At 33.9% G+C, this 72089-nt stretch overlaps 1 protein-coding gene across 1 annotated transcript; it reads right to left on the bottom strand.

The window, feature by feature from the left end:
- Positions 1-660: 660 nt before the first annotated feature.
- RunxA (Runt related A) lies at positions 661-35085 on the bottom strand. The gene is made up of 5 exons (XM_068761822.1): positions 34668-35085; positions 17224-17337; positions 6223-6339; positions 2821-3006; positions 661-1325 (listed from the first exon to the last, which is right to left on the bottom strand). Exons 1-5 carry the CDS (start codon positions 35083-35085, stop codon positions 703-705), a joined length of 1458 nt encoding a protein of 485 aa, XP_068617923.1. The 3' UTR covers positions 661-702.
- Between the last annotated feature and the right edge of the window lie 37004 nt (positions 35086-72089).

Consider the following 72089-nt stretch of genomic DNA (forward strand, 5'->3'; position numbering starts at 1 on the left):
AACTATTCAAGGCATAAATTATTAAAAAATTTTAATTAATTACTAAATATTTTAATATTTTTCCTTCTCGACCCGGTTCTGTGAAATATATTTATTTTTTAATTAAACATAGAACTTACCTGACATTGTAATAAAAAGTTTTTATAAAGATATATTGACAGTTTTTTTTTTATTTCAAACGAACATTTTTGATCACTAAAATACTGGCAAGGTGTTAGTAATGACACTAAATTAAAAGAAATATTTTGTCAATAATCTTGGTTAATGTACTTTACTTAAAAAAATACACAAATACACACAGAGTATAATAAAATTTCTCCACAAATGAAACCCCATGGTCTGTTTATCCAGTTCATTACAGTATAACGTCCTTATTAAGCCAAATCGTATCATTACAGGACGGGAACATATTCTCATAAAAAAATTTGACAAATTTTAAGTTTTCCTTAAATTTATCTTATAATTTACTCATATAATTAAAATATCTATTTCGTTGCACTAAATCTAATATAAAAAAAAATCAAAACACTTTTTTTTAACTAAATCTTTGATAATAAATTTTCATCATATTTTTTTCAACAAAAATGTAACTTAACCCGCGTATTTTCCTAAGATCTAGACTAACTAGGGACATGAGGTATCAACATGATGTCTACAAATTGTGCCGGCGATGAATTAACATTTTAATTTGACATTATAACTTCAATACGGTCTCCATACTGTATTACTATCTGGTTGTGGGTTGCCACGTTGTCCAAGACTGTTGACTCTCCCATCTTCTCCCCTCGACGCTGCCGCAGCGCAGGAGTTTCCACCGCCTAACAACAGATCACCTTGTCCATGGTTACCGTGTTGTCTGTGATTATTAGTCGTCGATGAAATTTGATCCATCATCGTTTGTAGTTCGTTGTGATGATTTTGTGTTGAATGAATGGAATTCGAATGTAACGAATGAAAATTGTGCGTTTGATTCGCCGCCGTATACAACTGACTGTAGAGCAAGCTCGCTGGAAGTACGGGATATAATGAATTATTACAGTTACCTCCACCGTAAGAGGAGTTCTGTGAACCCATCAATGAGGGGAAGTTGGAACTGTTTGTGTGATTATGCCCGATGTTTGTTGACGTGTTGGAAGTGAGTAAATCGTCTTGCACGGGTGATTCGGGCTGCGAGCTATTATCGCTGAGTGAACGCGGGCCCGTCGACAATCCGTAGTCAGCATTATTGTTGTATCGGGGTAAGAGGCTACCGTGATGTGATGGTGAAGAGCCCACGAGGCCGGATAATTGCTGATCCAAGTCCACGCCGGTTGTATCCGGGAGTACTGCGCAAAAAATACAAGTCATTAGACAAAGACCTAAAGTGTTTAACTACTGAAATAAGGCATAGATAATAAATATTAACTTTAACGTAAATTGATCTTGATGCAGTGTAAATTTTTAAATTATATAATTTAATAATAAAATATACTCCTCCATCATAAATTTCAAAAAGGCCGGTTTGGATCCGCCAGCATTCAGGGACTTCGTCGTCTCTCGTTGAGCAATGTCTATTACTGCTTTTAGTAAATATTTAAAAACTTGGGAATAGGCTTCATTTAAGTGCAAGGCGGTTTTGAATTAGAATAAGATCTACGCTATTAGTGTGACCTTAAAACGCTCTAACGTCTGGGACAGCGAGTTAATATTTCGTTTTGACACAGTGTAAGTATATTTTTATAGAGCGTTATATTTTTCGTCGCTGGGCACGCATCGGCAGTAAATTCATCGGCCGGATCGGGCGCGTCCGAGCCATACTAAATTATAATGAGAGGCGGTTTAATGTCCGCTAGCCCAACGTTGGCCATATGATTTTAAGGAGGATGCCGCTCGTAAACAATGTTGGCGCATTTAATTTCACCATTCTGGTGTGGTGAGTTATAGTCTCCGGGCTGAATTAAATTTTATATGCAATAAAATGAAAAAATAAAAAACAATGGCGTATTTTTTATAAGTTAGCTACTGGTCTTTTACGAGAACGCAGATAATATAAATATAAATTATTTATTCCATTATATAAATTTATAACTTAATTTATAGGTAGATATGTGTACGGAATTCACTTCTATTTAAATTAAATCTTTGAATTATTTTGTGATAAATCTAACATAATATGTTTATTAAACAAAAACTGTAACAAAAACCGCACATACCGTCTCATACATTACTATTAACTCTACATTGTAACTACTGCATGGACTAACCAGGCTATGTATGTATAGTATATGTATAAAGAGTACTTAAGTAAAAGTATTCACAGTATTATTCAAATAGGTTCATTTACAATGACCACTTGTGTACCTCATGTGACGAATGCCAGAAGAGAGCATTCTGGTTGAAACTAGAATCATAGCATAGCCATTGGGATATTAAGCGCACTCTGATCTGAGCCCATAACAAATGCGTACTGTTTTTTTGACGAGTACCCTGTTGTACTATTCGAGTGAAATTATAGTATGCAGTGGGAGAGCCGGGGCTTTCCAGGGAATCTTTGAGCTTCGCTACCTTAAAAGAGGTTTTAGGCAAAGCGCCTTCAGCGCTCTGACCCCCTTACAACTACGGAATTCGTAAATGCTAAAACAGCTGTATATTTCAGGTCGAAAAAATCTCAGCTGTAGAATAGTGGTAATATCTACTATGTTAAAAGTTACAAATTTTAGGGTTGGAAAACCATGTATTAATTGATTATTCATTTCTTAAGATCGCGACCTTGTCCAAACTCCCCGTACAGATTAGGACATTAAAAGATACCGTCGTTTAAAACTAATTTTATTTTGTTACCTGTGTTATTCGTCCCAAAATCTTGCGTAGGCGTTTGATCCGGTACAGTGCCTGCAAAGCCAAGGGCAGGCGGATTGAACTGCGTAGCGCTGGGCGCGGCACAGGAAGGCAGGTATGCCGGGTATGCGCTCGCGCCGCCGTAGCCCCAGTGCGAGTTACTCGAGCTCAACCCGAATTGGCTCATATCTGTATCAAAAAATATATTTTCATTTATTTATTTTAAATATAATATAATATAATATAATATAGTATAATATAATATAATATAATATAATATAATATAATATAATATAATATAATATAATATAATATAATATAATATAATATAATATAATATAATATAATATAATATAATATAATATAATATAATATAATATAATATAATATAATATAATATAATATAATATAATATAATATAATATAATACAGGGGCCTATGATATATATCACTATAAGCAACAACATATTAAATGAAATAGTTCCTATCACCTCGCTTTTGAATTGCTTAACGTCACAAATGTGCTTACAAGGTTGAAGAGAAACCTCGTGCGGTGACTAGACATTAATTAGTGTGGCATTGGTTTCCTACTGTAATAAAACTCAAGTCCACATAGCCCGTCTGATTATAGTTTTGCGACTAATTGCAGATGATATCAATATCAAAAAAATTATGAACGGAAACATAACACATAACGGTATAACGATATACAAGAACACATAAATACAGCGACGAATAACAAGATGTTTTAAGGCGATCACTCTTCTGACAGCAGTAGCTGAATTATACACATCGGAGAACATGGTTAAGTTTATATATGTAATAAGAACCACAATAGTGATTAAAATTAAATATTAAAAGTTAAACTGATATGGGCTATAAAGTTGTATTAAGTTATAATTGTTCTTCACCAGTTAACTCACTCTTTCTTTGTGCTCGTCGGGAGGGCAAAAAAACTGAAGATCGTAAATTTCACAAAGCCTATAAATATATAGTCAAGGTCGCGGGAAGTCGCTGGAGGCGGACGTGTAAGACCAATCATCGTGGTTATCACTTGGGGAGACCTGTATTTTGCAATGAGCCTGTATCAGATTACATGACGGTGATGTTGACGATTTTATAAACAGACAAACTCAACATTTGCGAGAAAACCTTTACTTTCAGAAGTTTCCTACAGTAACAGATAAATAACACATACCTTTATTTGCAAAAAAAAATTGCGAATTAAGTCCTAGCGTAGCTGTCTGCATAAATTAAAAAATAGGCGAGAGGCACCAACGAGAAAAAATAAAGAAAATAATTAAATTGATATCAAAAACGTGCTCGGTATTAAATTAATGCAGCGATGAGTAGTTACTTTATATAAAAATAATACTAAAGTAATTATAATAATAAATGGAAGAATTTTTGAAGTAAACGGAAACCGTACAATTATTTTTTTTACCAATTATGTGTACCACAATAGTTTTGGAACCCTTGAAAACGAAACCTTACTGAGATATCCAGACTGTCCCTAGTAAAATAGTAATTAAGTTTTAACTATCTTATTCAGTTTGGTTTGAAGTGTACTCTTTAGAACTGTTACAACCCTACAGAAGTATGGTGCTTTGCTAACTCAACTATCAGTCGAATACGCATTATAATATGTAAATTTAATTACTATTTTTAAAAACAATATTATTTTCTAAACCTTTATGCTCCGTTAGAATCTTGAGGTAAAATTACTCATAATTTTTGTAATCGAAGATTGTACATGTTATATACAATCTTCTAGTACAAGATGTTCCTAACTATTAAAACGTCACTCATATTGGTAACGATTCACAAATTATAACAGCCTATTTTAAAGAAGTTATACCGTAAATGGCAATGATGTAGTCGTAATATTAAACAGATCATTAAGTCTGCTATTACTAAATGTTTTTTTTTTGTAATGAAAACTGTACTAGCATAAAGGCTTTTAAGTTTAAAATTATTTACTAAAATATCATAGAAAGTTAGTAAAAAATTGCATTTTAGTCTGTAATAAGACAGACTGCAATCAACTATTTTATCAATAAAAGACAGGTGAATATTTAATTATGTGGCAATCGAATTTATAAATGTCATTAATTAATAAATCCAATAATCACAAATAGTTTTCCAGGTGTAGAACGCGTCCAATCAATCACGGACATCGGTAGGCGGCGCTGCAAACGGCGCTATAAAGATATCGGGCCGGTGGGCTCGTTGCCGGACCCGCACGTTTCGTCCACTTTATTTTTTCCAGGAGTATTACGGGCTTTTATTTTTCGGTATCACGGTTCCGTTTTTGGCCGGCGATCGGTGGAGTCGGTTTTTATACGATATGCGCGCGGCGCGTCGATTTGTGAATGTTTTTTTCACGTTCCGAGTTGTTTTGGCGCGTCGTGGATTTCACCGGGCCGGGCATTCGGCCTTTTTGTCGGAGCGATTCAATCCGCGCTTTAGTGAGCGTAGTTTAGCGTATCGCAGTTTGGTGACTCATTCACTTTCGAACGATCACCGGCATTTATAAGGTTTGCGCGGCGAATACCAATTCGATTTCGTTTGTTATGGACTGCGGCTTAACTGTTTTGGTTATGATACTTTGATTAGTTGAACTGGATTCAAACTACATAGGCATTGATTGCGCCATTTTAGTGTTTGAAATTTTAAATGTATAATTAAGGAATTTTAACACGAACGATTTTAATATTTGGTTACGCTGACATTTTTACAACGAAACTACTAGTCATATGACCACCGCTATGAATATTAATTGCATATATATTTAAAGAAGCTCTTTTAAAAGCTTTAAAAATCTTTAGAGCATGGTAAGTAATACTACCCGCTCAGAACAGTGCGGTGCTCGCGTATTTTTAATAGAAAGATTTGTAGAACGCCATGTCTGGGCTCATCACTTTGAGATTTTTGTTTAGAGACGGAAAATCACCAATTTCCTTAGTGGCCCTCGGAGTCATTTAAGGACGTTTGTTTAAAAATACAAAACTCACAGTAAGTATTGTATTCTCCTACACATGTATATTCATCTATTTATAATATCGATCCTGTTTGATATAAATGTGCTTTGTCTAGAATAAAGATTTCGCTACACAGAATTTTAAGAGTATAATTTTCGTTGTAATGAATATAAAAATTTAATAATAAGTATTTATTTTTATATGCACATAGCATTAAATCGATATTCCCGCGTCCCATCCTTGACTGTAATTAATAACATAGTTTCTTATTGCACCGGCACTAAAACAAATTAGGTCCCTGCGGCAGATAATTTTCATTAAAATGAACGCAGAATGTCTTATTATTTGTATGACGAACAATTTAATGAATCAGGAGATCAAGTCATCTTTATTTCTTTAAATAAATAAGCGTATAGATACTTACTTTGGCAGGAGGTGATGGGCGGCATACGGAAGCCGCCGAGTGGGTCCGGCGGGAACGGGAACGGCCGCTGTCCGAACGCGAAGTGGAACTGTTGCTGCTGCCCTAGGAGAGACAACACTACATCAGTACGATACAAGCTGCCCTCGTCCGCTAACACAGTTTTTAACATTGACATATATTTATTTATCAGGTCACAGACGTAACTCTCAGTGTTCCGGATCATCGTGTTGTATGGAGAGGATACAGATTAAGGAGTCCTCTCCCCTACCTAATCAAATGTTCGAGTCGCACCAGTTCTGCTTTGGTAGCCCGTTCCAGAAATGAGCTGATGTTCTCTTTTGACGGGCTTAAATCTTTTATCAGATTATAGATAGATATATACCTCTCATTTTGAATTTATTAATACTTGTTACGTTGACTGTTTTAGCACTAACAAATTATTAACTTAATAAACTAAGGTAAACAAAGAAAAGGCGGCCTTATTGCTCCAGGCGATCTCTGCCAGACAACCTTTGGGTGGAAATGAGAGACTTGAAGAAGAGGGCAGTTAGTTATGTGGGCTTTAGGTATATTCGTTTCCGTGGAAAAAGATAGTTCTATTATTACTATACATTCCAATGTTCATAAAAAGAACGCATCGGAATTATATTGCAGTCCGGTCTAGCAGAAGTCATACTCAGAAATTCTACATATGTTCGTATCATGATGTATTAAATTAACGACATAAATAAGGCGTGTTTCCTCATTTTGAGATATTAAATCTTGAGAAATATCGCTAGCCTTGCTTTATAATAAGGTAAGGACTTTTTTTAGGTCGCTTATTACATCTAATACGGAGCTTTTTTATTTAGACCCAAGAGATACTTCTGTTGATACTATCAGCAAAGATTTACAACATCGGTTATTGAAAAATTCGTGAGTTGTGTGAGTGTATTTTGTGTATGGGAAAGTGAGTTATCAATTATTTTGTGCTTTTGTAATTTAAATACACATGTATATAATTAGTGAAAGTATAAATATTGCTTATACTGATTATTTGTTACACATGTTGATTATTTATAATGCCATGAGTGTAAAAGCTTTAAAGGGGTGAATGTATAGCTCATTTGCTGGTAATTAATGTTTGATACACCCTATACAAAAACCAATGGTTACAGAAATAACAAATAGCTTTATGGTTATTTAATAATAAAAGCTGTTTTATAAATTCAGAGTACTACATATTAATTAAATATGTCCACCATTTATGTGAATTGTAATGTTGAGTTATTTGCTTGTTGTATTCCAAATGTAAAGTAAATAAATGTAAAATATTTCATAGAAATCACTTTATACAACCCGATAGAAAGAAGTCGTAAAATTATCAAAGTTTTATGTGACCAATTAGCGATACCCCTGTAAAGCCACATCTATAACGAATCAATTTGTAAAAATAAGTATCGATAATGCGGATGTTTTGTCGGGTGGTGGTTCTATGTGTAGCTAAAATGGCGTTAATCTTAGAGGAATTGAGTAATTACGCTTTTGGAAATAAATATACAATGACAAGATATTGGAATTGCGTACAAATTCTCTTCTTGGTTGCAGTTTAAGGGAAAATCGTTTGTCAAATCTCGGTGTACACTACGCCAGAGCTCTCTACTCCACGCCCTGCGTACATTCGCGAGCACTCGATAATTCATTGACACTCGTGACACCGCTCCCCTAAATTCTAGCACATGTAGGAATTAGTATCGCAGGCCGCGTATGACGCCGAGCCCTTCAGATGCGTCGAATTATTGATGAAGGTCTGTCGTTGCTATTGACTATTTGCTAACATTTTAATTAACCTCCCATCGCACTTCCTCCTTCGATCGTAACAAACTGGTATTTAATAGAATTAGAAACGATAGGAATGTCCTTAGTTTGCGAAATAATCCAGTATGTTCTATTTTTGAAAAATTTAGAGAAAAATCACTCCGTTATTCGCCTACTATTATCATCATTGTTTTATACAAAATATTTCTTTAAAACATAGATGAAATTTGTTTTGTTGATTTATGTTCTCAACTCTGTACAATTTTAGAGAATATATTAATGGAATATTCAATTTCATGCTTGATATTTATCTCATTTCAATCCAGAAAAACAGTGTCTTCTCTGTGAAACCTATGAACCTATGAAATGGCGATTGCTCGAAAAATAATCCGTCGTCAAAAATATATTTTTAGTTGAAAGGTGTAATAAATGAAGTCCTTTTTGTTAAAAAATGTGGCATTACCTGATAAAGAAGTCACCACAAGAAATAGTAGTAATCGGAAGTAGAGAAGTAGAGAACGGAAACAACAATATGACATTTGGTTTTCTTGAAGCTCGTCGGCAACATCACGCATACTCAAACCTCGCCCGATTGCGGACGTTGTCGCCGCACATTCTTCTCTATATTTTCATATCAGCTACTTAGATGAAAATCCCATGTTTTCTTGTTTCCTACCTTTCGTTCAATATATACGATTACGTATCTACATAAATAGTACGTATTCCATTTAAAATTTTGAGGTTATCGCAGTTCATATTATCTCTATATTTAATAACATGTTTGTATTTTCACGTATTAAGACCGAACTGTAAAGCTTCGAACGTTTTAATCTAAGCAATCGCAGACATTACATTCTTCCGAACTCCGCGGCTTTTGAATAACAAGTGTTTCGTCAATTACATTTTACGAAGCTTTCAAGCTCGGACAACGCAGACACTGGCCGTGCCGTCCCCGTGATAGTCGCTCTGCGATCGCAAAATTATTCATGCTACACGCCTGCACGCGGTGTTGCCTCTCCCGCAATACTCTTCACGCGTGTGTAGGGAGACCATCTAAAATTTTGGAAATATCGGATATTATTTTGCCAATAATACAAGTAATTACCTCTTATTTAAGAAATTAGGCATGAGTAATAGTGAATTTTACATTTACATTACAGTGATATTACCAATAAGTAAGAACACGTTATTTAATATATTATTATATCAGCAAAAGTTTAGGTCTATAACTATTCAAAGAAAATTTTTTTAAATTGTTTAATCTAAAACACTACCTGCTACTTACATATTCTTTAAGTAAAAACTTTCACGAACTTACTAATATTCTATGGACAAATTAAGTTTAAAATATAATTTATTTTACAATATTTATTACTCCGTGGTTTAACATCCGGTGAAGGTACTAATCTTGGTGCCTCGTAAATAATATCCTGTTGCTCGTAAATAATACACATATGGTGATGGAATATACCTAGTTAAGTCTGAAAGTAAGGAGCATAATCGGAATAAAATAATTTTATTGTTTAAAAAAAAAATTAAAACTTGACAAGTTTAAGTGTTTGTCATTTGGATACGATATATTAGCACATATATTAATATTATATATATACCTTGCGATTTATTTGTCGTTCACTTTCCATCTTAAACAGTATTATCAAAAATCTAATAATTTTGAATTAACTCTATTTAAATAATTTTTAACTAAATTTAAGAAATTGAAAATAATAAAATTTATTAATACAAATATTTATCATAATTGAAGCCAGACTTATCCCAAAAAAAAAATTAAGATGGTGACCGTAATCGGAATATAATTCAATCTTGTCGCAACTTCCGTGGCATTGGAACGTCAGTAATGAAGTTTTCAATTGACACTCTCAGCTTTGCATTATTGATTCCAAAAAAGTACACGCTATTTCCTCCTTGGTGCTTCAATTACGCATTTTATTGCTACAATTTTTATTAATTTTATCATAACCACAAATACGCGATGCTACTTAATATAAAAAAGTTAATGTGCTACTATTGATTAAGTTCATATTAAATACATATGCTTGTATCGCAACTTCTGTGATACAGGCTTTATACAATGATATAAAGTAATAAATTTAATGCATCGAGAAAAACTTGTTACCCGACAAACAAATTATGATTATGTACATAGATATAATGACATTCTGATATACCTAATGATACTAAATAAATAAATAATAAAACATTACCAGTAACTGAGTCTTGATTCTATCTGTTCTGACTGTCCTACATTTATCTTTTAGGCAACTACTTTTAGTGAAAACCGCTGACCAATCAAACCGACGATTATTTTGTGATTGTGATTTTTAATTAACATAACATCATCAGCCGCAAGACGTCCACGGCTGGAGATAAATCTCCCACACAGATTTCCAATAAAACCCGAAAGAAGCGGCTTGTATCAATATATAAGGCACCAACCTTCCGATGATCTTTATAAGATAACAAAACTATTAGTATAACAAAAAACGTTAAAATTGAAGAAAGTATCTATTTAGAAAAAAAATAACGAATTTCAGAATTATTTTCCTTAAGAATCTAAGCAAACATAAAAGGCATTCAGAAATTATGGACTGTTTAACATCGACGAGTTTAAATCGAGCGGTGTCACTTTGTGAAAGTAGCAGATCAGTATATTTGCGCCACCGACATAAGCTCTTCGATATTCGAAATTTCAAATTGACAAATGCAGATGCATCCGACTGAAAACAATTGAAAATGCCACTCACACATGTACACTCGCTCACACGCGGGCGTGTTACAAAAGGCTGCGAGTGTATAAATCAACGGCGCAACAATTACACACTTTCATGGCAAGTCGGAATTAGAAACTGTCATTTGCACCGTTCGAGGGGCTTCGAGTGGGAGGAGGGAGTATGTTACAGATGGGAGGGAAAAATGGGGTGGAAAAAGGCTACAGTGGACCTGATTAAAGGATTACACTGAGGGTGGCGTCCGGTGTAGTTAGATTTATTATGCCAAGTATTTCAACTAGTTAGCCTTTACTATTTTGTTTTGAACGGACCTGCTGCAGCAGACAGGCTGATTAAATTTAACTTAAATTAGACATTTGCTTTGTTTGAGTAGAATCATTAATCAATTATTCTTCTTTTTTATTATACTTTTGTCTGTCCGGTTTAAGGAGGCGTAGTGTCGTGGTGTCTAAACTTCTTTACAATATTTATTATATAAGGTTCCTCAGGAACTTCGACACGGGTCGTTACATTATTTATTACAATGAATTGACTTAATTAATCTTCGTTTAAATTGAAATTTTTAGGGCTACATTCGAATGTTGATGCGCGCTATTAGCCGTTTTGGCTTTTACAGCTTCATCGGACTCAAGGCTCGCGGATCCGAAATCCGTGAGCTAATAAACTAAAAACTCGTTTTATGCTTAGCGTAATGTTTGTATCGTATGATGTTTGATCCGTTGGGGTCATTAAAAATTGCATTGTAAACACGATAAGACAATGTAATTACGTTGTTTATGAACGGATAGTGTTAAGCAAACAAGCGATCCCGTTGCAGCGGCTCGCGGGTGGTCCGAGCCCGTGCACTGGCGTTACCGAAATAGCTAGACACCGCTGCCTTAAGAAAAACATCGTTAACAATCCGCCCGATTATTAAATTGTAGGCGGCTACTGTATGGCGGCTGAGAACCGAACCACCCACCCACCCGACCGGGTAAAAATAGTCAACGCATTGGAGCCGGCTATGGAATCTTTGTAACACCGCTTCATTGTTTATTTTACATTCAAACTCACGAAGTGCAAAGTTGAATGACTACAATCATTTGTTTTAATTAAGCTGCCTACAAAATTATGTATCAGATTCGTTGTCAGTATTTTGATGTCAGAATTTTTTTAAAGTAACATACAGCAAAAACACAATTAAAATTATTTGAATGTTTTTTTTGTAATTCATTTATTGCAGTACTGGCTGTTCCGAAAGACTTCGTACGTGGTCAAGAACTTTTACCTTTTCTGCAGTTGAAAAGAAAAAAAAAACGTGAAACGGCATTTTATAAATTGCCAGTTTATTTTTAATATCTTAATAATAAACAAGGATTATATAAAAGGTTTCTATCTTCTTATACTGCTAGACTTTTCCAATAATGTGATTATATTTTCATTGTAATGCTTGTAATAATACACTGTGATTTTTGGTCGAGCAAATTCTACTAATCCTACGTTTTATATTAAAAAAGTGTTGTCAATTTTCTATACTTTTCTCATCACAAGAATCTTTTTCATTTTTAAACAAAAATTTAATTATTATTTTTATATACTTTCAAACTAAATAAATTGTAATATCTAATAGCTAGCTTTATCTGAATTATGTTATTCATTTTTGGCATTTTTTTAAACAATAAGAAATTAGTTGACAAAATGCTTATTGCACGTACGTCTTTAAAATTTAAATTCATAGTTGCAATTTTAAATCGGAAATACGCGATCCATTAGATAGATTCCATCCGCGAACTAAACGCCGACACAAAGGACGTCCAATGAACATTGTAATGAACAACGCACCGCATTAACAGTTCCCGAACTAAGTCATTAACGCCCGTATATCGATGCTCCGGTACGTATATCGTGTAAACAGTCGTCGGAACTTACTAGAATTAAATAATTTATCGCCTCCGTATAGAGGCTGGCGGCATAATAAATCAATATGCAGGGCATGCATGCGAGGAGGGCGGCGTCCCACCCCGCGACCCCCGGGCCCTTTCTTGACTAATTAATTAAACAACCGATTCATTACAGCATCCTCCTTTGTACCCTCACATTCGTCTACAGAGCTATCGACCTATCGGTAGCGACAGCACACTTCAACTTCCATATTTAAATTATATATTGTACAAACTCACACGTATTTTTTTTAAACAGTATCTATTAAGTGCAGAAAAAGAACTTGTAATAACTTAAAAAATTGCTATAAAATAGATGTGTACGTATTAAAACAAAAGTCCAGAAGATATATAAAACTTATAGTATCAGACTGTATAAAAAGTAGAAACAATTGTAAAATTATCAGCAGTAGAATTGTCAAACAATTACAGTAGCTCCAAAAACGCGTTTTTGTTTCATGGATTCGATGATGTTTTAAAAGTGTCTTTAAAAAGTACAGTAAATACTAACAACATAGTGTTAATCATATTTTACAACTTATGTACTGAAGGGGCATTGCAGATTCTTTACATTTAATTAAAGCTTATTATATTTACTTCTATCTACTTATTATTCTTATCTTTCTTGTTTCCTATCAATTGTTATCAAAAATAAAGCCATGTGTAATATGTAAAATATTTTTTGCAGTTATGAATATCATCTTTTATTATAATCATTGTTTCATTTGTAGGACGTACGCTGTTGACTTGACACAGGCCTTGTCATAGATTTCCAATAAGATCGGCTGGAAGCGCCTGGCATCAAACGTATTTCAACGACCTTGTTGTTTGTTCATCCTGTAAGTGGACATCCAACTCTACACTTGGAGATCTGTGGTTTCTCGTGGTTAGTCCAGAACCTCAAGGCTTAAGCGGCCATCAGTTGTGGCCTTCTATATGACCTGTTTCGTGTGGATTACTTTGGTTCGACTACGGATCTTCTCATTTCTGATCTAATCTCTTAGAAAACCCCGAGTTAAACACTGTCCGTGGCACGATGAGTGACTGTGATCGTGCCAATGACGCGCGACTTAATGTACTTATTTAAGTAATATATATATATGAAATGGAAAAATACTTATCTTTTGTATTCTAAACATAAATATCTCTTATAAACAATTTGTTCTTTTTGAATGTGTAGAATTATGGAAAGTCTTTTGATAATAAATTTTAAATCAGAAATACTTTTTAACGCTGACGGTACTCAACCCTTTGGCTCTCGGGTTGTAAGGGCCGACACTATCCCGCGCTCGCAATTATTTTAATTTCTTCCACGTGAAGAGGATTGATCGTGCATTAGGTGTGATTTGGAGTAGCGAGCCGGGAGAGAACCGTCATTTGTTGCCGTCACACGGACCTTCCCTAGCGGAGTAACATTTTCAATTTGTATAACTTTCCATTTGTTTCATGTTTCATATCGGTTATCTGTGATTAAATGATGTTTTAAATAGTTTACATTTCCTTGAACCCGTATTTATCTTTAACAATACAAACCCGTTCTTTTATTCCATTACTTACTCTAAATTACGTTAAGATCTAATGTTTTTAGAGAAATATAATAATCACAGGTTTTCGGTCCGCTTATGAATTAGTTAGGTTTTATAAAGAATACAAGTTCAATACGTACATTATATTTTTCCCCTATAAAACGTGTTTTTACAATCAAGAAACAAAAAGGCCTTTATGGAGTATCATTTCAAATGTGCATAACTTTTCATTTATTTGTTTTTTTTTGTGATTAAATGGTGTTTGTAATGGTTTAAGTATTTTTAATTTGCTCAAAATAATATTAAATTATTAGAATTCTAATGATTTAAGTTTAGTATGCATCTTTATTATTAGCATAAAGCTTATGCTTTCTGAACACTAGTGGTGGCTTTTGTAAGGATAAAGTTTAAAAAACGTTACATTTCGCTACCAATGAAAATGACGTTCTAGTATAAAATGTAATTTTTTATTTAGACTTTTAATTTGTTAGTTTCGTGATGTTTCTGAAATTATGATTATTTATGATTAAACGATGTTTCAGGTTTCCCATTAACTCTTGTATTTTATAATAAAAAATATTTCTTTTCATAGAATTTTTTACCCTATCATTAATATATTATGTTTGTATAAAAAAACAAAGTTTCTTTGCAATAATGTTTCCTCAAACTTCAGTGATAAACCGCGTGCATTGGTAATATTTTTGATATTATTTTAATAAACATAGTTTGGTATTTATTCACATATATGTAAACGTTCGTCTTTTATTGATGAATATCAGTGAAGATGTTCATGAAGGGTGCAAGTTCAAAACACATTTTGGCACTATCAACGAAAGGAGTGAATTATATCGAAAATGATACGTATTGAAATACAATGAACGGATAATCCGTGGTTATATCCTGTATCCTGTATAGCACATTTGCGCTGCTTGCTTAAAAATATAAGACAATTTAATCTTGTCTTAGTAACACCATTGATTAACAAATTTTGTAGCAAAATAATTATTAGTTTTGAAGATGATTCAGTAGTAAATAGAAAATCTGTCGCGGTAGAGACAACGAACATAGTTAATTATCAGATAATCAAGTAGCACAGGATGAGAAGCAGTGGTAGCCCAGTGGTAGAAGACTGAGATGTGCAATCGTATGTCGTGGGTTTGATTCTTGGGATACAAATCTTATTTAATTCACACTTTATACTTTGTTTATGTAGGACTCCCACTGCTCACGAATAAGTTTATATAAGTTGGGCAGCAGTGCGTACCATATAATACCACATTGCGATCGCCAATCCCCCTGCTAAGTGTAGCGATTGTGCTATATCTCCCGGCAGATAACTTTGACAGAAGCCTATGCCCTAACAGCTTTGTAGGTAGTAGGCGTCTATAGGCTGGAACGATGTTAGGATGATTTATAAACATTAATAGTGTTTGAAACTAGATTTACGTATGCGGAGGAGTTTGTTTGTGTTATTTTCCATTACTTGCTAGAGATGTTTAATTGATGTAAGTAATGCGATATTTAGTTTTTAAACCTAAAAAATGTAATACATGCCGTCCTACGTAATGACGGTATAAGCAAGTGTATAACTAAACAACACGTACGGAACAGCATTCATGTATCGTTGATTCTCTAAACATCGGAAGAAATTAGCTTAATTTAACTGAGCTTTAGATATGGTTTGGTCATATTGTGTCCATCTAAACATATGAGTTTTGAGGTATTCTCTATTGATGGTCCGAAAAAAAAATATTAGCTGCAAAGTTTTTAATCGTAGGACGTCCAGTATAGGTTGTATCAAAAACAAAACATTTCGCGAAAACTTTGCCATAACGGGAGACGATGACTGATAAAAAATGAAGGTACATTTGGCCTAAAGCTTCATAACTTCGTCTATGAAAATAGTTAATTAGAAAATATTAATAAGTTTATACAGTTCTCTTTCACTTAAATTATGCATCAACCAGTATGTTAGTTGCATTTAGAGTGAATGGTAATTGTTATAGTGAGAATTTTATGAAAATATTTTTATTTATGGCAGTATAGTTCGATTATAAGTGTTTCCAAAGCTCTGAAACTCATATTTTTTCTGTTATAACACGAATTACTTATTCCCTTTTTAAATAACGAGCTAAATTGCGTCTAATTTTACGCTACGAATAGGTAAAACGGAATATCTCGTAGCCAACATCCATTTTGAGAAATTATTAATAAATTACCTTCATTATGAAGCTTGTTTTCGAATGTTTTGCGGTTATTGCTGTTTGTTTTGGATCGTTTCCGACGTTTGTATTCTCGTTTGCTGTTTTAGTTTTAATATTAACCGCAATATATTACATCGCGATTTATTAAAATGCTTCTAAAATTACCGTAAATTAGAAAGCTTTTTGGTTTTAATTAATCATAATTCATCAATTCATACAATTGTAATTTAATAAACACACATTAATAATTATAACTAAAATTAATATAATAACTTGTTTTAAAAGGTTATATCTTAGTTTACTAATTATATTATTTCCAATTATATTATTTCATGACTGGTCTAATTACTCAGGATAATAGGCTATAGGTAAAACTTTCACTCCAAAAAGCTTCAAAGCTTTTACAGTAATTCTGCATCAAACTATATAGAGTCACAGTGAAATATGTTACATCTTCTTGCTATTATAATGCCAATAACTTCTGGGATACAAAATCTGCAAGGGCAGATAGTAAATAATGATTAATTTAAATATATAATAATTCGAATTTTGTAAACGCTTATTGCGGTATTTATTATTTTTGCACCCATTGATTTTCGGATAGAACACATCCTATCATAATTGACAGCAAACGAGCTTTATATTTATATATATATATACACACAAATATATATATAGTTGCATATATTATGTGTGCTTAAATGTTTGTATATGAATATTTAAGTTAATAAGTGTTATTGCATATTTATGTTTAATACAATGACAGTCAAAGTAGATCACACTGAATTTAGTTCATGTAAATACTAACTGGTCTTCGAGCGCGGCTCCCTTGGCCCGTCCACCGTCACCTTGATGGCTTTGTTGTAAGTGGTCACCTGCGGCGGCGTCGTCGATATCGTTATCGTAAGCGTAAAAGATTTACCTGCAACAATGGAAACGTTTATTCGTTACTTATACTACGATTATTATATGTAAGCTTCATATTGCCAACAGACTTCACGTGATGAATTATTGGCCTGTCGCAATCCAATAACAAAAATAATAGTGCGTATTTCAGAGTGATCACTTTATTGACTTAAAGTGTTATTATTAAATAAATATTACTTACAGTGCGAACTATGAGTTGAATGTCCGAGGAGCCCAATTTAATAGAAAATAGAATCAATTTGAGTTCCTCTATAATGCCATCATCCAACTTAAAGCTACGAGATCGCTTAATGCGCCGCGATCCAAAAAATTAAAAAAAAAAAACTGAGAAGTCTAACTAAAATGACAGAAATTTATTCTCAAACTTTATCCTTTTAACTCTACTGCTTGTTGGTCAGAAACTCCGTCGGCTCTTCCGAGAATGGCCATCCCTACCATTGCCGGTTTGTACCGTGTCGCGAGTGCTCAGGGTTGGAGCCCTGAACACGAGATCCACCGACTTTAAAACTGAGGTTGAATTTACTGGGCCTCGAATCATCGTGAAAGTTCAACGTGGGTGATGAGGATGGCTTGGAGAACGATTACCTCGAGAAGGTTTATCTTTTCTAATAGCGCTAGAGGAACTGTCGCTGGGTCAAATGTAGCTTCCTCAGATTTTCTTCTCTAGCGTAAATAATGGTCAAAGTTAGGAATTTCGTGGGTAGTAACCCCAGTCCCACCAACTAACCCCAGTCCAGTTGTGACTTTTTCAGGAAAGATTATCTGATGGTAGTGTAGATGAAGCTTTCCTGCTCGTAATCAAAAGTAAAAGCGGCCGGTACGTTAATAACACAAAATCGCTGATAGAAGACAATGATAATGAAGAGTCGTTTCCGTCTAAAACACCTTCATTGATCTACCATCTCCAACCGTTGCCTCATGAGCTTACCATTATACCTGGGCATGTTTCTTAGGTCTAATCATTTTCAACGTATTTGGCGTAACATAGCAATGCAATACCACTTCGTGTTACCATTCTTTACAGATTCGCTTTAGTGTACAATAAAGGTTTCATCAAAACCCGTGAACCATAAACTTCATTTAATCGCGTCCAGATTTTAAGAAAATAAATCAAAGGCTAGGCATTGGTTTCTACTTAGGACAATGCTCTTAAAAGAGCTCCTTCTCACCAAACAAATGTTAATATAATCGCGTGTTTTGTTGATGTTTAAAAACTTTTTAATACGAAAGAAACATGGAATATTTTTATCGAACCCTTCAATATTTCTTGTAACTAAACGTAAAAACATCCAATATATTCATATTACAAAAGTGAAAAATTGTCAGTAAAAATTTTCGTTTGTATTGACAAGCTATAAATTTCATCTGCGGTCGGTGCTCTTCGTCGAGCGCCCACTTTTTGTAGTTCGATTTGATCACTTGTTCGGAAAGTTAAAAATTTATTGCCAGTTTGTTTTCAATTTCGCGTCCGATGAAATTTTCAGGTTTCAGTTTAGGTCACCGGCGCTACCGATAAAAGTAATTGACTCTCAGTGCTAATAGATTTTTAACGTAATGTACGAACGAATTTCTTTTATCCAATTAAAGAACATTAACATGAATGTTTACAAAGAGATGGGTGGAACAATAAATGAGTATCATGTACGTATCAAACCAAATAAACACTCGAAATGAAACAATCTCGTTCAGAAGTGGGGAGTATAAAAGAGCAGCTCATCCGCAACACGTCAGAGCGCGTCACGGGCAGCGAGGCCACTTCATCACGGCATAACGCCGGCAATAAAAAAAACATTTCCATCTGCGGAAAAACCGCAGTTAATATTAAATGACCGTCCGTCAAAGCTGTATTGTAGAGCGCTTTACTCGCTGCGGGATGCAGCCAATACCGATTTTGTGATTTTTCCATTTCCCCCTTCCCCGGCCGGGCGGTAGGGAGAGTGACATGTAAGCTTTAATGGGGCCCGAAGCGGGACGCCGCTAGCTACACGCGAAAAAAAACCGGGAAAAAAAAGCCTCATTCATACGTGATTTCATGTGTAGGCTACTTTCTGTGGGCTCGGCGTGTGGCTCGTTAAAAATGGACGGCGGACACGAGACCGGGTTGTTGCGGCCTTGCTGAGTTTATTAACGGCCAGAGGCACACGCACCCTCCGGCGCGAGACACATCCGTGCCGGCAACAGTCTCTCTATTAATATCTTTTGTAGTAAGTTATTTGCCTAGATATGCAATTGCACTTATGAAGCTAACTTATGATGTTGTCTGTTAACAATATACGCGGTGATTGGTTATTCATTTCATTATTCACATAGGATCACTAAATGACTACTTGTGTAAGTTATGAGAAGAATGCAAGTCGAACCTAACTAGATAGAAACTAGAATCAGGTTGAACTGCCTTACATGGCATCTTTCAAATTAAAGCAAAGAGAGATTAAAACGTACTCTGATCTGAGAAGAGCTCACAACAAACTTCTCTTTTGTGGTCACTTTTACATTATTCTTGATACGGTAATTAGAGCAATTGATTTCCGAACACCATAATAGGATTTTGTACGAGTTATTATTTTATGAATTTCTTATATTTATTTCAAGATAATTAAAAGACGTGGGCGTGTACTGTAATATCGTACACAGTTGCCTATAAAAGACTTACTAATTTTACGAAGTCTAGAGAAAGATGAAAGAAGGTCTGCTGTCACATATCAATAGGAAAAATAAAACCAATGTAATTCATTTCGAAGTGATCACTTTGGACAAAGTGACTGTAATAAGGTATAAATTTTTGCTGACTAATGAGCTATACAGTCACCCCTTCAAAACTTTATCCTGTATTTACTTCATATTCATTAGTTTATTTATTAACTAAAGAACTTATCATGTCAATTTAAAACAAGATCCTTGTAATGCGGTTCACGAAATATTTATCAGTCACGTGTGAATGTTGTTCACGCTCGTTCGGCAGCAAAAATGTAAGTGAATCGAAAAAAAATAGTAGTGGCAGCCTGAAGACACGGCCGTGAGTGATGTACGGGCGGCAGCTCTGCTCGTACCAGTCGCGGGCAGCCACCGCCCGGCGTGCCGCGCCTAAATAAATAACCCCTACTTAATGCCCTCAGCACACGATACAATCGCGCCGTTTTTACGACCCGACAATATCCGCACTCGCTCGCCTCAAACGATTCCAAGTGCCCGGGATCCGTTCGGACTATCCACTCGCACACACGTACTTTCCAAAACATGAAGTTTCTTCTTTATTTAGGTTTTTCATTTCTATTTGCATGGAGACTCCTTTGATTTCTTTTATATCTTAGTTATCAATTTTGTTTTTCTCTTTCGTTTTATTAACAATGTCTTGCTTAATTTTATTTATAAGTATATTCCTAACTTTGATTATATTTATTTCTCTATAATACCCTAATATATCCGTAAATATAATCAAACACGAAGCTCAGAATAATAACTACGTAAATCATTATAAATTTGTCTATTTTCTTTGAGAAATTCAATTTGTGACAAATATTTACTCGTGAAGCACACGTAGAATGTTGAAATAAAATTGTAAATATCAGCAACGCAGACTAAATAAAATGTTTTATATATTTGTATATATTTTATTCATTCCAGATAATTACCATTTATGTAATCCATATTTATGTATCTATAATATATACATTTTGATTTGTTTTTGGCGTAAAAGCTTTAAAGGGGTGACTGTATAATTTGTATGTATATATGTACATGTAATGTATACATACAAATTATATGTAAGCAATATGTCTGTCAATTACTGTATGGTACAGTATTCAATAACGTATGTAAGAATAATCGTTTATAAATTTAGATTACTGTATATAAAATTTAATTATTGTGTACTATCTGTTCCTGTAGACTTTGTACTGACATTAGTTATTGGTTTGTCACATTTCAATAAGGGAAAATATATTATAATTACATAACACCGAGTGATCACTTTACACAGGTTGATTTGAAATACGTGTCAAAGTTTTTTTCTGACAAATGTGTGAATGGAGAATTCGATCCTTTGAAGCATTTTCACCTAAAACCAACCATCCTCTTTACATAATTTTTTTAAAATTAAATATCGTAACATTACGGTAATACGCTTCAATTATCTATAAGTTTCATGCCAAAAACATATAAATAAACATTCATTTTGCTTTACGTATGCTAATAAATCAAAATCTTGTTTGTCTAAATCTACTTTCGAAAAGTTCTAAATTTACTTTTCACATTTTCATAAAATGGTTTTAATATAATATATTACCGAGGAAGAAATGTTTGAATTAAAAATGGCTCCGTGATTTCGATCGAAGGAATTTGATGAACTAACCTTTTACCGCAAGCGTGATGTAATATTGTTAGGTTGAGTAATTAAATAGTTTCAATTCGATTATTCGCGTTCACTTTTAATTATTGTAGAAATTATTTAGTTTTTAGATTAGCTACATCTAAATTTGCCTCTAATTTCGTAATTTACGTTTATATTCTTAGCATATTTAAATTGTTTACTTTTCGTTAAGTATCGTCAGTAAAGAATCTACGGATTAAAGATGATTAAAAAAAATGATTAACAAAAACGATCATGTAAAACATTCATTAAAATTTTCAATTTAATTATTTTGTCTATGAAGACACTCTATTTATATAGTAATTTTATCGCCATGATTATTTCAGGCACCAAACAATTCTGTGGAAATTTATTATTTCTTAAACTTATTACTCGAATTTGTTTTATTATTGGCCAGATGTAACACATCAGGAATCAAGCCATGATGTATTCTCAATCATATGTACTCAAAATATATACATATCAAGTAGTTACAAACGTACAAAAGTTGAAATAGTAATTTGCAATGTGCGTGTCTTTTATATTATTTAAAATTACTTTTGTATCATATAACCTGGTCAAAGAATAAGACTAACCGTAATTTCACAAAACTTTAGTTAAACTAAAATTTTACAATGCTACCGAAACCACTGTACCGCGTGCTAAGAAGTCACTGTCAGGTGGGGGCAGAGGAGATAAGAGCATGACCGCAGTCACCACGTGCTCGTGCAAACGAACAGCCGATATTTCCCCCCGTCTCGCCGCACTCATACCTAAGGCGCAGTATAGCGGTTTCGGTAGCGTTATGGTAAAACAGACTAGTAGTAAGTGAATATTTATTCTTTCAATATGGTTACACTGCTTAGAATTTACCAAATATAAGTTAAATGTATTACACTTAGTCTCACTAAGCTTCTTTGTCGAAATTAAATTTTAAATACAGTTTTGTAGCAATTAGACATTGCAGTGAACCGGTGGTTAGGGAAGGAACGTTTCAAAGTCGCACTTCTCGACAATAGTGTCCCAGCTACAGCGGTACAGTACACGCTAGAAAAGACAGCATAGGATGGATAAGATCGGTGTAACATTTTATTACGATATAACTGTGATGTAAAGATATAAACTTAATGGTTACAAAGTTATTATTGAAAGTGGACGAATATAAGCAAATGGCTCGTTGATGGGTCTAAAAAAAAGAGTTGTCTTATTAATGTCTAAAGACGTTGTAAGTACAATATTAGAAAATTCTACAAAACTGTGTCGTAATGGAAGAGTGTTGCTATCACTAAAATTATGTTAGCGAAGTCGTCATAGTAGACGTAGTACAGTTTCTAAAAACACTACTGAGACTATATCTCCGTAATATACGTATTTAAAGTATTTATAAATACTTTACATAACGTTTGATATTATTATAAGCTGTATCATAAATCATATAGACCAGAAAAAACATTTTCCCTAATAAAGTATTACTTTTTAGTTACAAGGAAGATAGTGTTCACTGTTTTTCAATTGTTTATTTTCTAGTGTTTTCACATTTTGTTGGTCTTTTATCTTCGTTGCTGAAGGTCGCATCCTTCCTGGAAAGCCTTGGCCGAAGAATTGTCGAATTGCCTTTACAGGTCTCTATCGCCTGCTTTTTTGCGTGCTTTCATTATTGTGAGGCACATCACCGCCCGCTCATGGGGCTGGTTTTTATCCTCTTGATCTTTCCCTCTACTTTTCCTATGACAACCAGTCCATCGAGAATCTCTGGTTGCTCTCTGTCTTACGAGCTATGGCCGGATTAGTCCAGAATCCGCTTGTTGATGGTGGAGCTTGGTTTTAATAAGAAATTGATAGAAAACAGATCTGTTGTTTCTTCTTGACACGGTGTCCACGGTATCCGTAGCTTCCTTCGCAGGCTCCATATTTCAAAAAACTATTACTTAATTTCAAGAGATTGCAATAATAGTAAGCGGGTTACCTAAAGGATTGTAATTTATGTTTAGTCTACAGTCCACGTCCATGTCTATTCTAACCACAAACCAAAATTTAAAAAAAATTATGTTTTCTCACTAGCAATAACTTTCAAAGTGTATTTAAATGACTATTTTTGCGGAGCGATGAAGAATAAATGTCATATATAAAGCCTCGTTGATAAATTATTTATAAAATAAGATTTTCAAAATAATATACACATCCGTACAGGGATACTTTAACATTGCACAACTACAACTAAGGTATGTTCCTTAATGCCTTTTTCAAATTAGTGTGTATATTTATTACTTGTGTACTCTTTTGTAATTATAGTTATAATGTGCTCTATAAATATATTATTATCATTACATAAATATTTCAAAAAAGTGAAAAAGTTTATTAAGAAAATTGTTTCGGCTAACAGAAGTAATAATTGTTTAAATGAAACACTGTTAATGTTGATAAAGGAAGTTTTTTGATGTTTTTAATGTGAAAAGATAGGCTTAACTCGATCCTTGAAAAACGTATTGATTCCTTTAGTCAATATCAATTACACTAAAATAAGAAAAAATAGTGTTCTATTTTCAAATTCCTCAGTTTTATTTTTCACACCCTGTCCATGTTATTCGGTTGCGAGTCGGCGTCGTACACGAAGTTCCCTAATAGCTGGATGCAATCCAATTTGACAGCTGTCAAATACACTCCTTGCCTTGTCAGTCGCGGCGATTAGAGCGCTGTGTCGCCCGGTAACGATGTGCTAATGCCCTATGCGCGCTAATTGACTGAATTAATATGCTGATGTAAGCGGAGGTGTTGCCAGTTTGTCGACAACGTAGGCCTCCTCACACATACTACGGAGGCAAAGAGAATATATTTCATCGATATCGCATTTATGTAAACGAGTTTAACATACTTCTTTATTCAAATTTTGGTAAAGTTTGCTATTGTACTTTTGTTTTTAACAGGCGATAAAATGTTTCTACTATACTGTCTAATTTCTGTACCATTTATCTATGATACTCAAAAAATAATGAGTAACTAGCTATATACATACGAATCTGACCGTTTCCTGTCATATATTATGGATGCGTTTCAATTTAAAAAGACAAAAGATTTTATGCATGTATATGTTTTTTAATAATATGTATTTATATTGGTAATATATAATAAAAATGATAGGCAATCGTAAAATCTCTTGATAGAGAGACGATTCAGTTAATCCTTTTTCTTTTTTTCTCTCTCTCTCTTTTTAACTGCACTCCCAATGCAAGACATTAGCCTCTCCTAAAGATATGTATGAGGGATATACCATAATCGCCACGCTGAGCGACAAGATGACGATCGCATGGTAGTATGGTACGCAGAGAATGCTACCGCCCATAGACTAGAAACTTGTTTGTGAGTAGTGGCAATCCTATATGCACAAAGTGTAAATTACATCCGGGGAATCGAATCCGCAACCTACGATTGCAAGTCTCAGTCCTCTACCGCAGGGCACTACTCCAAACAATCCACTGCTAACCTTCTTCATTAAATAATAAATGTTAAAACGTATCCAGATTCAGTATTAAATCCGCCTATAACCTGATAAAGCAGGGGTGAACAACCTTTTTAATCAACGGGCCATTTTAAATTTAATATTTTTTTGGCTTGTCGCACATATATGTATGTAACACTCATAATTTACAAAATTTTATTTTTAATAAACTTTAGAATAGGAAGATACACAAATTTTAATGTTAAATAAAAATAAACAAGATAAGAACTGAAAAAAATAAAATATTTAAATATTACTGACAAATTTGACACCTTTTTTGAAACAAGCGTATATATAATACGTAAGCAGGTTTCTAATCGCGCATCACTCAGTTTTGATCAGTGGTTATTATTAATTAAATGTGTCGGTTTAGCATGTACCACTATTTTATATAATTAAATTTATGACAATATATTCATGAATATGAGTCGATAAAATAAATTCAATTTTAGAAATGCTCGGCGGGCCGCGTGTTGCTCTTCCCTGTATTAAATGACTTAAGCCAAGAGCGACGATCCGCTCATTTTTAGAATAAGTTTTCAAAATAGCATTATTAGGTAATTGAAAATTGGACAGTTAGCGAAGTCTGGTCGGTGACAGTGATCGCTAGTACATTGCAAGGAGGCATCCATAAACCTGCTACGTGGGTAGTCAGCCCCAAGCAACGTACCCGGTCTGTCTCCCTGCGAATCGATGAACCCGGCAACCGAAATGTGAATACATGAAATGCTAAGAAGTTATGTCTATTGAAGTTTATTTCATGTAACAATAAATTCTATTTTTAAAGTAATATTTGTAGAAAGTAATTCTTTACCGTCTATTAATATATGCCTATTTAAGACGTATGTGAATAGAACCCCGGAAAGTTTATGAAAAATGAATATATTATTAGCTACAGCTCTATTGCACCAGTGGAGAGTTTAGAATAAATTGGTTGTACTCAAAATTTTCCAAATTACGACAGGAATTATAGATTTAATGATAGGGGCTGACTTCAAAACATTTTCAATAGTTGTATTTTATTGATAGTTTTAAATCTTCAAATACATATTATTAGAAATTAATAGAGTTATAATAATTAAGCAAGTCTAAAAAAGTGTAGACACAATCGTAGTGAGAACTGTCTGTCGGCGTATCAATCATTAGAACTGGCAGCGGCAATGTAAGATTTAGATGATTGCGTGTTCGTATCGAAGTTCCAACAGGCGTCGATTGGCTAATAGAGCGTGTGGGCGCGTGTGGGCGCTCGTCGCCACAAAGCATAGTTACGCAACTTGCGGCCTCGGCTTAGTTAGCACAACTACCCCGAAACCATAAATGAAATGGTAGTTTTCCATCGCGGCTAACCGGGTAACCCGGCGTCTGGTTAACCGGGCGGGTCGGCGGCCGGGGCTGCCGGTTAACCGGGCGCCATCGGTCGCTGCGGCCGCGTTATGGTTGACAAGGGCCGGTTATGGCGGTTGCGTGAGTGCGGCGGCTGTCTACACGATGTTTGCGTGTCGCCCGACAAACCCGACCAACTTTTAACGTCTTTTCGTACTTTACTTCGAATGAACGGTATATTTGCTCGTTTACAATTGTAGTTTCCTTGATGCGATATAAAATTAAAAATATCGTTAATTTTAAACACGAATACACTTAAAACAAGGAGCAATCGATTCGAGAACATTCGAGAATTCAGAAACATTATTGAGATCAAAAAGGCGAGTGGGAGCGGGCTGCAATAGCAATTAAGGCTTCCTTACGACCGTTCCGCGCAGACCGCGATATATATTCGCAAAAGAACTCTTCAAAGGAAAAATTTTATTCAAATGGCTATGCGACCGCAGGCGGCGGAGCCCCGCCTCCGGGGAAGACGTTGCTTTTCCGCCATTTTCCATTGGTTAGCGAGCGAGAAGGCGGGCCGCTTCTTCAAGTCTTACCCGAGACTAACTTTTCATTTGCACAGCTCTGAAATATTGCTTTAGATTAAAACACTACGGAACTTCGAGTTGTGGTTACGCCCGAGACGGTTTTTTGTTAGCGCAGCAGCTTACTTTACGCGATATCCATTCGATATTCTCGCCTCTCCTAATATATTTAGACATTTTAAGAGCAAAATATTAGCTTATGAGAAACTCTGAGGAGAAATTATTATAAAAGCTTAAACTTCGTGAAAAATTGTAATATTAGCATAATGATTACGTAACCTATCTTACAATACTTTACTTATTAAAATATATCCTTTTATACATATTTACACGTGTCAAGGTAAAAAAGACTTAAAAAAGATCATTATTTTACATCAGAGAGAAATCGGAGTGTGTGATGTAGAATTGATTGCAATATACTTGCAGGATACTTATATAACCCAATCTGGGGACACAGCATTTTTGATTTCAAAATCCTACCTATAGTAAACTGTTTTCTCTCAAGTGAAATCCTCTAATACATTTCGATATTTACTAGTATAAAAAAAACATATTTAAAACATTTCACAAAAATACTGAATTCAACGTTAATTTTACTTTACTATGAAGACAAAGGTGTATATGTGTATAATGTACGTCAATGCGTTATAAATTTCGTATAATATTTGTGCTTCGTAAATCATTCTAGGGTGTATAATCTAGGGTCTCAGTGTACGAAAAACAGGATCGAATATATACTGGGCAAAATGTATAAGCCATTTTCCACAGACTTCTATTCGATGTACGTAAAGAAAACTTAGTACAAGATTTACAAACGAACAGACCTTATGGTCTGTTGCCAGTAGCGCGTAAGAATTAATTCTAATTTGAAAAACGAAAATGACTAAAAAAATAGATATTACGTGATATCTTTAAGTGATTTTATAACAAATTTTTTGTAGAAGAGCTGCTCTATCTATCTATTAACGTCCTTTGCTGGACATTAGCGTGCTCATAGATTTTCAATAAGATCAATTAAAAGTAGCCCGCGTCCATCGTTTTCGAAAATGTATGCACTTTATCTAAATAAATATTACAAACTTAGAAACCTACCAGAGGCGTCAATTTAATTTATGCTCATTTGTTACCATTCTTATATTAAAATGTAAAAGTACCGCAAAATCTAGGTGAATTATGATCAACGTTTATCGCTCTAATCCGGAATTAATTTCGACCTTCGCTCATCAGGATTAGAATATAATTGTTCGATATATAAATGTAAATAATATGTTACGATATGCTGACATTGTAATTCGTTATTAAAGAGTTAATTGGCTTATTAAACCATAGTTAGTGAGTAGAATTCATTTTGGAGTCAAGCACCATATTTTAATACTTCATCGCATACATTCATTTATATTTATATTAACCGGCAACTTGTTTTCACTTGTTCTTATTTTACGTTTTTAATTTTGATCTATTAACACTAATCCCTATTTCTCTTAGTCACGTTGTAACTTGAAAACGATTATACTGATTCCATTCAACTTTTTCTGGTAAGTTTTCAAATACTTCGTAAAAAGTTATTATTGAAAAATTAAATTTCCAAAGCTGCTTGCATATGAAATGTTGATTAATAAATCGCAAGGGAAATCGTTGCGTGTTCGAGTGGTATCTTGAAACATGTTTTTTAATGGCCAATAATGCGTCGCCTGTTCCGATGTTGGAAAAGCAACAACTACATTTAACGCGTATCAAAAATCATTAAACAAGTAAACTCTGTGTTTTACATACAACTTTTTTATACAAGCGTGATTAGCTGGTAAGTTTATTAATATGTGGATACGACAATTTTATTACTATATAAATAATATTTGATCAAAACAGTTTAACTTATTCAAAAACTTGAATGTTGAATCATACCTTAAACTAAACCTTAATTTACAAAATATTTTGTCAATTTTTGGATGTAAATTATTGCTGTAAGAATTATTTTTGACAAATTTTGTTCGCTAATTAGATAAAGATTAGAGGAATTAATACGACCTGTTTTTTTATTGTTACATAAAAAATTCTCTTGTACTTGTAGTACCGCCTTAAACTTTTGTTTCCATGGCACAAGATTTTTATCAATATAAGAGCCATATTATAGAAATTGGTAGAAGGTGTGGTGTACCCTCCTCCGCTATCCAGGTCTCCGGCTGCGAAGAGAATGCCTAACTCCAACACATGTCCTGGGCCCACTGTGGCGCGTAAGCTAATTTTGCTCGCGTTTCATGAAAATGGGTAAGAAACTCCAGGTCTACTCTAATACGTTCAGATACTAGACCAACGGTGATTATACTATTGTACTAAGCGGAAATGTACATGTAGTTTTCAAAATAAAGCGTGAAAGAAACCTATGAGACTACCCGATAGGAGACCGATATAACCCTTTCGTTGTCCCCGCAGCGAAAGGGTATCACAGGTAGGATTTTCCCTCGAGACCAGAAAGTTGTATCTCTTTTAACGTATTATTTCTATAGGTTGTGTATATTACTTTGTCAGTTATTACATTCTTATCTTTGTGAAAAGTGTATTATATTCGTTCATATCTGTTTTATAATACGAGTAGGAACATAAATAGTTTTATTACCTATTTCTGAATTATATTAACAGTGCCCAAGAATATTGATTTTATTGTGAAACTAGCTGATACCGCAAAAGTTATTTTGCCATGTATGTAATTTCAAGGAAACATTAAAAATCAAATTAAAAATAAGGGCGTAGAGGGATTAATATTTAGGGTTGTATGTATTTTTGTATGCTGTATCATAAATAAATAAAAACAAAAAAAATAAAAAAACATTAGGGGTGGACCCTTAACAAATAGATGGATGAAAAATAGATGTTCTATTCTCCACCCAGGCCGGTATACACGCTAAGATTCACGAAAATCGGTCGAGCCGTTTCGGAGGAGTTCAATCACGCAGACCGTGACACAAGGATTTTATATATTAGATTATAGTAATTACTTACATAAATAATTAACAATTGCAAAGTAATGGTCGAAATTGACACATTGTAAGAATGCCTAATTTAAAACATCAATTTTATGGACAAGCCATGTAATATTCATTAGTTGAATGGAATTATAATAAGTCTCGTCACTGCATTAATAAATAAACAATAAATGTATATTTTTAGTAGAAATCTGCATCTCCATACAATATATAATAGTAGTACAATTATCGAATTTTTGTAAAAATAAATGTACATGAATAAATATGTATACAAAAATCGTCTATCACGCTACCAATAATAACAATGAAATAAAATTAATTCTCTTATTATGTCAAAACTTCAATAATATCGGTTGTAAGTTATTAAGCCGTCCTGTATCTGAAAGCTTCGTCAACGTAACAAGATTTGTACGTCACGTACACAGGCTTCGCTTGAATAAAGGCCGTTTGTCCGCGACTGGGCTTGTCTAATTTAGCTTCTCTCTTCCGTTACAGACAATGGTTCAGCTATACAACCAGTCTCATTGCAGCCGAATACTTGCTACGTTCAAATTAATCAATACAAAACATGAAAGTCTCCTGCTCCTAAAATATCTGTGTATACATACAAAACATTTTCTGAAATGAAAAACAGAGCGGTTATTGATTCAACTCGGAAACAATAATAATATTTATTATTATTTTTCGGTACTTAGTTTTGAACGAATATAAGAATTAATATAGGAACATAACATTTATGAATACATGGAATTAATGATAAGGAATGTGTTAAAGTCATCGCAACACGCTGGGCGCAAATTGCTTCCAACAACCGTTCCTATTGAAAATCTATAGGATAGACCTATGCAGCAGTGGACTTCTTACGGCTGGCATAATAAAAAGTAAACTGAATATTAACATTAGCACGAGTGTGTGAAAGTGAGTATATGCGAGTATATTCATTAGTATTTTACACAAGAAAGCGACAAGCTGAGCCAAGAATTCAGTATTACACTGCAAACGTCATTCAAGTCGAAAAAGTCAAAGTTATTCAAGTCATTGATCACACAATCTTGCGCAGGTTAAGCTTTAATTTGTAACCTTACTTATCGTAGTAATTTATTTCTACTATTATTATAACATTAAGGATTTATTTAAACATAGGCCTTTTAGTTAAATAATTTAAACGTGTTTGCTTTACAAAGATACTTTGCCGTTGTTTCACGTTATCAGACGATAATTGTTTTTTGTTGCCGCTTTAATGCATAAATTACCACTGTGGAATTTTCATACGCAATGATAAGTAAGTGACATATGCATATGCAGTATATCCAAAATAAAAAAAAAATCAAATGTATTTGTTTAAAACATATATCGTAAGTGCGTCTTTGCAAGACTGGAACGTAGTGCTTAATCATTGTATTTAATATTTTACTTAATTGTTATATAACTGGGTAAATAAATAACAAGTAAAGAGTATTTAGTACAGGTGTAAAGGTTTTGAAAAGGTAAATGTAATGCTCATTTGCTGTCAATTAGCATATAGTACACACTTTCCAAAAAACAAGTTTTATAAATAATGAATAACGCAAAAAGATACGAATTTAAAACCATTTCCAAATTTCGAATTACTACATACTAAAATTTAAATACTTTGATATCTTTCCGTGCAGATTTTTACTGCCAGTAGTTATTGACCGCATATTGCATTCCGATAGAAAGAAAGTAAATTAAAATAACATAGTTAAGAATGAATATTACTAATAATATATACTATACTAATCATGGGTTCTTTGCTATCAAGTGATTTATATATTCATACGCGCTAAAGTATTTGGTATAGTTATATAAATTGTACCTTGAGTTAAAACGATGTTAATATATAATTATATTTCTAATGTAATTAATTTGTATAATTTGTTCGGACAAACAAAATCTTATGGACAGTTTAGAACAAAAATCTAAAGTACTATTCAGATCAAAGCGCAATAGAAAATCCCTGTTTTGTAGCACCAATACCGTTAATATTTTTTTTTTCGATATTGATCGTAGTCATGAATTATCTCACATCGACCCATTTAGTAATTCACTGAAATAATTTGTTAGTATAAAGTTTTTGTTGAATACTGCTATATTTGATCACTTGAATACTATTTAATCACTTTTTACAGTAACTGTAAATGTCATAGTTGCTTCTTTAAAAGCTTCATTATATTCATCGTTAAAACCGTTAGATGTCCACTGCTGGGCAAAGGTTACCTTCATAGATTTTCAATAAGACAGGCCTGCATGCTGCTGCTTCCGACCCAAACAAAATTGTCTGTGTGCCTTCCTACGCTTCACTTGCCGGTCCGTTGCCGCAACTCCAGAACCTAAAGGCCAAAGCGACCATTTGTTTTGCGCGCTATGTGGCCTGGCATGTCCATTGCGACTTTAACTTGTTAGTCCATTTCGCTATATCGGTTACATTCGTTCTACAATAAATCTCGCTATTCAAATTGTGATACTTTAATTTACAATAATATTTATATTATGTGTAGAAAAGTCTGTTGCTATATGTTGGAAAGATATAGACAGAATTAAAATATACTGTGCTCTAGTCTCAATTTCAAGCGACGTATGAACAACGCATAAAATGGAAGCGAAAACGCCCGCGCTCGGCAATGGGGGAGCGTAACTGCGTTTGTTAGCGAGTATTGACGGCACGTTTGATATTCGGATGCCTATATTAACCATTGTACAGGATTGGTAGGAACAACCAAATACACAGGTTTAACTTTCGCCGCACAACCTGTTTTGTACCAAGATTTAACTTGAAGTTTATGTAAATTGTTTGAGATGGTGTGTAATACGTAAACAGCTATTCTTAACATTTTTTTTAATTCAGTTGAATTATTAGCCTTTGATTAGCATGCGCCAATTTATTGTGAACTTACGCGAATTAAATTGCTAGACGTCGGTGATTCGCAAACAAATTCCTATTTTAATCTAAAAATATTTTTCGTACATTAAATACACAAGTGTTACAAGTTTAAGCTAGAACCATTTTATGTATCGCTATATTTACGACTCGATTTTGAAATCTTATATTAAACACAACTTCGATTTTATTTATGCCTAAGAGAAAATTGAAAATGTGGTAAAGAGAAGTGGTGATACAATAACGCGGTATAATAACCTATTAAAATAGTTTGGCTATGGTTAATATTAATATAAGTAATGTGTTGTAATTATCCCCACATCTAAATTATTTTTAAAGGCAAGCGATATTAATACCTCTCTAGGTAGAGTCTGGTACATTTTACTTTGCCGATTGCAAATGTTAGTAAGTTTTTTTTAAGCGAAGTTAAATAGGTCTTTCATAATTTAAAGATATCACCATATAGATTCAAAACTTTGCGGTTGTAATTTTCGAATAAAATATAAATATTATACAGGTATACGGTAATTTAAGTAAATACTTCTACTGTTAAACGATATAAATTGGTGTCTTTTTTAACGGGATTTAATGTAAGTACGCTTTAAATATCATTAGGAAATATACAAAACAAGTTTATAAAAAAACGTTGATGGAAATTAACGGATGTTGTTATTCACAGTCAAAGCTAATATTGAAGAAGATAAAACTTATTACGTTTTAAAAATTTTTTATAACTATTTGTCCTAAGAATCATTATCAATTTATTGCGGTACTAGATATCTGCTGTGCCTATATTATATGCGTGAAAAATGATTACAAAACAACCATTATTACAAATTTTCTTTTAGTAAATTTAAATATTTTAGGGGCTTTTTAACACATTTTTATAAAATTAACAAAAATTTTTTGTGTATTGTGAATAAGTGATTTGTGTATACGTGGATATTATATGGTTTGTTTAATATAATCAAGTTCTACTGTAATTGCCTACAGAAAAAAAGTTTGGAGAATAAATTAAAATAAGTAACATTTACTGGTGCCTATATTGTTATTAAAAGATCAAATTAGCAAAGTGATTCATTCGAGCAAAGTAAATTTTCTCAGGAAAAGGGCGGGCGAGCCGCGAGCGGATGTCCGCACAACCGCCCTCCCTATTTGACATTCACCCGAGTTTCTTAAGTTGTTCGGAAAAAGTTTCTTATACTTTCCAATGTCACGGTCTTTCCCTAACTTGTAAACTTGAGGAACATTTTGATTTTGTCATTTTCAATCGTGTTGCACTTGCTACTTTCACTATTATTAAAAATATAGATTTTTGTTTCGTCATTAATTTTTATTTTCATGGAAGAAGAAAACAGGAAGTTTTTAGTTTTAAATAAATAAAAACTGATTAGTAGCGTTCCTTTTTAAAGACGCATTTTACAAGTGATTTGTTCTTATGTGATTTATATAGATTTCAAAACGATCCGTAACCATATAATTCGATTGATTTTTTTTTTGATAAATTTTGGTTTTTAGTGTTTTAATTTTTAGTTAACGATAACTTTAAATCATATTTTTCTTCTGCATACAGTTTATATGAATGCGTAAATAAATTTGAAAGTGCATATTTATGAATACCTTAGGTTTTTACTATACCGTTTTCATAGTAATACTCAATGTGTAACAATAACTGCACCTTCAGCACTCACCGCGACCACTGCGGCCGACGAATCTCAGGTCGTTGAACTTTGCTACTTGATTTTTCATAACAGCTGAGCTGTTTCTTAGCTCTGCGCAGCAATTCTCGTCGTTCCCAGCGCGTACGGTGACCAGTGTGCCGTCGCCGACGTCGCCCAGGGCTACAACTTTAAACGCTACCGGTAAAGTTTTGTTCGACCTCCAGTGCGGTGGCAACACCGTGCATACAAAGTGAGGACTGCCAGTTCTGACCAGTTCCCCAGGATGTTCGGATAGAAAGTCGCCCAGCGTCCTTTCCGCGAGTATATCTGACGTCATCTTGGTGTAAGTCTCGTGGAGCAGAGTGGAGCTGGTGTCGGGTGACACAGCGCCGCTCGTCGCCCCCGTCAGGTGCATCCTCGACACCCGCGACCGCTGTGTGCTACACATAGAGTCCACTGTCTTTACCCCGGGCTACATTTCACTTCACATCCAACACAACTGCCGCAGCGGCAACGCACCTGCTAATCCCTTCACTTTCATGGTAACGCGGAACATTTGTTTAGACGGGCTCAATGACGAGAAGCGAGTACGAGCACGTTGCTAGGAAACGAGCGCGTGGCCACTTGATGCGGTGACGTCACGGCGGCCTTGCCACACTTTTTTTCCCGGTGAATGAAAAGTTCGGCGGCGGGCGGGCGGGACGCGAGGGGCCGATTTTTTCGAGCGCCGAGGGTGACTCCCCCGAGCGCGACGTAAACTTTTTCACTAGTTTCAACGTCACTTCGGTATTCACGCGGTAGTACGCACGTCGTGCTATCGTGTAAACTTTTTTTTAATCGCAACAATTAAGTTTGGTGCATGTGAGAGGGGTTGTGTGCGTGCGTCGGTAAGGGCGTCCGCGTCGCGACTCGCGGCGCGTGGGGTGCCGGCTTGCGGTGTCCGCCAGCGGCGGCTATTAATACGCGGCGTACGTCCGCGCCCGTCGACTTCGGACAAAGTTTCGCGGGCGAGTCGGTGCGCCGGCGAGCGAGAGGCGGCGACGGCGCGGGCGCGGCGGGCGGCGGAGCGCACTTTGCGGTCGGGGTGGGCAGGGTTTAAAGCCGCCGAAGGATAAAACATACAAATAAACACGTGTTCGCGCCGGTGCGAGCGAGAGGATCGCCGCGGGCGTGCGTGCGAGTGGGACGGCGCCACCTCTTGCGGCATTTAGCGGCCGCTCAGCCAGCCGACACCCGCCTGCCGCCGCCCGCCTTGACTCGCCGCCGTTACCGTCGATGACGCTAACTTTCAAAGCATCTAATCAACTGGCGTCATTTCGCTATGCAAATCTAACATCGCTTGTGATAGTTACCAGTGATCATTTATTTCATTTTACACATAATATACATAGGTCATAATTTGATAATAATACCGTTTTAACTTCATGTATAATTTTGTTAAAGTGCGAGTGCAAATTGAAATCGATATTTTATTTTAATATGGTGATTACTATTTTTTTAAATCAACAATCGATACGTAAATGTTTACACAAGAAACTGGACAAAACTATAGTTGTAGAAGCCATTAATTTTTATTTCATTAAAAATTTTAAAGTGGTGTTATTATTTTTCAACTGAATTTAATTCGCATTTCTAATGAAATATCACTGCCTCATTTCATATGTAAGTATCAGGTGGTTTCGAATGGGAAACCGGCTTTGATAATTCAGTCCAACGAGATTATACACCGTAGATTGCTACGCCGCACTGCTACGCGTATGTCAGGAATCAAAGTTTTTTTACATATTTGTTAATATAAATTTTGTGTTCCTTAAAAACACGTCCATAACGTGACGATTTTTATGTGAATTTTAAATACAAAAATAACGTACACATGTAACGCTACATATTTTAATTATTTTTTTAATACGTTGTATTAAGAGCAACCAAAAAAAAATATGTGGTGTAGGTTCAACATCTATAATATGCTATAGTACTTTGAAAGATTGTACATGACATTTGAATAAAATAAAATATGTAACATAAATGTTAATTTCATTTCGGCATTTCTTTAATTTATTTAGCATTTTTTAATAATGAAGAGAAAGTTTATTCTAAATTTTAAACTGACATTATTATTACTTAGCTTTCGTATTATCTACTTCAGGATAAAATGCGTTAGTTTTTGTTTGATTAACTACATACGGTGATTGTTTATAGGTGTTGAAGCTTTAATGTGGTGAATGTATAGCTTGTTTGTCACCAAAAAGGTTTAAAGCTTTTTCTTACTATACTGTCATAACGCTATTTATCACTTTTGAAATTGTTAACTTTTAAATATAATGCACCATACGGTAATTGACAGTAAATGAGCAACATTTCATTCACCCCTTCAAAGCTTTTATATCAATAACCAATCACCCTCATTCAGCATCCTAATGAGATACGTATTATAATGTAGACAATTTATTATTGCATTATACATAGTGTAGATGCAATATAGTGTCTAAAGTGCACGTTATCATTTTTGAGTGTTATATTAATATTATTGTACGTGGAGCTAGGGCGAATGGGTTAAACTGTAGTATCATTTATTAAACAAACATCGATTCTTTATTACTTGATTGTAAATTATTCAACTTAATTAAAACATAACAGTGCTATTTACAATGTATTTGTAATTTCGTATGGTTACAATTGGTCAATAAGTTTATTTCTCCGTGTCATGGCAGATGGTCTTTACTATTGTTTGTAATGTGTTTTTCAAAGGCATTTTAATGCAGCGACGTGAGCTTATCAGTTACCCTACCCTTAGTGTCAGTTTACTCGGAGAAAAGTGAAGTAGAGACAGACTATCATTTCTATCTCATTCTTTTGCAAGGCACCCATTAACTAGGACCTCGTCATTAGGCCTTATTGCATAAGCAAAGAAGTCGGTAACCAAAATAAAGTTGAGTCATGGGTGGTGTAAGTGGTGGTAGTACCCATAGGTGCGACACTACAACCCTGTCATATAATTAGTTTCAGCGATGTTTAAACAGAAGTAGGCCTCACTGTAGTATACAACATAAAAGAATTAGCTTGGGAACAAAAATTTTTGTCAGGTGTAAAAAATTTGTCATATCTTTTTTTAATTTATCTTTTTTTATATAAATTGTAGAGATTAATCGAATCATTTTTCTTGTTGCGAGTGATGCGGCTAATGATAGTACCTGATTTTGTTTTGATAATTAGGGTACGTATATTATCCCAATAATTGAATTTATATAAAAGGTTTTTAAAAAAACCTTTATTCGACATATAATTGATTATATCTCTTATCGACGTCATATCAGTACTATCTATTCAGATGATAATTAACTTAAACATAAGATTTTAGCAGCACAATTTTTTTTAAATATCCTTGGGGCGAACATAACTTTCCGAAGGTATCTTGTATGAAATTATTTACTTTGTGATCAAAAAGGTAAAGTGAAATTGGGGGTTAAATTTTTTTTCCGAGCGTCTGTTTTTCAAAAGGTTTAATTTTCTCCGAGTTACACAAGTGCTTCAATTTTGTCAAAGACGTTAGTCGCGATTAGAGCCAAAATTGCTCAATTTTTGTGAAAAAAATCGTCAAAAACCCAACTCGTATCGTTACGCAACCACCGTAATTGCCTGATTTGGCTCTGTGCGATTTCTGGCTATTCAGCAAAATAAAAGTGCGGACGGTCGGGACGCCGTTTTGACACGATTGAAGATGTATAAACCGAATTGAAGAAGCTCTACCGGCTATACCGGAAAAAGATTTTTCAAACTGTTTCCAGGACTGGAACAAGTGTTAGGGAAAGTGCGTTTCATTGGACGGGGATTACTTTGAAGGCAATGAAATTGATTTGGGAGAATAAATAAATCATTTACGGTTTATAAACAAATTTGCCTTACTTTTTTATCACAGTATAGTGTAGTAACTCTTAGGTTACAAATATTTTTGGTTTTATTTTTAATCTAACAGTAGGAGCTTTCTGAGCATTATCTGGCTACGTCGCATTCATATCTAAACATGTTAATATTTACACACCATTTTATACGATACAAATGGTGGTCGTAAGTTCTCCCCAGACCGTGGGGCACCTGGTGGCCAAGTGCCCCGCATTCGGAGGACTCCGATGCGATTCCAAGCTACTGCTGGGAAAGACATTAGTGAGAACAGTATCGCTTCACTGATAAAAGACGATAATGATAGGCCTGTATTTCTCAAATACAGCAGGGCGATAGTTGAGGACGTTATCAAATTAAAAAGTATCGAAAAATAAAACAGGTCGGATAAGCATGTTAAATCAGGAGAAAATAAAAATAAAAGTAACAAAAGAATTGTTAACAAAATATGAAAATAACAATAAAATATATTTAAAAAATCTAGAAATAATGTAATAATAAATTTAAAATGTTGGTGTGAAAAAATGTGATAACGATTATAAAATAAGGAAATAAGCAGCATGTTAAAAATATGAAGCTCTGTCCAGAATTAGGTAGGGATGTACGAGAGAAAAAAAAGTAGAGACGACGGACCGGTAAGCACAGCTTAGGACAACGCGGACACATAATCTTGATAATGTCGTCGGAAGACATTGAATGCAAGTCGTTTTACACTGGTCGTATTGGAAATCCATTTGGATGACCTATATCCAAAAATGTACGTTTTATGGTTGAAATGAGATGAGATTTCTCTGTATCTAATATCTTTGAATCTCGATAAATAATTTTCGTGTGTTGACAATAATATAAGCTTTTGCAGTTTTCAAGTCGTACTTTTTATAAAATTAATATCAAATGGAATTTTCATTTATTTTCTTTCTCATTATATATCTGAAACAAGTACCTTCTTACGCTGTTCTACGTTTTGTTAATTATGAAACAATTGGCAAAAGTTGAGGCTTCCTAGACGTGAAGGGTGTCGTGTAATGTGAAGCTAACAGAGCATGTTAAGCGTAGCCGGGTGCCCGCCACCACCTTGCGGGTTTACTTGGGAGGTTTACTTTACTACCTTTTAAACTTGTTACTTCAAGGTCTAGACGATATTCTTAATTTTAAAACGGAGCTTAAGCTTAAAATGATACGTCTGTTGCGCTTTAGTTCGAAGTCAAAATAAAAGTAAATTTAGGAAACCGACTTTTGGTTTGTTTTAGAAGGTTTCTAAGAATTAAAATGTAAAAAAAAACTAAGACAAAAATCATCAGAAGATAAAAGATTTTTTTTATTCGCTTTCAATTTGCAATTAAAGCAAAGTAAATAAACTCAATAAAATTAGATCAGGTATGTTAACAATGATTATAAAATTTAGTAAAGTCATTTAGTTAAATGAAATAATTCTTTTTAAAGTTTTGTAAATTTTTATTAATTACGATACGTCGTGACATAATAACGCAGTTAATAATTAAATATTTTTGGTTGGGTATAACTTGAAGCTTTAAAGAAATCTTCAATGTCGCATCTATTTGCTCTTTAATTTGGTAAACAGGAAATCGGAACGGAACATTTTCATCAAGTATAAAAATGTATAAAGGGTTTGAATTTGCTAGCAAAATTATAAAATTTGTTTTGTTTATATAACTATATGTATAACATAGGACCCTTTCGTTTTCATGTATTCGTTCATATTCGGTGATGTTATGTAACACTTTTACAGGTTTGTCAAACTTAAGGCTTTCAAACATCAAACATCATTATGTTTATAAAATCGTCGACTGCAATGCCCTATGATTTCTAACAACAATGCATTGATAATAAATTTTACAACCCTCATGCCTTACCTAATGACGAAATAGTAACACAGGTATTTAAATTTAATCTTTATTACTCTGCCTTACGGTGCATCGTATATAGGCCCGCCGACAAATCTCTCCACATCATGTTCGGTCCTCTCGATAGCCATTAAGCGTTCGTCGCAGCTGTCATTTCACAAGCGACCTGATGCAAGCTTCACTCGCGTCTTAAGTGCTAAACAGTCATTTTTGATCTGAAATACAATACAATCGTTTTATTTCAAATCCAAAAGCAACACAAATAATCATGAAAATTTAAACATTATATTTAAATTGGAAATTTCGTTTTGCAAATCAATAGTGAAAAATTAAGAAAAGAAATCGAATTTCTTTGAAAAACGTTTTCATATCAAGATATTGCCTAGAATAGTTATAAAATATAGGAGGAATAAGTGACAACATAAAATTAAGTAGTCGTTCAGAAGTGACAACAATTGTACTAAATAATATTTATTAATAATAACAATAAAAAATATTCGTACTAAATTAAAATTACATTTTTATTATTTAGTAACTTCATATTTGTTTATTTATCAAAGATTTATAACTATGCTCTGTAGTTTCATATCATTGCTATATTCGTAACTGGGAAATATATATACAGCCGCTAAATATACATTAAACTAGCTTTTATAGTTAATTATCTATAAAGACAAAATAACAAATAGCGGTTTGAAATTTTGTCCTTTCAGTAAACTAAACTGTTGTTTGATGTTTTGTCTCGATGATGAGATTGTAAAATTACATTGCAGCTCGAATATATCTATTTATTTTCTTCAATTAAATATTAATTAATGGAAGAAAAGAAAATAAATATTGAATTAAATATTTAGATTTAACTTTAATCTACTGGTCTACCTTGCAAAAAGCTTCTTGGTGCAATGTAGACAGCTGTCTGATACAACGTGGCATCTATTTCTACTACGAAGTATAATTACCTTTTTATTGCATAATAAATGAATTTAAGTCGTTAATAAAGTCATCATCGTATACATACATGTTAGCACAAGCTAAACACAACGGTATTTTGTATGTAAAATGCCTGAATCTATACTACATATATACTATTATACATTTTTTTACTCTTTGTTACTTCTTCAAGATTCGTCTTTCCAGCATTGGAAGGTAACTTCTATCTCTAAGGTAACATAATGGTGTGGTGTTCAAGCAGAAATCTAGCTACGCATTGATTACTTATTAAAGGTGTTGGAAGAGTAAGTCTCTAAGAATCACTATTATCATTTCAGTCGCAGGTCGTCCACGGCTGGACGTAGGTCTCTTCCATAGATTTGTGATAAGACCAGTCGGAAGCAGACTGCGTACAGCGTTTCCCGATGACCTTAAAAAGGTCCTCTAACTAATCTATCAGTGGACAGCCTGTGCTCTACTAGCCACTCCGTGTTCTCCACTCGAGAACCTTAAGGCGCCAGCGACCATCTGTATATCTAATAGTAAGGAAAATATGTCTGTTTTAATAGAACAATGGCAGAATACACTTTAAAACAAACGAACTGACTTTTCTTTAAATTTTAATTTAGAAAAATTATTATTTTAAAGGTCAAAATAATTTTTTATTATAGATAAATATCGTGAGATGAAATATGGAATGAACGTGGAAGACGTGCTCAAAGCTACGAAGTATAATAAAGCTATGCAGATCGGTCGGTCCGCCGCGCAAATATTGAGCGAGGCTCCCTTACAACACAAAATCAAACCTTTTATTTAAGTCCGCGCACACAGAGGGCACATTGTTTGCGAGGGCTAAGGGCCGAGGGAGATAGTTCAACAACCCTTTGGCTGACCAGAGAGTAAGCAGCCAGCGCCGATTAGAAAATTGTATTTAGCTTCGCATTCACTTAGACCTTTATACAACATGATATCTGTTTGTAAAATTTTAATAATATTTTTGGATCTTTATCAAACATATTAAGTATAAATCAAGGTCCTGGTTTAAATTAATAAAAATTATCATCATATTAGCCGAAAGACGCCCACTGCAAGGCATAAGCATATAATATATTCATTATCGCGCTGCCCGTATACAACATTTTGAAACAACCCTGAGTATAACATTATACACGGTCCATCGCGAGATCATATAAACTTGAAGCTCCAGCGGCCATCTGTTTTATGCGCTATGTGATCTGCCCATTGCTACTGCCATTTCGATCAAATTCCAAATTCAAAATTTTTGCGAAAATAAAATACATTATGTACTATCGATTTTTTATTCGACTCTTATTAAATTTGTTCTATCACAAATTTTTCAAAAACTTTTAAACGATGTAATAAGCTCTCAAAAATCTTACTATATAAACGGGGTTAATTATTATCTTTAGTTTCTGATATAACTTCAGCTACCGAGAAATTTGTGTGTGTATTTAAAGCTGAAAAAATAGCTGTCTAGAATAAATATTCTTCTATTCTTTTTTCAGCTTTTCTCTGGCAGATTTTTCCGCTGATTGGCTTCAAATCGCTTTTGATGTCGTCGAATTATCCCCACAGCCATCAGATTTCATTTCAAATAGCCGTCTAGATACACTGTTCTCTTCCATTATTTGACTTGTCTATATTTAATGGTCTTTTTACATTTATATATTATTTTCTTACACAGTATCATAAATAAAATGTCACCAGAGTTCCAACTCGAATAAAATAAAATATTTTATGTCCGGATGCGGGCAATAAAATCATTGTGGTGATTTTTGAGAGAGAACTATGCTTTTTAGTGGGTATGTATCGGCAGATATGATGATAACGATTTGCTTATTTGTAATAAATAAAAAAAAAATAGAAAACAAATAATCTTTACATCTTTGCGTAATATTTATCATGTATGTTACGACGTAACATATTATGTCAACACCTAACTGTTAAAAAGTAATTAGTCAGGGTGATGACTAGTAGGTTCCTTGTTAGTGGGTACGACACCGACAAGCGCAAAGGGAAATAGTTGCTCTCTCAAGACATTGTCACACTGTTAGTCGAATAAATGAAGATTCTTTGAAACAGTGCTGCATTAAATGTAAATTGTAATTACCTGAATAATATGAGTATATAATGATGAGTTGCGGGCATCAAGTTTAGACATATTTTGTTTCCTAATAATATGTTAAAAAAGATCCGATAAAATTACAATTTATAGTGCGGATTTCATTTGTAATGACGATAAATACTCGTAAATCGCAAAGACAGTTGCTGAATGCTTGTGACATCAATCCTGAAATTCTATATGCTTTATATGGCCAACTATAAGTTGTCTTTTCCCTTATTGAAAAATCATTGACATTATTTATTTACACACCAGAATTAGAATTTTTTTTTAAATAACTTTTTTATATCATTTAATTTTCGAATTTGATGTTCAAAGCAGAATGTCTCACGTCACGTAGTTTAACATTAAAAAGAGAAATAAAAATAATATTTTCTAGCTAGTATAATTGAAAATAACTTATAAATGTTTTTGTTTTTTACTAGAAAGTAAATGATTTCAATTTCTGGATAGAACTAAGTAATGACATTACGGTGCAAAACAGAATTATTAAGCGTAAAATCTCGAAGTAAATCCCACAGATAATCAAAATCTGTCTTATTATATATAATATTCAAGCTACGAGGTCTTCTAACACAAACAGAGTAATTCGGACCCGTTACCGTTAGGCGGTAGATATAAGCGCAATAAACAATTTAAGCAGTAATGGAATTGCAATAAATATTTAGGGGCTAAAATCGGGTATAACAAAAGGGCAGTATAAGCCGGGTAAGCAGTAGCATTTAGCCGCCAGATTGCAATAAACACAACGGAGTGGACGCGTAGCCCGCTGCTACGCCGGACACAACTGCCCAGCACAGAGAAATCCGTGGAGAAGCATTAAATAATTTACATAATTTTTTTATTTTCATCATTAAAATTGCTTTTTAAATAAATTACTTACATGAAATCCACATCAATATAGGCAATCAATTAAGGTTTATAAACTGTTTACGGTTATATTTTTTCTAAGTATGGCAAGTACTTAACAATTATTCAATACATAATATCTTTATTCGAGTAGATATTTACACGCAATTATGAATCCTTAATTATTTTAAGATTATAAGTAGTGACCTACCATCGGCTCGGGGTGCTTATCTGTTGAGAAGAGGTAGAAACTGACCAATTGCTCTTTTAAATAAAAATGTGATAATCTTTTTTGTCATCATAATATTAATCAATAGTTAATAAAGCAAGTTTCATACATTTAGCTCAAGTAGAAACTATTGAGCAGTGATAGCCCGGCGGTAAAGAAATAAGACTAGCGATCGTAGGTCGCGGGCTTTGTGCATTATTTATATGGAATTGCCACTGCTCACAAGTTTCCAGATGTTTCCAGGTGCGATTACCAACCCGTCTACCAAGCTTTTCGATTAAGATATTTACCCCCATAGATATCTTTTTAAGGAGGCCTATGCCTTGCAGTGAGCGTCTGGTAACAGTTTAAAAAAATAGCGCGTAAACAATATGGTTTTAAATATTTGTGGAATTAATTTTAGCGCGATCTCACTTCAAAAATAACTGGTAGATTCAGAGCGACTTGGTGCATTTCATCATCATTGTTCGTTGTGTTTAAGGATGTTCACTAAGCCTCCGCCATAGATTTTCAGCAGCACTGATCGGAAACAGCCTGCACGCTGCGTCATTCGAAGACCTTGTGAGTGGGCACCTTAAGCAGGGCTTGTCGGTTTGCGGTCTCCATGGTCTCCTGAAACCTAAGATCTCAATGGTCACCTGTTCTGTGCGGTATGTGGCCTGCTCACTGCCACTTCTATTTCTCATCTACGGATCCCCTAATTCCTCGTTTGATGTCATAGAGAAGTAGGCCTCTACACGACAAGTACTAGTGGCAACAATCATAAAAATCTATGTGTTATATTATTATTATTTATTATAAATTTATTTATAACACATCGACTCAACAGCTTGCGTAGAAGTGCAAGGTCCTAGTCCGTCGCCCTCGTTAGAGAAGCTCAAATTAATGCAGGCCATTCTCCGGCTGACGCCCGCCCAGTTGTTCTTAAATCTAATTACCAGCCCGCACCCGCTCTCGCCTCCGCCTCCGCTACCGCTACCGCGACCACGAGCTCTCCCGCTGCGTTCACAGACTGATTAATCGTACTACCTACACGTATAATGTTACTTTGACAATAACATAGGAGAGCCATTGAGGCGTTGTTTTGAGGCATCCGAGCGGTCAGGGCGAAAGTGCTTGCTTACTTGGATATTTGGGTCAGTTAAGGTTTGTTGCATTCGGGTTCCGGAACATTGTTCGGTGACCTAATTAGAATTCCGACAGCGTTTACCTTACCTGTTATTTAACAATGTAAATGTTATAATGTGATATGACAACAATAATTATTAATGTTGCTATATTTTTACTAACACAATTCTAATTTGTCTACCTAATCAACTAATAATATCAATTGTTTTACTTTAATGTAATATTACTAATATTTAATTTAACAGAATATTTCCTCACTTTTGGTTCTATGTATCTATTTATATACATTTTGTTTTAAAAGTAAATTGCGTATACTTATTACAAATTATTCCTTCGACAGACGACTAAACATTTAAAAATATTGGGAATGCATTCTCAGTAGAAATTATTAGTTTAGTAAATAAAAAATTGGAAAGGAGAAATGAAATAAATTCTAGTAGATGTTATTTTCGTAACAATGGTTTTAATTTAATATAGGCTATTTTATGTAAGCAGAAAGGCAATCTTTATTCATAAAGAAACAAGTCTCAGCTAATTAACGAATAAAAAATAATAAATCATGTTTAAACGTTTATCGTAAAAATTAAAGGGATGAATGTATAGGTTATATGTTATAATATATATTTATATATGTGTGTGTATATATATAAATATATATACATACATACACACACACATATATATATATATATATATATAAGGAAAACAAACTCAAACAAAGAATAACTCAAGAAGTTTGAAAAAATTACTTATATCTATAATATTTCATTTTAATATAATCACTGTGCAACTTATTTCCTATGTCACACATCATGTCGCACATCTTGTTTACTTTTTAACGTGTATTGCGTATATCGTATTTGTTCGTGTTCTTAACAACTTTCAATGAAGCTACTAAATAAAAAATGTTTTTTTTTTTCATACGCGATTCGTTTACATTTCCACGCGCCGCATTCTTGTCAGACGGTCCAATTAAAATATTTAGGCGCGTACAGCAGAACACATCTACGCTTTAAAGTCCGCGCGAAACTTTTCAAACTTCCGCAAGCATGTGAGGGTGCGGCTAAAACAGAAGTTGCACGCGAGTTTAGAATTGTTCCAATGGAAAAAGAAAGTTTAATTTTCTACATTGTAAAACAAAAGTCGGCCTCGCTTTGGGGGATAATGGCTCAAACGTGTTAGCCCTTCGTACGCTAGGACAGTGCGTTTAAATAAAATAAAGCAAAACAAGAGGGACGGTTTAAATTTAACGCGTAATTTCAATACCAGTCCCATAACTAACCGTCATTTTGGATCATTTTATAATCTTCATTTTAACCATAACTCGTCCATCGCTTGATAACTAAGGCTCCCTCATAGGTTATGGCATTGGCAAAACGTGATTTAAAGTCATTTATGTATACAGGATGATAGGTTAGGTGTAAAAACTTTAAAGGAGTGAATGTATAGCTCATTTTTTACTCGTAAATCAATCGTTCTAGACATAATAAATAATGTAATGAAAATATATTATATAGGAAGAAAAAGCATTTCCAAAAATCGAATACTATAATGAATTATTGTTTACAGTCTATTCCTGCAGACTTTGTATTGCCAGTAATCATTGGTCTGTTGCATTCCAATATAAAGGATAAATTATGTAATGAATTTCAAGCTGCTCACTTTATGCTTAAGCTTTTTACTTACAAAAGAAATTTACAGTTTTATAGCTTTTAAACTTATAAACTATCCAGTATAAATAGTGTAAAATTTACATAAATACAAATATAATTTTTTCGTTTACTGCTGTGTTCCTAGACTAAATTAATCGGAAAAGTATTTACCGGCTTTAATTTAAATTTATCCAGCAATTCATATATTATGGATCACCAGTATATGCTATAATTACTTTTAGTCGATATGGGACGAAATTTTTTCAAAACAAATACTGCTCTCTGACGAACTAGACGCACATTTGACGGATTTAAAAATCACAATATTATGCTTTAAATGAAACATTCACCTAATTACATAGAATAAAATGGGCACAGACTTAAAACCTTCACATCGATATTCTATAACAAAATATATTTTTGTATTTTACACTTTATGTCAAAGGAATAAAGCGTTATTTGTAGTACAGTACAAACTTGACGTGCAAATACCTGAAGCGTCGCCTTTACAGGATGCCTCGCGTGGTTTCTTGGGCGAGGCATCCGCGTGCAGACAAAAAGTGGCTCGTCGGCTACAAACGGAAGGGTCACCGGACTCGCCCTCGGTGCTCGTTAACAAGGACAGCGGCTCTCAAACTGCTAAGTAATAATTTACCTATTTTCCCATTTATATTTAGATATTTTTTTTATTAAACTAATTCGAAGTTAAAAGTATAATCGATATTACTCAGTATATGACAATACTTGTGTGAATATTTATGTTTGCTTTCGCAAAAAAAAAGTTTATGTAATGAAATACACTCACACATATAATGGAAACGTCATACGTCACTTACTATAGGAAATACTACGTAAGAAAACGGGCGCAGATCACACATTTTTTATCTTTCTTAGACCGTTTCACTGTGATGTGTGATACAATGCCTCATTGCACATGTAGAATAATATAACAGATTTATTTTTTTTAACAAAAAATGAATTTAGTTCAATTTAGTTTCTTTTGAGATAGATTTATACCTAATTTTTTTTCTTTCTGTTCAAAGTATGTAATATTTAAAGATATATTTATAGACAACGACGACAGCTTCTAGTATATGATACAAGAAAATGGTGTTCAAGTAACAAGTATTCAGTATTTGAAATAAAAAATCATAATGGTTTCTTTCCCTTTGATATGTATTTCAAAGCAAATTATGTATAAAAAAGTAACTAAAAGGATAAACCCGGCTTTCCGAAAAATGCATTTAAAATAGGTAAATTGTAAAGTTTGAGAAACACAATTTTCTACTCCGTATAAATCTATGTATAATTCTCCAACGCTTAGTTGCCTAATGAAAATGAGCCCTTTCTTCTACCCCACGGAACCCCGTACGGTCAAGCGTCCCTCTAACATCTGCCCGAGGAACCTTAATGTCGGCCCCGTGTGTTTCAAATGGAAATCGCACTTGCAATTTATCTGAAAGGGTTACGAAAATTACTCCCCCTCCCTTAATATGTGTTTTATTGCTAATTTGCGAATCCACGCGACCACCTTTTGTATTTGTTTAATAATAACACTTGTAATTCTAAATTTCACGGTGCTTTTCACATACTTATGTGTTCTTTATTAATACGAACATGCCTTTGATCATATAAAAACATATTTTCTATCACTATTCGGTGCGTTCAACACAGTCAAACCTTCTGAAAAAGTGGTATACGACAGGGTAAATGTATTAATAGTTGGTCAACAAAAAGCTTTACACCTATGTCCGATTACCCTGTCTAAAGTGATTATTCTAAGATATTTTACATTCTGTTACTTTCCTACTGGAATGCAACAGGCCAACAACTTCTCGCAGTACTAAGTCTGTAGCAACACATAATAAACCTAATTTATTTTAGTATGCAGTAATTCTAATTTTGAAAACGCTTTTTCGTGTTATATTATCATTCCGCTATTCGTTACTTTTAAATACTATCCAATAATTGAAACCAAATGACTTATACATTCTTTTACTTCACCAATCGTCATGTACATTTATTAATTGTACCAAAGATATGTCATCATGATAATATAAATTAAGTATGATATAAATCATAGAGTCGAATCAATTATTCAATATGTACGTAATAAATATTCGAAGTTGAATTCAATCAAAGCCGATTCTAATTAGTCGGAGTTTTAGGGAATCTAATGAGGAATTCCAATTAGATGTCTGGTGTTTCCTTTAGCGAATTCCGAGTCAAAACAATTATTATTATCGGCGCCCACCCGAGCGGAGAAGCTTTGATTCGGTCGGGAATTATTTGGTTACGCGCCTCTGACCGCTCCCTGCCCTTTTTACCAGTGCCCCGTCTCACTGAGACGCTTTTTAGTATACGTCAATATCTGTTGATATTACGATTATTAGTTATAATTTTAACATAAATTCTATACCAAATTTTTAATAAAAATGTGTTAAAATATAATAGTCTAAAAATTGATTAAGTTATTTTCTCCGTTAGGTAATATAAATAACCCGTAATAAAAATTCCACATATTTTTAAAAAGAATTGATTTTGATCATTAGAAAGAGTCGCGTTAAAATGTAAACCTTATTTTTTCTATTCTTTAACTATCATGTTGAACAATAACCATACTTCTCTAATTGCAAACATAAACTGAAAAAGCGGAAAGTACTTGTTTTAGCCAATTAAAAACTTTTCATTTTACTCTTATTTATATAGTCGATGACTTATAAGAAAGATTCTAATTGGACGTGGTTGGTGTAAGAGCACCCTAGAGTTCTAATTAAATGGTCGTACGTCATCGTTTCAGCCTATAGTCGCCCACTGCAAAGCACAGGCCTTGTAATGCCAGGCCAGTGGTAATGACGAATTTCAAGTTTACATAAAAAATTGTTACTTATGCGTTTTTTAGGGAGCAAGTCGTTTTCGTTTGAAAAGTCATTTAGAATTTTAGCCGTAGGTCATTCACTGTTGGATATAGGCTTCCTCCATAGAATTTCAACAGGACCAGTTTGAAGCGGCTAAGCATTCAGCATCTTACGACGACTTGAACAAAGTGATTAATGTCATGATTTAGTAAAGGCGATATTTTTTCCTCCTTTTTTTTGTCGTCCATTTAACAATGGATAAATTAAATAAAAATTGGTTAAAAAATCAATTATGCAATATAGCAAAAAACACTTACTTTAAAGATTTTAAATTTTTAATAAAAAGATTAATTAATAAATGTGTATAATCATAAACATAAATTATAACGCATTTATTTTAATTTGTTAAAACTAGCATATGACATGAACATTGTCGATACCACAACTATTTTTTTCTATTTTTTTTTAATAGATACTTCACAACATAAACACAAACAAACTATATACATTACACAGTAAACCTTTAAACTATTGTTGATGTGCGTATTATCTTCCTACGCGATGTACAAAAAAAATAGTTTTTCCTTTTTTAATATAAAATATAAGCTAAGAAAAAAGACAATATGAAACAATAATATAATCAGAAGCTGGCATAACTGTAAAAACCAAATGGAACATGACAAGGTCACGAGTAATTAATATTTAAGTTAAAAATTATTTAAGTTAATTTACAGCAAAACATTCGGTCCCCCTGTTAGATAACGAGCACTCTGTCCGGCGGTCGCCGTGAAGACGGAAGAAACATCTTTTTGAAGTGTAACCACTTCCTACGTTGTTATGTAGGTGATATACCCATACGCTAATAGAAATCTCTAACAGTTTAACTATTTTTACATATTTGTTTACGAAACATGTAACTGGGTTTGTGTGGGTATGTAACTGTTACATAAATGTAGAAGACATTTATGTAACAGTTATATAAATAAATAAACTTAACAAATTGTTTGTTAAGGATTACATACGGGTCAAAAAACCAACAGAGTACTATGAAAAGCAAAAGGAATTTAATTTATTTTACGTACTAAATTGAACATTGAACACTAAGTTGACGACACATTTTCAATTTACATTGCTTCAAGTTTTGTCTATATTGCAAACCTTAAAGCAACTAAAATATTTTTACAGTAGTACGTTGAAGACGTCATTTCAAGAGCGTTCATACTACTCGTAAGTTTTAGAAGAAGCAGACATCATTAGGAAGTTGTCATTGAAAAATTATCGTAATATTCTTCTGGTTAAGGTATATCTATATGTAAATAGGTTACTGATGATTAACGATTGATCACAACGGGTTTTGAAATACGAAATAAACGGAAAAAACGATTTGCGTATTTTATTAGAACATCTCAATTATCAATAATTTTAGTTTAATAGGTAAATTTGACTGAAAATGCAATATGTAGCCACTGCCTAGGTAACCAACGATTAAATTATTGTGTAAGATTGTGTTATATATGAGTTGTACACATTTTATATGGACGTGCTTCAATAAAGAGAAAATCAATAAAAAACTGCATCAATCAATTTTAGTAACAAAGGAAAATATTAAATAAATATATGAATAATATTAACAATCTTGTGCAACATTATGCACAAGGCTCAAATGACGTATTTAAACTACATTAATAAAGTTTGTATGCATTTTGTGTACAGATAAATGTATTGTACATATTTGAATTATCTAATGAAACACAGTTACACAGTACATGCAAGATCGATCAATTCTGTTTTACATTCTATAAGTAAAAACTATCTATATAAGGAATAAAGTTACGAAAATAAGTATTAAATTTGTAAAAACAATTACTAGTTGCATGAATGCGATAACAACTTAAAAACATTAAATAATTGACGATTTAAAAAGATCGCCGTTTGTGATACAACCACTCTTTATACTTATTTTTCTGGATATTTCATTTGTTTTGTATTTATTCCCAGAATAAAGTGTTTTTATGTCCAGGATTTAGTCAGTAATAAAGTGTAAATAAACTCAAATATAAATAACAATTGTTTAACTAAGATAAGTCGCGGTAAGTGGCTGAACGGGGAACGTAAGATCTGTCACGGTCGCGATCTTACAGGGAGGCCAATGCCTTGCAGTGTGCATCTCTCAGTTAACATAATGATGATTATAAACTAACATAAAAAAACCATTACTTCAACTTGAAATATTGATAAATAAACAGGCGTTTTAGGAAGATTAATAGTTAAAATATATAATCATAAAGTTTCGTTTACATCGTGAGCTTCTCGTGCTATGGAACACACAAACATGTAATGTATGTACAAGTAACGTTCAAAATATTAATTTCCGCTCCGGCGGCGCTCACGCCGGCGCACGCTCGCTGTTAGATAGGATAGTGTGTACGCTCATTAAACCACACTCACAGCCCACTGAACGCAGTTACATCTCGCCGAATTTTGTTTATACAACACGTTGTTTATCGAAGCGCCTCTGTAACGATTAATTCGCATTTGATCTGTAGTTTCGAGTGCCGGATTAATTTTGTTTTTACTAATTAAAATTTTAATGTTAGCGAAGTTAATAGCTCGCTAGTTGTTGATGCGGTGAAATTCTCTTTAATAGATACGGAAGTGCGGTTTGAGTTAGTGTAAGTTTATTTCCAAATAAACTCTTCTTAGATGTTCGGTGAAGATGTAAAGGTCTCGCTATTTATAGTAAAGACCACCGGTCAGTAACGGTTTATACAGCATGATTGGTTATGGATGTGTAATATTCAGAATGGTGAATATATCCCCCGATTAATGCACGGTACATACTTTTCCAAAATCAATGGTTTTAGAAATAATAAATAATGTATTAATTTCGATAGCGTTTTTAAAATTCAAATTGCTATTTATTAAAATATAGTTATTTTCAGTCAGACCCTGGAGACTTGTACTGCTAAAAGTTATTGATATATCGCGTAATCATTTTATACAAGATGATGGGAAATATGTGTAAAACCCATAAAACTTTACGCTGACTTTTTTTATACACTCAGCACCCCTTTAAATCCCTTACATCTATTATCAACCTATATACACACATGTATTTTAAAACTATCGCCTTTCAAATATAATTATCACCAGTAAGCAGTAATAAATTTTGATATGAAGTTATTTGATTTTGAAAACACTTTTTCTTACCATATTATTTATAATTTCAGAAACCATTGATTGTTATATGTTATATGTTATTTATAATTTCAGAAACCATTGATTGTTGTTTAGAGTGTGCCATACGATAATTACTTCAAAGATTAAGAAAGTTAACATTAAGTAAATGAAATTAAACAATTTTAACGGTTTACATGCGATTTATTTAATGTTATTTTTTTTTAATTTACTACATAATGTTTATCAAATATAGAATAACAAAGTGTAAGTTTTACAAAGTTACGTCAAGGAATTTTTCACGTCCTCCGCATAGGTTGCATGTTTGGTTAAATTGAATTTGAAATTTGCAATGCCATTCATATGGATTAAAATACAAATACATGCAAATGGATGGATTTCTTTAGTTCCCAAATTTAATACAAAGAATTTTTTTGGTTTGTGAGATTGTTCTAAATATCCTATATAAGTTTCTATGTTGGATTTTGAGCGTTTTGTACGTCCACGCTAATTATATCGTGTTAAAGGTGAAAACTTGTGATGACCTCTAATTGTGTATGTCGCATATTATCATATTGTAATTTTTTAAAATTTTCACAGTGATAAAAATTAAATAAATTAATTAAATACACGGAGTGTACGATCGCCATCTTAAGACATATCAGATAGCATGTTTCTCTATACCAGTCATTTTGTTAGCAACTATAATTATTAACCAAAAATATTCTTACTTATCCTTCAACATTTGGCAGCAAAAATAGACACTTCAAAAGACCAGTTTAAATCTCTTGTAAAATAGACTCCTCATAGTTACAAAATGAGGTACCAATGTCCCAAAAAAACTCAAACCAGCCAAACTATTCTGCATTGGACACAAAAATCAAAATAATTATAAAGCAATAGTCTGATATGTTTATATATTTATATTATAAATGTTTATATCATATGTTTATGTGGCTATGTTTATTTTAATGATCTAAATTTAATTTTATTTATATCAAACTCAAAGTCGAAACAGCTTTATTACATGCGAATATTACAATAATTTATAATTGTCAGCTAAAATTTAAGTTTAGGTTAGTTCCTAACGCGCCACCTACTGTAAAAGCTGACAAGAAACTCACTAGGGTAAGAAAAAAAAATATATATTAATTTTAACAATTTATTTAAAAACATCTTTATCGTTAACGTTTTGTATAAATAGAGTAATATACTTTAAAGCAGTGTGTATTTAATATATTTCTTGAATTTAGAAAGTGATATATTTACAGCGTCGTTTGGTAGTTTGTTAGAAAATCGGATACATTCACTCACTCATATCATAGTGTCACATGTGTGTAATCTGTTAAGAAAAAAATTACTTAATACAACTGGTAACAAAGTCTTCTTCTTGTTCGGTTACAGCTTCTTCGATCACAGGGCTCGCGGGTTGGAGACTCACGAGTTAAAGTAGCAAATAATTCGAATAATACAACTGTAACATACTCACCGAAAAAAAAATAATAATATAAGTTATCTTAATTTATAGAATTGATGCGTGATTGTGTATAAAATGATTCGTTAAATTTACAAATTTATTTTATCAGAGCAACTAAATAAAACATAGATTGCTATACCATAGATGGCATAGCCAATTGAGCAGCCATTAGCATTGGTTTAAATCCAACACGACCTATCTTACATCAGTGGTTAACTTAAAATTAGCTAACAGGTTAAGTGATAAGGAGTAAATTTCCTTGCCAGTTGATTTGGCTTGTGAAAGTAGTTACCAGGGATGCGAACTTTGGGAATTTGCATAAGACGCTGTCAGGTTCTCAGAAGGGTTAAAATCTCGAGGGCTTTCCTGTTGATCCGGGAGGCTTATCCTGATAATTATTTCAATTGTTTATGCCTGTCGACAGTGCATTGAGATAGAGAATTATAGTTTGTTCGAACGCTGTCTTCATTACTGGCGGAGCTCCGCGCCCGTCACGAGTGATGTATGAATTGGGGCAGTTCTGACGCGCCAATTGAGACGGATCCCTTGAGGGTTATTATTGTGATTTATATATTATGTCTGATGGAAATGTTTATACTGATACAGCGATACTGCAGTACAAGTAATTAACGTAAACTTTAATTTATAGTAAATATCTATTGAATAACTTAAAATAAAGATTTTCGAAGAAGAGTCGAAACTTGTGCACAAACATAGGCTTTAAGGCACATATCTACATATTGTTTTTTTTTTATTTTGAAAGCAAATATTTTTTAAATTGTCTTACACTGCTACTTAAGTGTCGCGAGAGCAGGGCGCAAAAGTTGTTTATCCTAAAATCTATGTTAAGATAGCAAAGTTTGAAGACTCTCTGGGGAGCCCAGGCTCGGGCCGCTCCATAGTAAAATATCACCAGACAGGATTTACAAACAAATACCGCATATTTCGAGGACGTTTGATAAGTATAACGATAGAAAATATAATAAATAATAGAAAGATTAAATCTAATATCTAATTACTCAAAAAATACTGCATTGTTTACAATGTTGCTTTAGTTTATTATACTCCCTGTAACTATGTCGTAGCAGGAAATAGATGTCCTCTTCTTTCGAATTGTCGTCATGGATGCATGGATCATGAATGCTGTTCTGACTTGTAGGAGTGAAACATGGGCTATGACACAAAACTATATCCGTTCAGTCCAATACGCCGAAATTAAGATGCTTGGGTGGATGTGCAGAGTAACTAGGCTCGATAAAATACGCAACGAATACGTTCGCGGTAGCCTCGAGGTACGTGACATCGCTGATAAGCTGCAAGACAGTCGGATCAGATGGTACGGACAAGTAAAGAAGAAGTGAATACATCGGGAACGTCGCTATCTCAACATTTCTGGGTCCAGAAGAAGAGGAAGACCGAAAAGAAAATGGGCAGATACCATAGCGAAATACTGCCTGCAAAGGTTCCGCGGACGACGTGTCGTGCGCGAGGTGGAGATAAGGAAGATAAGGAAAGCAGACCCCATGATCAGATGGGATTAATAGTGCTCAGGAGAGACAGAGAGGATGCAATTCTCGGCAAAGGTTTAGCATTTGGTAAACCCCTCTGACAAACGCTCTAATCATATCTTAACATCAAATAAGCTGTCGCAAAATGTCACGGGATATATGTGAAATTATTATGAAAGAATTATTATGTATTATTAATTATTAAACTTAAAAAATAGAGAATATGTATTCATTATTCACAATAGTCGTGAAAGTAATAGTGAAGTATGTTCCCACTTTGTGCTATTTATAAAGGATTCCCGCTGCAAACAAGTTTCCAGAAGATGAGCAGCAGCATTATCTGCATAACATAATACGAGATAGCAATTAGGGCATATCCCTCTTATAGATATTTTTGGGAAAGGCTTATGCCTTGCGGTGGGCGTATATCGGCTGAAAAGAGAGAATAGATTATTATTCCTTAATAAACATAGTAATACGAACTACTGCTTGGCAGAAATAAATGTCACGCTGATACAGATCTAAATGTCTGTACCTAATATTATTATTATCTTGTCTATAGATAATAAATATATTAAGAATATAGTTACAGATAATACATGTAATAAAAATAAAGTCCATTTTGTCTTGAAAAAGACAACAAATCCTTATTGGTCTATGTGTAAGCATAAAAAAGTCCCATAACACATCACAGATCTTTCGTTCCTTAGTTTTAAATCTAAATTTATAAGTTTTTTTTTAATGTTTTTATTGCCTTTAATAAGTTTTTACTTGGTTTGTTGATTCATTTACATTGTTGATTTTATAATGTATACATCCATCTTAGTTAAATTTCATTTAAAAAGAGCAGCTATCAGATTCTTTGTAGATTAGCATTCGAAGTGTAAATGACCTACTTGAATAAAGATATTTTTTATTTTATGTGTGTTAAGATATCACACATAAAATTAACCATGTGTTAAGACAACATTTGCAAATATTTTTCGCTGTTAAATTGTTTATAGCATAAGGAGTAAAAGTATTGCTTTTTTAATTTAAGTTACATTTAAAATATTAAAAGAATTCGCAGGTGTATTATTAAAATTTGGCCTACTAATGCGAATGAAAACAACATCTTGTCTTTTAATATACTATCTCCCCTCGCTTCATTAGACTCCAGTCGATTCTTCAAACATTAAGTATGACGATCCAGTGTAATAATGTCTCATTATTGTTAAGAATTATTAAAATGAAGGCATCCCCATACGGGGAGTCGTTCATATGAACAACTCGGCTTGATAAAGCAGATTAATTAAGAGCATTTCTGTTTAAATTTAAACGTGCAAAGCTATACGTTTGTTGTTTGTTTAGAACGAAACAAAAGGTTTATTGGCTTCGAATATTTATATTTCGTTGTGTCGGTAAACAATTAAATTAAGGATTTATATTTATTAATAAATAAAAAAATGTTTTAGTACAAAATAAATATAATTTCACTTTAATAAAATTGTTCTTGTGAATTATTTTTATTTAAATTTGAATTCATCAGACAAAAAAGGGATAACATACAACTTTTCATAATATTTGGTAAATTATAAACCGTTTTAAGATAAATATAATTGGAAAAATCGTTTAACATTTTTATTATCAATTCAAATTAAATGTAAGAATAATAATACAACATGATTAGGATACGCAAATAAAAATAAACTTAAAACTTTTGCCGCGTATTTTTACAAATCTGTTAAACTATAAGAAAATTGTGTAGATTCTTACTCGAAAAATATAATAAGGAAAATTTTAACAGGTGTTAACTATAAGAGTACATTTGCAAGTGTTCGTGTGTGGCTGTCTCTAAACAATTCTCTTTATTTTATTTTACCTTAAGCAAGGCATCACAAAGAGATCATTAATATACAGTGTACATGCCTTTGTTGATTCTGTTTTATCATCCATTGGAATCCATCTAATAAGGAATACCGGCCGAAATCTCCTTTGCTGCCTCCCCTCATAGCCCGCCTCGCCTTCAAGTACGGTTTAATTAACTTAATAAATACACATACACTCCGTTTCATTAATCGCATACGTCGAATATTATGAACATCTCTACACAATGAGCCGGAAGGATCCTTGTGTTATATGCAAACGGTTGGATTGCGAACAAAAGGAGGCTATTAAGACAGGACCCTTGATTCTCAACCGACTTGTAAGACCTTTCAAAGATTTGATAGTAAGAGTCATTAGTTAATAGATCTTGTTTAAGTGTTATTAATTATTGCTACTTATCTAGACACCTAAACAGTTAGTAATTATTGCTCTACTTATCTAGACGCCTGTACTTACCTACAAGCCTACATGGGTACGTTTTGTGGCTCTATCAATCTAAAAAGACGGTTAAGTAATTGTTGGTCTACTTATTTAGATTAATAGAAGGTACCGAGACGAGCAGGGGGAGATTGGGCGAGATTTCCCACTATGTATCCAAGTAAATCACAAATGTTTGCGAGATTTTTTTTATATTCCTAACGATTACTTAAATGAGACGGTATCCGGCGTGTAAAAAATTAACGATGTATAAGCTATACAAATAGATGTTCTAACATCAACTACTAATACGCAAATGTCACTCGACGCAAGCAAAAACTTAAGCGACGTCAGACTGCTTGGCACCGATTTTTTTGGACAATGCGTCAGCACTAAACAAACATCAGTGGATGGTCCACCGCTGACATGTGGCCATGAGTCCGCGGGGCCCATAAATTTGAATGCCGGAAATGGTCACACGCGCCACGTCCTGTCAAATGATGCGGGTTGAAATGTTTTTTTTTTTTAATTCCTGCCAGTGAAATTGTAGCGAAAAGGTAGGGTACGTAATGAGTGATCGTTTTGCTAAATTATTAGTTTTATTCACATTAACACATAAGTCTGCTATAAGAACATTTGGATGTTGTTAGAATTTAATAAAAATAACTTAAAGCGAATGTACACAAACATTAGAAAACGTTTAGGATAAAAGTCTTAATTAATATATGATATACGTTTCAGAATTTAAAAGCGTTATGAAAAAATATTGCGAAATATTCCTTTCTAGTAGAAAATCTGGCATTCGATCACGAAAACTACAATCGTCTCTAATAAAAAAAATACTTCAAGTTTTTATGCTGTTACAAAAAAAGCCAAAGGCTAAATACGCGTAATTCATCACCATGTTTGCGCACCGCCTTTAGATGTAAAATTGTACCATCACCATTCACCATGTCAGCTTGCATGATAAGCATATTGCACAAATGTATCATTGGACTAGTTCAACTGCTGCTATTTACTTCGATCTTCTACATTAAGGTAATCCGTGACATCCACTGCTGGACATGTATGTAGCCTTAATCATAGAATTCTTGTATGACGGCCCGCGCAGGCTAGCCGCTGGGCTACTGATGAAGTTAACAATATCGTTTGTTTTTCTTCGTGGAAGGACGTAATATTCTACGTCTGATCACCATCATCATCATCATTTCAGTCGATAAAGCTTAGTCATCGACCGTGACCATATCGTCGATCCACCTTGCGGGAAGGCCACTCACACTGTGTCTACCGCCTCGACATCGCCACAGAAGAACAAAAAAAAGCCTCAACGACTGTCAATTGCACGAGCGATGTGCCTCGATGTTCAATTGTAATTAATTAAAAAGGTGAATGATGGTTATTAGTAGTCAGGCATCACCTATCTCAATAAAGGAAGTTGAGTTCAAAAGCATAAACCTTTATTGGAACGACCGCAAACAACCGGGTATCATTAGGGACAAACAAAACCGAAACGGGCGCGACTCCGGTCCGTTAAATAAAACGATTACGGCCAAAATCTAACGGCGCTCCAAACGCGACCGGCCGGAATTACTCCGCGTATAAACAGAATCATCATTGTAACACGTGTAATTTCGCTTTCCCGCCATTACTTTGAGCGGGAAACGGCCGACACCGACCCCCCGGTGAATAATTGAGCGGCCTGTGAGAGATGGACCTCCGAAAATATGAAATGATTCTGTCGGGAGATTTGCGCCTGTTAGCTCGTACGTGATTCAGGCACCTGTATAAATGAGCCCCGGTGCTCGTATCGTCGGATTTATACACTGTGTTAACAGAGACGGACAGATTATTTGTTTAGTTGTCGCGAACAGGTACCGCTTCGTTAAAACGCGAAATTTATACGCGTGACGACGGATTTATTGTCGTATTGTTTGCGGTCGTGCTTTCGTTTATTTTACTGCGTTTTAGTAGGTCGTAATAGGGAATAGACATCCTGTAACAATTGATTAGTGACATTGTACTTAGTGCGACTTCGACATGTCAGACGCAGATTCAACGCCTCTGATACATTCTGTCTACATAGAGATCAAGTAATATAAACTGCTATAGCTATTGACTCACTAAATAAAATTGAAAGGTAGTAAAATAAATAATTCATAAATACAAAGTGCCAAAAATAATAATAAAGCAATTCATCCACTTACTTGTTCATCCACTACTCGCAAAAAATCTATCTAACTCGTTAAGAGATTATTGCATGCGCTTTTTCAACTAAAACAACGTCTGTTTAATAATAATATTTTGAAATCAGTGTTTGAATTTTCCAAAAGATTATCATGTACGTAACTAAACTAAACCATAAGTTAAGGCTTAGTTTAAATAAATTATTGTAATTAGGTTATAGTCACTGGGATATTAGATTGGTATTTTTAAATTCGTAACCTATCCTTTTTATATCTGCCGACAGACACCTACCGTAAGACAAAAGCCTCCTCCATAAATCGCCGTGATGCCCGATGTTGCTAAACTATTTAAATTAATTAAATACATGTTTAGTTGAATTTCTACAAATACTGCGATGTAAAATAAAATCAGTGTATCTTTAAAAAAAAATAGCCAAAACATAGGCGTGCAGACGCAAGCGCGTCTAAAGCGGGAAGCGAACCCGATACCCTAACCGCGGCCCACCGGCGCGTTTCCTCGGCGAGATCAGTTTTTGTTACCGAGCAATTTATAGTTCCGGCCACCCTGCTGGACACGTGGCCAAACTTTGTTATAAATTTAGAAAATTAATAGCAACGAAAGTAAATTTGTAGGATGTTTTTTTTTTCGCTCAACGTTTAAAGTATAAGTGGGGGAGCTTCGAGTAGCTTAACCTGGACCTCTGTTTCTTGGAAATTTAGAAAAATTTCAAGTAACAAATTACGTCACATATGTTATTAATAATATGATATGTTTATTGCTGACAATACAATTATAATGATTTTACTAATCAAAGAAGACAAAAAAACTACACTTATAATATTTTCTTAAATGGAAGAATTTTGAAAAGTGTCCGCGTGCGTGTATTCCGTCTTTTATGTTATCCGGAAATAAATATTTTTGTGTTATAAAAATTTCCTCGGTTCTAGTGACATAGATTTACACAATCACCTACGGGTTTATCAAGTTAAAGCCCAAGCCGAGGTCCCCTCATGGGGTCCTTTGAGCCTCCATGGAGTATATTCCGAAGCGATCTATTGCCTCTGCGGCCTCCCTATACGATTGAATAGTAGTATATAACAGCCCGAATCGAGGCACCCTAGGGAGTCCTAGAGCTTGACTATCTAAAATGGGGTCTTTGGCTAGGCACCCACTGATTCCTGCCAAACCTGCGGAATCTGCAAATGCTCTTAGAAAACAGTGAGAATCCAGTCCAAAAAATATATATTTCTGTCAGATATTTCAGAATGATCACTTTATACATAGTAATTGCAAATATGCTTCAAAACTTTTGCTGACATATGAGATATACATTAAAGACTTTACGCCTATAACAAATCACTATGTTTAAAAATACCTCTCTAGAAATTTAAAACTAAAGCACTTTCATATTATGTTAACTGCATTTACATTACGTTCGTAATTTTAAAATTCTATATATATAAATACTCTATGAATAATAATACGACGGCGGTTTAATCATAGTTTTTCGTTTAATAATTTACCTTTAGTATAAACGAAATGGAGGAAACTTTGTTTGAGTACATAACTTTAATACATTATTGGTATCGCTCATATCCTGTTGAGGGAAAATATACATTTTTTCTTATAAAAACTGCCTATACAACAATGGTATGCTTCTTAATGTTATTATAACTATGCACTATTTCACCACATGAAGTGAAAAAATATAGCTTTTCGCTATTACTTTTTGTATTTAATATATATTTATCAGTATTCTTAGTACAAATTGTAAGTTTTTTTGATTTTTTGATTTTTTTTTCTTTCATCTTCTTTTATTGGAAATTAATCATTTAAACTTTATTCTATGTAATTACCATTTTAAAAGAAAATCTAATTCTAACAAAACTGTTAAATACGCCCTCAAGAAAAGGCGGCAAAAACCGGAAGCTTTAATGAGAGCTCATGTTTAAAAGTACGTAGTGTTCAATATACACGAAAGATGGCGTAATTTCACATTTTTATAACAAGAGTTTAAAAAGATAAACAGCCGTTTGGATCCAGCCTTTTTAATAAATTTATCCCTCATATAAATTTAAACCAATCTAAGTTTCACGATTTGAAAAATGTTATTTTATTAAACAATATTTAATATTTCAAAGAATACAGTATGTATACTGTTAGTTTCATCGATTTTAGTTGACAGAATTACATATACTTTGAACAAAATAACATCGATAAAGATATTTGCGCTTACCGTGTGCCTAAAAAAATTTGGTTCTAATTGTTTTCTTGTATATAGCAATGTATGTACACATATAGTTACATTGTATCAGTAATAAGTGAAACTAAAATGCAAATTACATTTATATATTTGTTTATCAAGAAACTAGAAATAATAACTGACTTAATGAGCGTAATAGTTAGACCTTTAAATCTTGTAATTTATACTATTATCTAGAGCAATAAGAAGAGGCGGGGCTATGCTTGCAAAATCGATCAGAGGAGATCCGCAAAAAAACCAAGGCTGACGTAGCTCGAAGAGTTGTTAATCTGGAATAGCAGTGGCCGGTAGCACATCGTCCGTGCGATCGATAGTCGTTGGTGTCGAAAAGGTCCAGAGTGGCGATTAGGAGCCGATAGAAGCGGAGTAGGCTCGCCAGTAGATGGACCAACGACATAGTTAAGATTGTTGGAAATTGCAGTATGCGGGCAGTGAAAATCAGTCATCTTGGCGATCTTTGGAGGAGGCCTGTACCTTGCAGTAGGCGTCTAACAGCTGAAAATAACATGAACAAGATACCATAAAAGTTATGTCAGTCAATAGATACCAAATAGGTTCAGAGATATATAAAAAATGTAAAAATGTTTAAAGTACTTTTCAATCATTCGGGTCATAATTATTAGTTGTGGCCCTTTTTATGTTTTATTCAACAGCGAATGCGCCAAAACCCGGCCATGCATAATTACCTCCCGTGAGGATCGGAGGGTGAACCACCAACAGAGGAGGGAAAGGAGACGTGAGACATATTTATTTTTAATATTTTCTTTAAAAATATCTTACGGTTTTTTGTTACTTATATAAAGTCATTCTTTCCAGTGTTTTTAAACTAAGACTCGAATAATAATAAAAACGGTTATTGGATTAGAGCACATTGGTGATGCATCTATCGGATTTATTTTAGGTTAACTATGACATAATTTATTTGATTCATTCTTCTCTCTTATTGAAGTTTTAAAACAAAATGCGATAAGTAAAACGTTTCAAGCATCAAGCAATTTTCTTTTAAATTTGGAATCTTTTGTGGTATTATGTTGTATATAATATGTTTATGTACTGTTTGTTTACATTCATTATCGTTTTAATAATTTCTCTCATAGGGTATCCGCTGTTGGACATAGGCTGCCCAAAGATTTCGAAAAAGACATGTTGGAAGCGTCCTGCATCCAGTTTCTTCTGACAACCTAAATAAGATCATCTTTCATCCTACGACGCACTTGCCGGACCCGAAAAGCCTTCCATTCTGATTACTATGGGACCGCCACACTGCCAGTTCAATTTGCCAATCCGTTGGGTTACGTCGGCTATTGTCGTGTGTTTACTGATCTTCTCATATCTGCAACGATCTCATATCTGTTTCCTTAACGACAGAAAAATTAAAAAAAAAAACTTATTTCTGCTCGCGAATCTCAAGTTAAACATTAGCTTTAAATTAATTTATTAATTACAAAATGTGTATAGGTGCAGAACCAAGTTTTTTTTTGTATAAATTGACATAATAAAATATTTATAGTATTTTCGTCTCTTAAGACGTCTCTGTCCGTTACTGTACCTCTTTTGTATGCATTTATCGGTGAATTACAACGCCGGACTGCAACTAAAGTACATACGTGCATATATTGACGCTATTTTACATTCTCTGTTTATTCGTCAATACATATTAACATGGGTTTTCATTGTAGGCAATTAAAAATTACATATGTATGTATTTCGCAATTTTTATTTTATGTACAGGTGTATGAAATTGTTAATGATACTTTTTATAAATGAAACGGAAAACGGATATCAATGCGAAAAAATAACGATTTTATGTTTTGTAATTTTTGATTCTCACTAAAATATTAGACAAAATTAAACGACCTGTTTTTATATAAGGTTTTATTTACATTATGCTTTTTTTGTCATTCTCTTTATTTACTTTCTCATATTGTTTTTTTTTTTGCTTTCTCTTTTATGATATTCACTTACTTTTCTTACCTTTGGCATTCAGATCGCTGTTATACAAGCATCGTATAATAAGTGTTTAAATAATTAAATATATTGTACGTTTGATAAATATATACGTACTCTGGTGAATTTCGGTTTTGGAGAGTTCAATGGAGGGGGCCATGCTCGTAGTTCTCGTAGAAATAAGAAGATCCACAGAAGAACGAACCACAAAGAAGATCGCTGACATACCTCGAAGAATTACTCGTCTGAAAGACAGGCGGTAGGCGGGGCAAATCGTCCATGCAACCGATGGATGCTGGGGCCGAAAATTTCTGAACCAAAAAAATTTCTAACCTAACCTAACCACAAGCTGGTAGAAGTGGTGTAGGTAGATCCACCACTAGGTGAACAGATGACATAGTCGAGGTCACGGAAGTCGCTGGATGCGGGCAGTCCAGGACCGGTCATCGTGACGATCTTTGGGAGAGCTCTTTACTTGCAGTGTGCGTCTATTGGCTGAAAAGAACAATCTTTACGATATTTACAGCTTCATCTTACTAAGCACTCACGAATATCTACGCGTTAGATTGCAGTTTAAATGTTACTTCAATGAGTTTAAAAAAAAACTAATAATTTACTCGGTTTAAAATTTCACTTGCAGATGCTGTAAAAATATATTTCAAATTAAAAGGAATATTTTTGAAAAATCGATCTTATCGATCTTATTTGATCGCGTATTCTGGATGAAAAAAGCTAAGAAACGTAGCACCATTTAACTTATAAATTCAGTTAAAAATAGTTTAACATCATTTATTTATAGCTTGTTTTGTTATTATTTAGAGAGAGCTTAGTTAAAAGGTAGCGGGAATGGTAAGGACTGTTTACGCTTACAATAGCTAAACATTATATTTGTGCAATTTTATATGAAACTTAGATAAATGTATATTATATGCTATTTGCAAGCTTATTTTGTTATAATCACGCATTTTACAAATTCGCCAGATGAACTCTCGTCTTACCCTAACAAATATGCTCTTATATGCGTATCTTACATGCGTAGTCGAATAAAGGCTTGTTCTAATGCAAAGTGTAGAAGTCTTTATTTTTGAACTAATCAATTTAATGACTTGGAAAAAAAATTTTCACGCATTATTTTCCTAATTTAAAATACATATTGTTATATGCGGATTACGAATAACTATATTAACCTAAAAAACAAGCAATGGTTTTTCGTATATGTTATTTGTCAAATTCATATTTGCTATATAAACTTTGTAAAAATGTCGTGCTTTTGACTATCATGAATACGTTTATATACGAGTGAAATTTTCCTACCTTATCGTTGTACGACTTGTACATATCCGATATTAGCTACTTCAAAATGTAATAAATTATCGGCTTGGTTAACTATTTTGTTTTTTGTACATTGTTGTCTTTCTGGAAATTACCGGTAACGCGTACTTGAGGCGTTTTTAATTCTTAACCTTATTTGCGGATTTTAACTCGAGAACCTCGTAGGCCATCGAACTCTTAAATCGCTTAGATATTCTACGGTGACCGGCTGCAAGAGTTGAGACAGACCTGAGACCTCGGCTCAATAAGCATTTGTATTTCTATTCAAGAGCGATCGAAAGCGCCTAACCTCGACCTTGTCGTTTTCTATTTCCAGGCGAGCATTACTACCATTTTGGAATGCGTAAGCGCTGAGAGAAGAAGTACAGAAAAAACTCCAAAAATACTTTTATCTAGGATGATCTAAAATTGTTTTCCACTCTAAGTTTTTAATCATCCTCGCGTTCGGCAAAGACGACTTGTTTTTGATTGGCTGCGAATTGTTTTGTAAACAGTATGCTTAGCCTCTCTCTCTGAGTCTTCTCAGCATGCCACTGAGACTACATATGACTTTTGAATTTATTGTTCAAGGTGAAATAATCATCGTAATAGATGGGCTGTTAGTTGTAGTGTTATATAATTTACAAAAGCGTGCTAACCGTGGAACTCTTGATTAGCAATTGTTCTTTATATTGCAATAGAGAACCCATAATATGCAGTTAATAAATAATTCAAAATATACTAAACTGCATAAGAATCGGAAGAAACAGTTTTGATGTGTATTAAGTTTTCAACTTCAATGTGATTGCAAAATATTTATTATATTAATTGTAAGTGAAAGTGGGGCTTATAATATACACCAAAATTCTTAGTTTTTAGTAATAGTAAACCTGCTATCCCTGTATCATCAACCGCTGGGATCGCCTAACATAAAAATATGTGTGCGACAACCAATGCTACTAAACGTTTAAATAGTAGTAGTGCGTGAACAAAGCAGTTTGACCTAAACGCAATTTAATAAAAACAATGACAAAAGCAACACATTCCAGTAGAAACAATAAAACGTAACATCGCCTACGTGGAAATTAAATTACGTGTAAAAAATCGAATAAAGAGGAGCACCACGAATATAACCAAATTAGCTACTGGAGGTAGACAGAACGGTGCGCCGTTCATTAGGCTTGTTTGTAGAAAGCTTTTGCAGGCAAATGAATGGATTTATACGCCGGCTATTAAATCAACGCAGCGGCCGGCCTGCAAACAAACGCCTACTGTCTGTGTTTGCTAAGGCGCCCTCTAATTAGATACCTAACCTATAATACATCGACGTACATATTTTGTAATTACTATATCGTTTTTTTGATAGCTTAATGTTCATTTTTACATATGACATTTTAATCATAAATCCTACAATGTATGTATATAAGAAATGCAAACGAACATGTTTGAGAACTGTCGAAACCTTTCGGACATTTCACCACCGATTTTAACTCAATAACTTGTTAACGAACCATTGAGATGGTTTGAGATTTCTCTACCAGATAGAATCAAGAATGAGAAGATCCGTGAAGACAGAAAGTAACCGTTTTATCTTATATCAGCGGGCTTTGCCGCAACCAAGCGGCATTGCGCTCATTTTGCGTCGAGGTTGACCTTACTTAAGTTAACTCAACTCCTCGAGAAACCTCAGCAAACCCTTGATGTTTGCGGCGATTTCGGGGAGGCGCCTCAATGATCCGAGATAGATACCGTGCTCCCCACGTAAACCGAAGTAGTACGTAAGCAGCAGTCTCGTCTTCTTCCTGGTGCGCTCTACACAAAGGACTGTCCGTAATGCCTAATGTAAACAGATGTTTGTTAAAAAGACCATTACCGGTTTCATATCCCTGCCACCAAGCGCAGTCGGGGTTCCGACAGTCGGAGCAGAGCTTTAGAGAGCCGGCAGCTTATGGCAGGCATTGCTACTTTTGCTTGTCGGCACTCGGAAGTAGTGCAAACGTAACACGACCATTAAATTGTAGTGGCAAAGGACAAGCCACATAGCATGCAGAACAAACGTTTGCTGTGCTTTTATAGTCCTGGAGTACCGACTACGAACTGGCAAGTAGCAAGTAGCGCATGCACTGACATGTTAGATAAACTACGTTATTATGATCATCGGAAGATGCCGGAAGCTGGCAATATCTAAATGCTATGCCTATTAGAAATGTATATGTAATAGGGGAGGTCTATCACCTGCAGTACACGTTCTACGATTAAAACGATGATGAATGATGATGATTATGTTTTTAACAATTAAATGTTGTTATGGTTATAATTTAAAGTATGTTCTCTACTAATTCTGGTTGCCTTTTCCATCTTGAGATTTAACAATGTGACTAATCCCAATTTTTCAACAATCAAATTATACATTTTTTTACTACCTACTGCGCCTACAGAGGCGTGAGTACTTTAAAACCTTACACACTATACATGTAAAACACTTGAAAAAGAAGAAATAAAAGCTCATCTGCAATGGCATTTAGGAAGGCACATCGCTTGTACAAGCGACCGCCGTTGGGACCTAAAGTTTCTCTAGTGGCGACCACGACCGATAGATGCCTTGTCTAGGTGTAACGATGATGTAATAAAGGTGGCGTTAAGTTGCCGGATGAGGATATCGCAAGATCGGTATCGTGACGATCTTTGAGGGAGGACTATGCCTTGTAGTGAATATCTACGGGTTGACATGATGACTATGATAACATATACTTTGTGCTACGACTATTAAGTTCCTAATATCAACCACTTCGATGATAACATACAAACGTCTATCTATAAAAACGAACAATAACCGTTGGCATATGTACTGTAAGTTAATAAATACTTCAACCAGCCTGTTGACGTATTTATTCTGTTGCGAATATTCGGCTCGCAACGCATCGCTTCACCTGTAAAGCACAAGTATTAACCTAGTAGAAAAATTCCGCTACGCTTCATTACTATATTCCTAGTTATAATAACGACTTGCCATTATACATAATAAAGGTAATGTTGTGAGTGCCCTACTGCAGTATTAAATAGAAAGTCCGATAACACACTCAACAAAAATATATTACACATACACGACAAATTAACAGAAAACAAAAAACACAATGGTGTTTTTTGTTTTCTGTTAATTTGTATATAGGAGGAAAGATTTAAATACAAAAAATCAGTCAGAATCACAAATTAAAATGCATTCATTAAAAATACTATCACAAAGCATGTGCGATCCGCGAGAAAATAGTCAAGTAGTCATGTGTTACCTTACTAATATGACAAATACTATGTACGCTATTAGTAAATGTGGGATTTCCACATTGTCTTGCTGCTTTAATAACGTATGTATTAGTTTCCGAAAGTTCTCCATTAGATGCTCTTAAAATGATGTTTTTATTTAAAAATGATAGGCAATATATTTGGCTTGATTGTTAAACTCGTAGGGGAGTATTGCTATGATCTAAATAAAGATTAAGATAACTTTAGTTCTTGACTCCGTTTAACCTGGTAAACCAACCTACACCAATCTTATGACAAAATGTGATAAATAAAATATATAATAGGTATTAAAAAAAAAACTTTGACCGACCCAAGCCAAAGTTCCCTCGTAGGGGCCCTTGGGCATAGTCACGAGGCCTTCACCACGGTATTTTCACGTTCCATGATTTCTTTGAACGTTGATCTTTGTCGAACGGATATAAAAGCATTGGTCTAGGTAGCACCCATAGTTCAAATTAAAAGGACTACTCTTCACTCCCTAAGATGTACTGAGCAAGCAGTAAAGTAAAACTGTATAAAACCTGGAATGATTAATTAACAATTATAAAGTTAGTAAAGTAATTTTAAGAAACTCTTCTTGATTGTTTCATCGGTTGTTTCAAAATAATACATATGGAACATAACTACTTCTATTTGGTTATAAAAATGATCCGTAAAAAAAATGACATAGTATTTTTATCCAAACAGAGCGCCTACAACTAACTGGACAGAAAAACACCGCAAACCCGAAAACCTACATCCGTCCGATTTCGTAAAAATAAACAAACAGAAGCGAGCGGAGCCGAGCTGAATCGATATCCAGCCGTTGAGCGGATCGCCCGTCAAACTTTTGCAATACAGCCAACTGACCGTCGCTATGCCTCTAACTACCACGCTCTAAGCCAGAGCTTCCAAAACTGTACAACGGCGCGCACAAATTGACCGCCTGCGAAATTTTTGGACAGTTAGAAAAGTTTACAAACCACAAATACGTTAATGAAAATTTTTTAATGCTTTTTATCGCCCATACAAAAATACATTTGTTATAAAATCGATTTTATAACATTTATTAACGGAAGGTAAGTTTTAGAAGTCAGAAAGTCACTTCCTGCTGGTCTTTTTGGAAATCTATGAGGGAGACCTATGTCTTGCATTAGAGGGAATGAACTTATAGATGAATTACCTGATAGCAGTTGCCTATTAAACTATACTTTATGATAAGATAAACTTTATGTTCATTACCATTTCAACTTATAGAACATTTACAATACAATATTACAAGCAACATTATATTTATGATCATGTTATATACTCAATAATCACACTAGCTACATCACCAGAAAAATGAAAATACAGTTATAGTAAAGGTATACTATGTACATAAGTTAGTCGGCCTTTGATATAAAAGATGAGTATAAGAAATGATACTAAAATGTACATTTTTTTGTATAAAATAATTCGAGAACGTACCCAAATTTCAGGAACCTTATGTATAGGTATTATTATTAGTATTCAAAATTAAACTTCGTTTATTTATATTTTTTGGGTAGCTCCCTCACTACGTACTATAAAAATCAAGGTCGCGGGAAATAGCTGGACGCGGGCAGCGAAAAACCGGTCACCGTTGCAATCCTAGGAGGAGGACATACAGTGGGCCTCTTTCGGTTAATATGACAATGAAGTTTAATTTTAAATCTTTTTTTTATTCTAATAGCATTACTTAAGAAGTATATGTAGGAGTTAACTTGAGGGTTATTATACTATTTATACTACAAAGATAACATATTTGTCTCAACTTAAGACGATCAAGTAAGTTTGACAAGCCGCGGCCGAAACCACCCGCAATACGGTGAACCTCCGAAGCTAAATATAACGTAATACACGGTTTCAACAAAAGAAATTATAAATACTATTGAAACTCAAAAAGCGTTAATATCTCAAAGGAGATATTTTTTCCGCCAATAACTAGGTTAGTAATACGGGATGCAACAAAGGATGCCGGTGAACAATACAACGTCTCTGACACAGTATTACATGGTGGATATAATTAGTTATGGTGTACGGATTTAGATTTTGTTGTTGCGATAATTTTTGTGAATGCGCAGAGTAAACAGCTGCTCAAGATTTGCGAATTGACAAGGCGGCGGGGTATTGAAATGTCATGTAGAAAACTGATATGCTTGGCTCACAATGACGCCCAAAAAATGGTCAGTTGTGGGAGTATTAACTTGCTTTTTACATTTTGTAACCAAATCTCGAGTGTTCGAATATAGTTTATAACATAACATGAAGCAGGAAATTTGAGACGATTTGTAAAGAAAAAATATATTCTCCATTTTGTTTGTGATATGCTCTAACTAATTTGTGAATACTAAATGCGTCGTAGAATTGACGGCAGCTGGGTCTTTAAAGTTCTGGAGTGGTGACCACGAACCGGCAAGCGCAGCGCAGGATGTCCACCCACATTTTTGA

This window comes from Battus philenor, unplaced genomic scaffold (genome assembly GCF_028537555.1).
Source record: "Battus philenor isolate CCGP_79_NKW_IND1 unplaced genomic scaffold, ilBatPhil1.0.hap1 SCAF_15, whole genome shotgun sequence".
Lineage (NCBI taxonomy): Eukaryota > Metazoa > Arthropoda > Insecta > Lepidoptera > Papilionidae > Battus > Battus philenor.

Excerpts from the sequence above, each read along its gene's own strand:
- RunxA (XM_068761822.1), bottom strand. The coding sequence starts at position 35,085 with ATGTGTAGCACACAGCGGTCGCGGGTGTCGAGGATGCACCTGACGGGG. Across the intron at positions 17,338-34,667 it reads CGTCGGCCGCAGTGGTCGCG|GTAAATCTTTTACGCTTACG; the intron begins GTGAGTGCTGAA and ends CCATTGTTGCAG. Across the intron at positions 3,007-6,222 it reads GCCCATCACCTCCTGCCAAA|ATATGAGCCAATTCGGGTTG; the intron begins GTAAGTATCTAT and ends TTTTTGATACAG.